This window comes from Trachypithecus francoisi, unplaced genomic scaffold (genome assembly GCF_009764315.1).
Source record: "Trachypithecus francoisi isolate TF-2019V2 unplaced genomic scaffold, Tfra_2.0 Lachesis_group9, whole genome shotgun sequence".
In the NCBI taxonomy this organism is placed as follows: domain Eukaryota; kingdom Metazoa; phylum Chordata; class Mammalia; order Primates; family Cercopithecidae; genus Trachypithecus; species Trachypithecus francoisi.
In genome coordinates this window covers 33036450-33090163 of record NW_022681474.1, presented here as the reverse complement: position 1 = coordinate 33090163, position 53714 = coordinate 33036450, and the positions used below count along the sequence as shown (strand labels likewise).

Sequence of the window (53714 nt, the reverse complement as noted above, 5' to 3'; positions counted from 1 at the left end):
GACGAATCTCTCTGTTGCCCAGGCTGGAGTGCAGTGGCGTAATCTCGGCTCACCGCAACCTCTGCTTCCCAGGTTCAAGCAATTCTCCTGCCTCAGCCTCTCGAGTAGCTGGGATTACAGGTGCCTGCCACCACGCCCGGCTAGTTTTTGTATTTTTAGTAGAGAAAAGGTTTCACCATGTTGGCCAGGCTGGTTTCGAACTCCTGACCTCAGGTGATCCACCCACCTTGGCCTCCCAAAGTGCTGGGATTACAGATGTGAGCCACCGCGCCCAGCCACGGTCTCAAATTTTTTTAACATTTTGTGAAAATGTGCAACAATGCTTTAACTTATATTCTGATATCCCTGAGCCAGGAGCCTTGATTTATTCATCTTTGTGTCCTCAAAATTTCACACAGTGCCTGGTACATAGTAATCTGTAATTAAGTGTTTATTGAATGTTAACATAGCAGTGGTGGAGGGGAACCCCTTGAAATAAATTTTAGCTATATGCCCAGGTGCAAAAGTACTTAAGTAATCCTGGTGTTAGATGTAGAAGAAAGGAGAGCAAGCATGAATGCAGTCAACTAATTGGCCAACAAAATGCTTAACATCTCTGGTTTCACCATTGTATCATGTAGTTTAGATACTAAGTGGAGGCCCAGTCCCCGCCTCAAAGAACCTGCAGTGTGGTTGAAAAACCACAACACTACATGATCCTGCTATATACATGATACTACTGCATACAGTACAGGGACATGTTTATCATCAAGAGATATTCAACAAGAGAGTAAGCCCCAGAATGGTACTAAATGGAAAACTTGTCAAAGCTTATAAACTAAGTTCCTTTGTAACCTGCATATAGGGGCAAACCCAAATTTCCACCAGGAAACATGCAAAAGGCCCATTTGACAAAAGGTGGCCAATTATCTTGTCTAGTCATCAGTATAAAATTCAGTAACAAGAGGAAGAATGGTTTATGTAAATTTGATAGGAGCTGGATATGGTGGCACACACCTGTAGTCCCAGCTACTTGGGAGGCTGAAGCAGAAGAATTGCTTGAACCTGGGAGGCAGAGGTTGCAGTGAACCAAGATTGCACCATTGCACTCCAGCCTGGGTGACAGAGCAAGACCCTATCTCCAAAAAACAACAAAGGAAATAGAGGAAAAAATTTGATAGGAAATGTTGAATATCCTTGAATGCTTAAATATCAATATTTTGCCACGCCCATTTCCTCTGATCTGGATGATGTAATGTTTTCACAAAATTAGAGGGAGAATTTATATTTTTAAAAGCATGTATACACACACACAACAAATTCAAAAGTCTACAAAATGAAATATTAGCAGTCATTATTTCTGAGTAATGTGACTGTGGGTGGGTTTTATATTCTTCCATTTGCTTCTCTATTTTTTCAGATTCCCAACAATGGACATCTTTTTTTTTTTTTTTTGAGATAAAGTCTCACTCTGTCGTCCAGGCTGGAGTCCAGTTGCGTGATCTTGGCTCAGTACAACCTCCGCCTGCTGAGTTCAAGAAATTCTCTTGCCTCAGCCTCCCAAATTGCTGAGATTACAGGCGCTCACCACCACGCCCAGCTAATTTTTGTATTTTCAGTAGAGATGGAGTTTGACCATGTTGGCCAGGCTAGTCTCCAACTCCCGACCTTCAGTGATCCACCCGTCTCAGCCTCCCAAAGTGTTGGGATTACAGGCGTGAGTCACTGCACTCTGCCTGACATGTATACGTATAAGGAAAAAAAAAGGAATATGGTTTTTAAAAACTACTGTTAAGCACTATCCCCAAAATATAGGAAACAAAAACAATGTGAGAGAAGACTCTCAAGATTTAAACCTAAGTGAATTCATAATTCTAAAGCCGGAGAGAATAAAACAGATGTTATTTCATTTATAAATTCAAAAACTGAAGATCAGGGTAACTGATTCTAGTTCAAATAGCTGTTAAATGACTAGAGCACAGAGTACCAAACAGGAGGCCAAAAGCCAAAAAATGGAGCCATGAAGGTATTGGCTTCTAAAAGGAAGAAGAGTAATACCAGTGGCCAAGTGCAGCCCAAAGCTGCGAATCTGATGAGAAATTTGCTCTGCCCCATCCTATTTTCAAAACATATGGAAAGCTATTATTTAATTTTGTTAGGACCCTTGCTGATAGGGGCAGCTGACCTTTAGCAGGTAGACTCTCTTAAACCCATCCACCCTGTTGGCACTTACCTACATACTTATCTTTTTCACTCTTCCCTGAAACCCTCCAATGGCTATCCAAAACAAGACCTACAAAGCCCTCCAAGATATAATACATATTGCCTTGTTCTCACAATTGCCTTCCTCATAGTCACGATCCCAGCAACAAGAGCTACTCATAGTTCCCCATACTTAAGACCATGTTGTTTCATCAGCTTTTCTGTGACTTTGCCTGGATGCCTATTCCCAGTTTCCTGTTTCTTTTACCTACTTAATGCTCAGTCATCATGTCTAAAAAGCTTTCCCTGAACTCCCACTCCCATTCCCATTCCAGGGCCAGGTGCCCTTGCTCAGTATTCACAAATCATTGTACTTAGTCATTCCCATGGACATAGGTTTATTTGTCCACTTATTTCACTAGATTCTGAGCCCCAGAGTAGAGAGACTGGGCACTGCTTATTAACCCAAAACATACTGCCCATGTCATAGTAGGCACACAACATATTCTGACTGAATATATTAGTACTCATGCAACTTAATATGAATGGAGCCCACTTCATCTTGGTTATACAACTCAGTTGCTCAAATGCAAAGCAGACTGAGATCCCCCCCCCCCGTTGTGTCTTGTCTGTAACACTAGTCCCCCAAATCAAAACTTCCACCGTCCACAAGCCAGCACTGAAAGTCCTTCCTTGCCTCCTTGGCTTAACTGAAATCTGGCTCTTTCTGAAAACTCACCCTCTGCAGGTTTCACACACAGATGTTGCCTATTCCCTGAAATTCCACATATCCCAGTTGATGTCAGCGTCCTCTTTTCCTGAAATCCATTTTCAAACCATTACTCCACTTTGATGTAAAAGCTCTTGTCCTTTTAAAGATAAGGCATAATGTCATCCTATACCCCTCCTCATTCAGGCAATTTCCCAACCCCCACCATTCACTGATATTTTCGAATCGGGTTAGTCTTCCTCACTGCAGTCCTGGCTTGTTTTCATCATAGGAGACCTCATTGTCCTTTAGTACCACCCATGTACCCACTGCTTTGACCACCGCAACTGAAGTGACCTTTGCCCCAACAGACAAAGGTCATACCCTGCACTTGCTTCTCCCCAGTTGCTCCATTCTTGAAATCTCAAGTTCAGACAGCCCTCACGGACCTTCAGTCCCTTGCCTCCTCTACATTCTCTGTTATCAACCCCATCTCCACTTCAATCCCTAGGCAGTCTAGACTCCATGGACCATTACTCCTATCACTTTTGCCAGAGTCTTTGGCATCTTTACCTCGTCATCCTTTCACTCACAAAGTGAAACTCCAATCCTGGATCAGTCAACTATCCCTCATCTTCATTCCTACAACAGAATGCTGTGTTAATACAGGAAATCACTCAGTTGCTCCACCTGTAGTTGTTACCTTAACATCTGCAATATAATCATACTTTCTCCCTGACAAAATGTTATGCTATCTAAGGCTAAAATCTCTAGCCAGGAACAGTGGCATGCACTGTAATCCCAGCTACTCAGGAGGCTGAGACAAGAGGATTACTTGCGTCCAGTTCAAGACCAGCCTGGGCAACACAGCCAATTAAAAAAAAAAAAAAGCCTAGGCACAGTGGCTCACATGGCTCACACCTGCAACTGAGCATTTTGGGACGCCGAGATGGAAGGATTGCTTGAGCCTTGGAGTTTCAGACCAGCCTGGGCAACATAATGGGACTCGATCCCTACAAAAAAAAAAAAAAAAAAACACACACACACACACAAAAACTAGCTGGGTATGGTAGCACACACCTGTAGTCCCAGCTACTTAGGAGGCTGAAGTAAGAGGATCACTTGGGCCTGGGAGATCGAGGCTGCAGTGAGCCATGACTGTACCATTGCACAATAGCATGGGCAATAGTACAAGACTATCAATCAATAAATATATTTTTTCTTTTTTTTTTTTTGAGACAGAGTCTCACTCTGTCACCCAGGCTGTGAGTGTAGTGGTGTAATCTCCACTCACTGCAACCTCCGCCTCCCGGGTTCAAGCGATTCTCCTGCCTCAGGCTCCCGAGTAGCTGGGATTACACCTGCCACCACACCCAGCTAATTTTTGTATTTTTAGTAGAGACAGGGTTTCCCTGTGTTAGCCAGGCTGGTCTTGAACTCCTGACGTCAGATGATCTGCCTGCCTTGGCCTCCCAAACTGCTGGGATTACAGGCATGAGCCACTGCATCCAGCCTAATAAACTTTTAAAAAAATAAACAATGAATAACTAAAGCTAAAATCTCTAGTTGTGTGCTTGATCCCATAAATTCCTTCTCCGAAACTTCATGTTGCCTTCTCTCCTTTAGGGCTTCTTCCTACATTTCAACATGCTCAAATACCCCACCTCCCACACATACACAGAAAATCCTTGCCAGAATTTCATGTCCTTCTATCTCCAGCTTTTGCTTATTCTTCCCTATTGACAATCAAATTTCAGAATGAGATCTTCATGTTTGTTCTCTCCACTTCATCTCCCATTTCCTACTGAGCCCACTGCTAAATAGCTTCTATTCTCAATACTCTTATTACTATGGTTGCTCCCTATAAAGTTTATTTTGCCAAATCCAATGGCCATTTCCAGCTCATCCTGTTTCCTCTAAAAGCCACACACTCCTGGGCTTTCTGTCCTCCTCATCTCTTCTCAATGGAGTCCTCTTTCTTCTACTATGAATTAAGTTCTCTGGCTTCCCTCCTCAGTCCTCTGCTCTTACCATACTTGGATAATCTCATCTACTAGCTTAACTATAATTATTTTTTGGTCTGTTATTCCCAAAATTGTATCTCTAGAACAAATCTCTCTCCTGAGGTTCAGAATTACAAATCCAATTGTCTACTGTTTATTTCCTTTTACATATTTCATGGGTTACTTAATATTGAAATATATCTAATCCTGAACTAATCATATTCCCAATATAACTTTCCATGCTCTTCCTCCTAGTACCCTATCTCAGGGGAAAAATCTAGGTTTTTTGCTGGACTTGGTGGCGTGCACCTATAGTCCCAGCTACTAGAGTAGCTGAGGTGGGAGGATCACTTGAGCCTAGGAGGTTGAGGTTGCTGTGAGCCTAGATTGAGCCACTGCACTCTAGCTGGGGCAACAGTGTGAGACCTCATCTAAAAAAAAAACAAAATCTAGGTTTTATTCTGTTTCCCTCTCATCTTTTAATCCACTATCTGAGTCCTAACAATTCTGTCTCCTAACTCTGAAACCGGCTGGGCACAGTAGCTCATGCCTGTAATCGCAGCACTTTGGGAGGCCGAGGCGGGTGGATAACGAAGTCAGGAGATCGAGAACATCCTGGCTAACACGGTGAAACCCCGTCTCTACTAAAAATACAAAAAATCAGCTAGGCATGGTAGCATGTGCCTGTAGTCCCAGCTACTCAGGAGGCTGAGGCAGAAGAATCACTTGAACCTGGGAGACAGAGGTTACAGTGAGCCAAGATCGCACCACTGCACTCCAGCCTGGGTGACACAGTGAGACTCCGTATTAAAAAAAAAAAAAAAAACCCTCTGAAACCTATCCATGTTTCTCAATGTCCACTGTCACTATTTAGTACAGTGGTTAAGAGTGCTGGTTCAGAAGCTAGACATTTTTCTGGGTTCAAATCCTCATTTACCTCACATCCAGCTGCATGATTCTGGACAAGTTAACAACCTCTCAAGTGCCTCAGTTCTCATCCCTCAAAATACGTTACTTAGCATTAGTTCAGATCACCAGCTAGATCTCTACCATAGATTACTGCTATGGCATTTTAAGAGGTCTCCAGGCCTCCAGTCTGGCTTTTCTCCAATTCAGTCTCTTCAGTGTGACCAGCATTCTTTCTAAAATGTAAATCAAATCATGTTACTCCTTACTTTAAGCCCTTAAATGATTACCCACTGTCTTCAAGAAAAGCTTTAAACTCCTTAACAACGTACATAAGGTCTTTAAAATCTGTCCCTGTTAAATACTAAACCGGTCTCTTATTCCTGTTCTCTATCATATGGAAACCTCAGACTTACCATGCTATTCTTTGCCTCTGGGTTCCACATATGCTGTTCTCTCTGCCTGCAAGCCCTCTCCCTTCTAAACTCCTCTTCCCACCTGTACATACATGTGGTTAAATGGATACTTCTTTATTTCTCTGTTGGGCATCACTTTTAAGAGGCCTTCCTGACTCCTAAAACTGGTCAGGTGCACCCCAAGTAGGTCCTTAGCATCCCATACCTACCACTGTCTTAGCTTTCATGTTAGTTTGTAATAATTGACTCGAAGTTTCTTAAGGATAGTGATTATGCCTTATTCACAACTATACTCCCCAGTGGTTAGCATAGTGATGGAAACATAGTAGAAATTCAATAAATATCTGTGGAATAAATTAATGAGTATGCACTGTTTGCACACCCTTTTAATTAACTGTATCTAGACTAAAACGATACACCTAACTAATCATGTCACCAGTTTACACAGTCCTTTAATGTAGAAGGGAATTTCTTATTTTTATCACATAACCTATGGAAGGAATGATACGAATACAAATATACAAATACATCGCATTTTGCAAAATGCAGGTAATCTTATGTTAAGATTAGCTTGACTACCAAGTTTTGTTTGTTTTGAGACAGAGTCTCACTCTGTTGCCCAGGCTGGAGTGCACTGACATGATCTCGGCTCACTGCAACTTCCACCTCCTGGGTTCAAGCGATTCTCCTGCCTCAGCCTCCCGAGTAGCTGGGATTACAGGCATGCGCCACCATGTCCAGCTAAATTTTGTATTTTTAATAGAGTTGGGGTTTCACCATGTTGGTCAGGCTCGTCTCAAACTCCTGACCTCAAGTGATCCACCCACCACAGCCTCCCAAAGTGCTGGGATTACAGCCATGAGTCACCACACTTGGCCTGACTGCCAAGTTTGTAAAGATATTTTTAAGATTACATTGAGAAAATTCTTAACACGTAAGTGAAAAGAGACAATAAAAGGAGGTTTTTTTATTCAAAGGTATAACTGGATAAGTAGATTTGTTTACAACCATTCTTGTGAAATACTTTTTAAAAAAATACGACCAACTTCTTTGCAAATAGCAGACACATACCTCAACTATGATGACCTAATTTTTGGTGGATAATGTACATGATTAGGCAGAAATAGGCAAGCTCACACTGGTAGATTAACTATCAAATACTCAGTCAAAACTCCGTTTGTGGCCCCCACTTCTTGATCGATTCCTATTCCCACTTCGTCTTCTACCATCTTGTCGACTTCCTGAGCGACTCCCTTGTCGACTCTGTCTACCTGACCGGCCACCAGATCGACCACCTGACCGGCCTGACCGGCCCGATCGACCACTTGACCAGCCACTCCTCTGTCTAGAATTAGAAGATGTGTTTCCATCATAATATTCTTCAATTTCAGGTAATTTGGCTGGCACTGAGAGTATCCAGTCGGAATCATGCCACTCTGCCTGTTAGGGGAATTTACAGGATTAATATAAATGCAAAATAGAAACCATAAGCAAACATGTAAGTATAGAAGACACGTTTTTCATATCTATTAGCTAAAGGCCATCTATTCTGTTAAAGTATCTGGAACAAAAATGAAAACCAGAAAATAAGCAAAAATATTTTCAATTTTCGAGATCACAAATTCATACTCAGTTTATAAATTCTATCTTTTTTTTTTTTTTGATACGGAGTCTCACTCTGTCACCCAGGCTGGAGTGCAGTGGCCAGATCTCAGCTCACTGCAAGCTCCGCCTCCCGGGTTCACGCCATTCTCCTGCCTCAGCCTCCCGAGTAGCTGGGACTACAGGCGCCGCCACCTCGCCCGGCTAGTTTTTTGTATTTTTAGTAGAGACGGAGTTTCACCATGTTAGCCAGGATGGTCTCGATCTCCTGACCTCGTGATCCTCCCGTCTCAGCCTCCCAAAGTGCTGGGATTACAGGCTTGAGCCACCACGCCCAGCCCAGTTTATAAATTCTAAAATTAAACTATGTATTACTAATTAAATATACTAATTACATTCTATAAATATGCATTCTAAATATACATTCTAAATAAATTCTAACATTCTACATAAATATACTTCTATTCTAATAAATAAATCCTAACATTCTAAATATACATTCTAAAATTATACTACATATTACGAATTAAATATACTAATTAAATGTATAAAAGTATACATTATACTCAGTTATACATTCTAAAACGGGACTATTTGGTATCTCAGCACATTTATCTAATAAATTCTAACATTCTAATAAATATACATTCTAATAAATATACACTCAAAATTATACTATGTATTAATAAATATACTGATTAAATATATAAAAGTATACATTATACTCAGTTTATACATTCTAAAACAGCACTATTTGGTATCTCAGCAAAATGCAGATAGGCCATTGATAAGTAGTGCATTGTTTTCAGCAGGTATACTGACAAGCAAAAAGTAAAAGAGCCCATGATGGAGATTAAATACAAGTCAACATCAGCCAAGGACTAAAAAATGTAGCCACCGGAAACACTTTGATATTGGAGTCAACAAGTGAAGATATACAAATCGGTAACCCATAAGAACATCACTATTTTATATCTTGCTACACTAACTGTTCCTTATTGTGATCATGAGTTGGCAAAGAAAGTTATTATTGGCTGGGCACAGTGGCTCATGTCTGTAATCCCAGCACTCTGGGAGGCCGAGGTGGGCAGATCACTTGAGGTCAGGAGTTCGAGACCAGCCTGGCCAACGTGGTGAAACCTCAACTCTACCAGAAATACAAAAATTAGTCAGGTGTGGTGGTGGGTGCCTGTAATCCCAGTTACTCAGGAGGCTGAGGCAGGAGAATTGCTTGAACCTGGGAGGCAGAGGTTGCAGTGAGCCTAGATCATGCCACTACACTCCAGCCTGGGCAACAGAGGGAGACTCTGTCTCAAAAAAAGTTGTTATTAAGACACCCTGTTGCTAAGGCTATCTTTCTTTCCAATACTGGTACTTTTTGGGAAAAGACAAATGAACATACCACTTGTGGGTTTGGCAATATATAACCAAAATTTTTTTTAAAAAAGGCACAAACCTTTTGGCCAAGCAATCACATTTAAAAAAGAGATAAACATTGCAATGCATAAAGAATTCGCTATACCAATGTTTAGGGCAGTCCTAATAATAGTAAATTTTAGAAAAAATATAAATTTCAGAAAATCGGACACTGGTTAAGAAAACCAGCCACCCAAATGCCAAAATGTCAGGGAGTAATTAAAAATAAGTAACTGTGGCTGGGTGCAATGGTTCACACCTGTGAACCCAATACTCTGGGAGGCTGAGGTGGGAGCATCACTTGAGACCAAGAGTTTGAGACCAGCCTGGGCAACATGGCAAGACCCCATCTCTATTTAAAAATATAAAGAGAAAGGCCAGGCGCAGTGCCTCAAGTCTGTAATCCTAGCACTTTTGGAGGCCAAGACGGGCAGATCATGAGGTCAAGAGATCAAGACCATCCTGGCTAACACGGTGAAACCACGTCTCTACTAAAAATACAAAAAATTAGCCGAGCGTGGTGGCGGGCGCCTGTAGTCCCAGCTACTCAGGAGGCTGAGGGATGAGAATCGCTTGAACCCAAGAGGCAGAGGTTGCAGTGAGCTGAGATCGCACCACTGCACTCCAGCCTGGCAAAAGAGCAAGACTCTGTCTCAAAAAAAATAATAAAATAAATTAAAATATAAAAAGAAAAGAAAAAAAGGAACTGTGTTATTGACACAAAAATGTGTCTTTAATATATTCTGAATTTTTAAAAAGACTTCAAAAGCAGAATACTCATTTTTGTTTCAAAGTAGGTATATAAGTATGTACTGAGACATAATAGACAAATTCTTCATTATGGGAATCCAGTAGACAACTTCTTTCTTCAACAGATAAAATACAGGGATACTTTTTAAAAAGAGAAAGAGGGAGCAGAAAGAACGTACATATTAAGAGACTTAAGAAACATCAAATTACCATGTATGAGCTTTATGGACCCTATATTTAAAAAATTTAGGAAACAAATGGAAAAATTTAAACAAAATTGGACGATAATAAGGAATTATTAATTTGGGGGAGTTTAATTATGGTATTATGATAATGTATTTTTTAAAGTCGTTAATATTTAGAAATATGCAAATGTTTATGGTTGAAATGACAGAATACCTAGTATTTCAAAAGAATGCAGAAAAGTGGGTAAGTAGATGAACAGAGAAAGGAAACAAAACTGGCCATGAACTGATAATTGTTGAAGCTGAGTGTTGGGTACATGGAAATTCATTATACAAGTCCCTCATCTAAAAAATATGTTTGAAATGATTTATAATAAAAACTTTTTTGCTGGGTATGGTGGCTCACACCAATATTCCCACTTTGGGAGGTCAAAGTGGGAGGATCACTTGAGCCCAGGAGTTCAAGACCAACCTGTGCTACAGACTCTGTCTCTACAAAATTTTTTAAAAAAATTAGCCAGGAGGCCGAGCAGTAACTCACACCTGTAATCCCAGCACTTTGGGAGGCCGAGGCGGGTGGATCACCTGAGGTCAGGAGTTTCAGACCAGCCTGACCAACATGGAGAAACTCCGTCTCTACTAAAAATTAAAAAAAAAAAAAAAGTTATCTGGGCGTGGTGGCACATGTTAGCCAGGAATAGTGGCACATGCCTTGTAGTCCTAGCTACTTGGGAGTCTGAGGTGGGAGGATCACTTCAGCCCAGGAATTCAAGGTTGCAATGAGCTATGATCATGCCACTGCACTCCAGACTGAGAGAGACTCCATCTCTTTAAAAAGACATTTAAGTTTGAGACAGACTGGTTATTTTATATTAAGGAATTCTTCATTGATTTAGGCACGATAATGACATTGTGACTATGATTCCCAAAATATCCCAATCTAAATGTCAGAGAATGTACTCAACTATTTAAAAGATAAAATTTTAAAAATACCTGTAACCTTTCTGACTCAGTTGTGGGAACATCAAAGCAAACACCCTAAAAGCAAAACAAAGCAAAACATTTTAAATTACATGCATATGTGTTGATTTTTTATTTTACTAATAATGCATGACTCAGTGGCTGCTTAATATATTTTCTAAATTTAAAAAGTTAACTAAACACAGTATCCAATAAGAATTTACAACTACTGCTAAGAATCTAGAGTATTCTCTAGAAGAGTTTGTGTAGACACTGTATGTTGTTCCATGTCCCCTGTAAAATGATCCTTCTAATAAATTTCTTTTAAAATTTAATGACGGAAAGTTTCATTTATAGAGCTCCAATAGGCCAGGCGTGGTAGTTAATGAATCCCAGCACTTTGGGAGGTCAAGGTGGACAGAGTGTTTGAGTCCAGGAATTCGATCAAGACCAGCCTGGGCAATATAGTGAAAACCCCATCTCCACAAAAAAAAAAAAAAAAAAAAATGCAAAAATTATCCAGGTGTGGTGATGCATGACTGTAGTCCCAGCAACTCCGGAGGCTAAGGTGGGAGTGGGAGGATCACTTGGGCCTGGGAGGTGGAAGTGGCAGTGAGCTGAGATCATGCCACTGCACTATAGCCTGGGTGACAGGGTGGGACCCTGTCTCAAAAAAAAGAAAAAAGCTTCAATATTTATTAGATAAGAATTATATAACCCAAGATGTTTCTTCCATGGTCTTAGTTGTCAATAAGCTGAAAATTAATTTAATACTCAAGTATAGCAACTAGTTTGGCCTATATGTCTTGTTTTTTCCCTCCCCTCTACATTTTTTTCCTGAAAGTATGTATTTGTCTCATACTTGCCCCACATCCATTTTTTTTTTTAAACAGAGTCTTGCTCTGTCACCCAGGCTGGAGTGCAGTGGCGCAATCTCGGCTCACTGCAAGCTCCGCCTCCCAGGTTCACACCAGTCTCCTACCTCAGCCTCCCAAGTATCTGAGACTACAGGCGCCCGCCACCACGCCTGGCTAATTTTTTGTATTTTTAGTGGAGACAGGGTTTCACCGTGTTAGCCAGGATGGTCTCGATCTCCTGACCTCGTGATCTGCCCACCTCGGCCTCCCAAAGTGTTGGGATTACAGGCGTGAGCCACCGCGCCCGGCCACCACATCCTTTTTAAAAGTAAGTAATATTAAACTTTGAGAGAGATGATTATTTGCAATAAACAATCTAGTTAATAAATTCCAAGCTAGAATGAACCTATACAGTAAGGTTAAATTAATAACATAACATCATTTCTCAAAACCATTAGAAGAAATCAGTCACAAGATTACAGTTTTAATTTTGCTATCTAAATGTATTAAAATATTTAATTCATATCATTAATTCATTAACAACGAAGAGCAGGCCACTTAAAAACTAACCTGCATGTCCTCAAAATCATAGAGCTGCTGCAATCATAAGCTACTTAGTCTTACAAAATAAACACACATGCCAGGTAGTGGCTCAAGCCTGTAATCCCAGCACTTTGGGAGGCTGAGGCAGGTGAATCCTTTGAGCTCAGGAGTTCAAGACCAGCCTGGGCAACATGGCAAAATCCTGTCTTTACCAAAAAATAAAAAAAAAATTAAAAAAAAAAAAAAAATAATATGGGCAGAGTATGGTGGCTCATGCCTGTAATCCCAGCACTTTGGGAGGCTGAAGCAGGAGGATCACCTGAGGTCAGGAGTTCGAGACCAGCCCTGGTCAACATGGTGAAACTCCATCTCTACTAAAAATACAAAAATTAGCTGGGCATAGTGGCGGGCGCCTGTAATCTCAGCTACTCAGGAGGCTGAGGCAGGAGAATTGCTTAAACCCAGGAGGCATAGGTTGCAGTGAGCCAAGATTGTGCCATTGCACTCCAGCCTGGGTGACAAGAGTGAAACTCTGTCTCAAAAATAAAAATAATAATACAAAAAGGCCAGGTGCAGTGGCTCACACCTATAATCCCAGTACTTTGGGAGTCCAAGACAGGAGGATCACTTGAGTTCCAGAGTTCAAGACCAGCCTGAGCAAATAGTGAGACCTCATCACTGTAAAGTAGTAAATAAATAAAATTTAAAAAATAAAAGGAGAATAAACACATGTACACAACCACATACGGTATGTGGCAGAAACTTAGATAACTTGGGTATCAGATAGTCAAACTGAACAGAATGACTTATAGCTCTAGAGGAATGGGTTACATATATAATGCCCCAAATTTATAACTGGAAACAAACTAACACAGAGAAAACAGTATTATTCACGCCATTAGGCTTCAAAGAGAAAACAAAATTTGCTAGTGTTTGTAAACATTTGGGGTAGTTGATTAAAAAGCTTTTTAATTGTCTAGAAAAGCCTACCATATTTCCTTTCAGGAGGCACATTCTGGTAATCTGAGACACTGCATTACTACTCAGCTTTCTGTTAAGTTCTTTCCAAGCACAGCTGACATCCTGTATTTCCTCTAGGCTTTCCAGAGTCATGGTCACAAACCCCTTGAGGAATAAAAACCACATTATGTTTGGAAATAAATCAGCAGCAGCAGTACAATGAAATTCTAACTCTATAATCCTTCAAGATGTAACTGTGCATTTCTTATGAGCCAAAAGTATGTAACACTGCAGCTAAAAAATTTTTTTGAAACTACAATATTAGAAGAATAGTGTTTACAGATAATTGAAAGTACTATCCTATGTATTGCTGCAAGACTCTATTTAATTCTAACCATTATGCTTTAAGAGAGTATTAAGAATTAAGCAAACCAGAGCCAAGAAAGACAACAAGGAAGTGAAGAATTAAGGAAATGTTGAGGGAGTCAAAGTCAGCTTGGAGTGAAAACCCTGGCTGGGTGTGGTGGCTCACACCTGTAATCTCAGCACTTTAGGAAACTGAGGCGGGAGGGTCACTTGAGCCCAGGAGTTTGAGACCAGCCTAGGCAACATGGTGAAATGCCATCGCTAAAAAAAAAAAAAAAAAAAAATTAGCCAGGCATGGTGGCGCACTCCTACAGTCCCAGCTACTCAGGAGGCTTGAGCCCAGGAGCCCAGGAGGCAGAGGTTGCAGTGAGCTGAGATTGCACCACTGCACTCCAGCCTGGGTGAAAGAACTAGACCCTGTCTCAAAAAAAAAAAAAAAATAAATAAATACAACATAAATTTCTTTAACCTTTTTTTTTTTTTTTTTAAAGACAGGGTCTCGCTCTGTCACCCAGGTTGGAATGCAGTGGCACAATCTCAGCTCACTGCACCCTCAACCTTCTGGGCTCAAGCAATCCTCTCACCTCAGCCCCACAAGCATCAGGAACTACAGGTGTGTGCCATCATGCCGTGCTAATTTTTGTATTTTTAGTAGAGATGGGGTTGCCCCGGTTGGTCTTGAACTTCTGGACTCAAGTGATCTGCCTGCTTCAGCCTCCCAAAGTGCTAGGATTACAGGCATGAGCCACCATGCCTGACCAATTTCTTTAAACTTTTGAAGGACTGTTACATAAGCAAAAATTATTTGTTCTGTAAAGCTTCACTAATAGCAAAAGAATCAACATTAAGAAGATATGGGGATGCATTCAGCAAACAAATATTTATTGAGTGCCCCCTATGTATGTGCCACAGATTGTATTAGGTGCTAGAGATTCAGCAATAAGTAGTCCTTTCTCTCACGGAGAGTAGATTCTGGTGCATGTGCACGTACCTACACCTGTATGTGGGGTTGGGTGGGGGGGGGTACACAGTAAACAAATAAGCAAATATATGGAATATCATATAGTAATAAGCATCACGAATAGGAATAAAGCAGTGCTTAGCGAACAAAGAGTATAGGGAGGAGTAAGCTATTTTAGAGTGATCAAGAAAGACCTCTCTGGTATGATATTTGAGCAGAGACCAGAATGAAATAAAGGAGGAAGCAACATGGTTATTAGAGGGAAAAAACATTCAAGACAACGAAAGTAAGCGCAAAGGCCTTGTGTAATAGTTAAGTTTACGTCTGAGGAAAACCAAATAGGTTAGGGTGTCTGAAATAAGAAAGGGGAGAGTGATAAGAGATTATATCAAGGAGACAGCAAGAGGAAAAGCCTATAGGACATTCATGATAAAGACTGGATTTTGGTTTAACCCATGAAAGAAATTTAAAGCCACTAACATCCTGTTTCTAAGATATTTATTTATTTATTTATTTATTTATTTATTTGAGACGGAGTCTGGCTCTGTCGCCCAGGCTGGAGTGCAGTGGCCAGATCTCAGCTCACTGCAAGCTCCGCCTCCCGGGTTCACGCCATTCTCCTGCCTCAGCCTCCCGAGTAGCTGGGACTACAGGCGCCGCCACCTCGCCCGGCTAGTTTTTTGTATTTTTAGTAGAGACAGGGCAGGGTGGTCTCGATCTCCTGACCTCGTGATCCGCCTGTCTCGGCCTCCCTAAGTGCTGGGATTACAGGCTTGAGCCACTGCGCCCGGCCTCTAAGATATTTAATCAGAGATTAAATGACCCATCTGCCAAAGAGGGATTCTTTATTGGATGAGGGTTGAGACTAAATAACTTCTTAGGTACTTCTTAGCTCAAATCTCAATGCTTTCTAAAGAAATATGTTTTAAATACAGTCTTAAGAAGCATTTGGTGGGTTATTAGGGATAGGATATTTGCTCAATGCTAAAGTATCACCCCACAAGTTACTAATTACAAAAAGTAAGATACACCTTTAAAATATGGCAGTTTCCATCTTAAACAAATGCTCAAACTAAGCATTACTAGTACTGGAACAACCTAACATTTTATGCATCTTGATGTGATGCAGTATGAGGTACATATTAACTACAAAGTACCCTTGCCAAAAATATTTAACCTAAATATAAAAACCAAGCTTTGATATTACTTCCAGTTTAAAAGAGGATAACGGCAAAAGTTAAATGATGCTTGAAGAGATTCGGACAAATTCAGACAGTGAGATATTATACCAAACAACCAACCTAGACTCTTCACCAAATCAGTATCAGAAAAAAATTAAAATGATGAGAAAACAGTTCCAGACTAAAAAAGACTAAAGAGACATAATACCAAATGTAACATATTTAACTAGATTCTGAATTTTTAAAAAGATACATACAAACAGGTATATGTATACATACGGATAAATGGAATGGAGCCCAATAAGTCACTCGAAGCAAAATGACATTTAGCTAAACTATTAACACCTACCAGGTAGAAACCATCAGATACCCCAGCTGCATTCATTTGCGCTACACCAAATAAGTCACATCCAAGTGAACCTGCCCTGCCCTTTTTGTTCCCTCCTCCCCATCACAGGGATGTGCTGCCCAAAATTAGTCTGTTCTGTTAGTTGAAAATCCCACCAGCAGGCTCTAGTCTTATAGATGTCTCCAGGACCAGGCTCGTTCACTCTCTCTCCACTCAGACATAAAAGAACTCTTACTTAAAATTCTCTTCACCAAGAAACTCCCCTCACTTATACTTGAATAAGTAAAAAATCTCTGAGCTACCTGCACCAATGGTTCTGGTGTGGTATGTTCGTGATACGAACCTGGCAGCAGATGAGTTCAGATGGTGTCACACACAATCCCTCCACACACACACACAGGCATTTACTTACTTTGCATGCTACTGTGTTAATTTTAAATAGATTAAAAGTAATCTATTTCTTACTTTGCAGGATTCCATGGAAACTTACAAAATGAAATGTAGGTTCCGGGACACAAGTTTCAGTAAACAAAGGTCTGTGCAAAGTAAGCATTTCCCATATTTCTCTCCAAATACCCAGACAGACATTTTCAGGATAATGAGAAAAAAATGGATATAAACTAAATATTAGATGATGATACAGAACTATCATTACTGTTCACAGATGAGCTTATTAGATTGTGGTTATGTAGCAGAATATCCTTATTCTCAGAGGATGCATGTTGAAGTATTTAGGGATGATATCACGGTGTTTCAACTTACTTTCAAATGGTTTAGAAAAAAAATACAGGCCGGGTGAGGTGGCTCACGCCTGTAATCCCAGCACTTTGGGAGGCTGAGGAGGGTGGATCACCTGAGGTCAGCAATTTGAGACCAGCCTGACCAATATGGTGAAACCCCATCTCTACTAAAAATACAAAAATTAGCTGGGCGTGGTGGCATGTGCCTGTGGTCCCAGCTACTCAGGAGGAGAATTGCTTGAACCTGGGAGGCAGAGGTTGCAGTGAGCCAAGATCACGCAATTGCACTCCAGCCTGGGCAACAGAACAAGACTCCATCTCAAAAAATATATATATACTTATAAAGTTATAAAGCAAGAAGGAAGATATTGAATGGTTCCTAAAACAAAGAAATGATAAATGTTTAAGACGATGGATATGCTAATGACCCTGATCTGATCCCTATACACAGTATGTATTGAAACATCACTACAGATCCTTTAAATATGTACAATTCTTCTTCCCGCCATCTTGGTTCCTGTGGAAGCCTGCTGGGAACGGGACTTCTAAAAGGAACTATGTCTGGAAGGCTGTGGTCCAAGGCCATTTTTGCCGGCTATAAGCGGGGTCTCCGGAACCAAAGGGAGCACACAGCTCTTCTTAACATTGAAGGTGTTTATGCCCGAGATGAAACAGAATTCTATTTGGGCAAGAGATGCGCTTATGTATACAAAGCAAAGAACAACACAGTGACTCCAGGCGGCAAACCAAATAAAACCAGAGTCATCTGGGGAAAGGTAACTCGGGCCCATGGAAACAGTGGCATGGTTCGTGCCAAATTCCCAAGCAATCTTCCTGCTAAGGCCATTGGACACAGAATCCGAGTGATGATGTACCCCTCAAGGATTTAAACTAACGAAAAATCAATAAATAAACGTGGATTTGTGCTCTTGTAAAAAATAAATAAATAAATATGTACAATTATTACATGTCTTTTTTTTTAAATTACAAATTAAGAGCTCAAAAAGGATATAAAGCAAATGATACACACTTTTAACAGTTGAATCTAGGTGGATTGTATGTGGTTACTGCATTATTCTTTCAGTTTTTCTGTGGATTTGAAAAATTTGGAAGAGGTGATTGTCAAAAAAGGATTTATTAGGGAGTAGAGGAAATAAAGAGACAAGTTTCTCATAGAGCAAAACAGTTTTTTTCTGCACAAAAAGCACAGTAATTCACTATACAATATTTACTATAGTTCAATTTTAACCTTTTCCCACTATGTACAATTTTCTCACAGATTTCTACCTTATCAGAGGTGATCAAAGATCGTGGTTCGAAGCTTGATGCACCAGAAATGTGGGCTAAAGCTGCAGCCAATGCATCCACTGCCCCTTTCTCTTCTATCAGTCTCTGAGCTGATGGTCGGAAAAAATCAACAGCAGCATAAGAAACGGAAGCCAGAGACCTATGGTTTAAAAATAGTATTCTTGGTCAAGACACAGGGAAAAAATAAAAGAGGATAAATGGGAAAAAGAGAGAGTAATTTTTTTTTTTTTTTTTTTTTGAGACAGAGCCTTGCTCTGTCACCCAGTCTGGAGTGCACTGGCCCGATCTTGGCTCACTGCAGCCAACCTCCCGGGCTCAAGTGATCCTCCCGCCTCAGCCTTCCAAGTAGCTGGGACTATAGGTGCATGCGCCACCATTCCTGGCTAATCTTTGTATTTTTTGTAGAGACAAGGTTCCGCCATGTTGGCCAAGCTAGTCTCAAACTCCTAAGCTCAAGCAATCTGCCCACCTCAGCCTCCCAAAGTGCTGGAATTACAGACATGCACCACAGTGCCCAGCCACATTTTTATATTTTAATATAACTAAATGTCTGCTGGTAAAACTGGTGATTAAAATTTTCTGCTATTTAAACAGGGAGAGCTTACAGATGAATAGCCTAATACAAAAGAAACAATTATTCAGCAAGTTCAGAAAGCATACCTGATGGCATCCATGCTTTTAGATTTAACTAAATCCATTGTAGAAGGAACACCTACACGTTTAAAAGTAATTCCCTGAAAATGAAAGAGTTACATTAAAGAAAAATGGAAGTCTTTACAATTAATTCCTAAATTAATATTTTAATAGTTCGTTGAATTTCTATTTCTTGGATTTAAAGATTTCATAGCCCTAGCAGATTAAAAGATCTGTTTTATCTTTTTTTTTTTTTTTCTCGTTTTTCAGACAGAGTCTTGCTCTGTTGCCCAGGCTGGAGTGTGGTGGCGTGATCTTGGCTCACTACAACCTCCACCTCCCAGGCTCAAGCAATTCTCCTGCCTCAGCCTCCATAGTAGCTGGGATTACAGGTGCCTGCCACCATGCCCAGCTAATTTTTGTATTTTTTTTTTTTTTTTTTTTTGAGACGGAGTCTCACTCTGTCGCCGGGGCTGGAGTGCAGTGGCCGGATCTCAGCTCACTGCAAGCTCCGCCTCCCGGGTTCACGCCATTCTCCTGCCTCAGCCTCCCGAGTAGCTGGGACTACAGGCGCCCGCCACCTCGCCCGGCTAGTTTTTTGTATTTTTAGTAGAGACGGGGTTTCACAGTGTTAGCCAGGATGGTCTCGATCTCCTGACCTCGTGATCCGCCTGTCTCGGCCTCCCAAAGTGCTGGGATTACAGGCTTGAGCCACCGCGCCCGGCCCTTAATTTTTGTATTTTTAGTAGAGATGGGGTTTCACCATGTTGGGCAGGCTGGTCTCAAACTCCTGACCTCAAGTGATCTGCCCGTCTCTGCCTCCCAAAGTGCTGGGATTACAGGCGTGAGCCACTGCACCCAGCCAAGATCTGTTTTTTTCTAATAAATAATCAATTACAAATTTCAGAAAGAGAAAAATAATTTTTTGAATTGCCCCTTAGTTACAATCATGGAATCTCACTTGTAAAACACGCCTGATTTGGGGGAAAAAAAAAAAAAAAGATGTTTAAATCTATCAGCTTTTTTCCTTATTTTACAAAGTATATGAAATAGCATATAAAAACACATAAAATTAGGAAAAACTGTGAAAATTCAGACCACAGAAAATGTATAGTTTCTCAAGAAACTTGTACCATTACTTAAAAGAATCTTAACTATTATTCCAAGACAATCTTTTAGTCACCCATTTACAATGCTGGACTAAGAAGCAGTGAAATCACAATGCACTTCTGATTTTAGTATGAAGAGAGAAATTCAAGGAAAAGATGAGAAAGTCAGCTCCACTGTCTTCAAAATAAAAGCTGTATTCAAGTCTTGAAGCTAATATAAATTTAGATCTCCGCAGGCTTCACACCCAAATGCAGCTTAAATTGAGAAAAGTTATGAAGACCTACTTGCGAGAATAAATATAAGAACTCTCTTTTAAGGCACCATTTAGACAATAAGCCTGAAATAATTTAACTCTACTTACTGCTTTTTGTTCCACATATCTTAGTTGACCTCTTTCTCTTGGTTGATAAAAACATATACAAATCCCTGTCCGTCCAGCTCTACCTGTGCGTCCAGAGCGATGGATATAGGACTCAACATCCTAAAGATTATAAGAGGTAATACTTTTTAAAGCTCTAGCAAGTTCCAGTCATTCTGGAATCCAAATAATAATGTTAATAATAATATATTTATTTCAATACTGTTGCCCTTTTCAACATTCCAAACAATTATATGTGTGGATTTTGGGGTAAAGGCAGTATGATTTAAAACCTTTTAATCTACTTCATCCCAGGTTTCTTTACATGGCAACTTTTTAAAATTCTCTGCCTGATTTTGTTGCTCCATGCTTCAAATCCAAACAACAGAGTTAATCATCTGCAAAGGTATCAGAATCTGATCAATTTAATACCACACTAACAAAAAAATGGCTAAGAGCAAGAAGAGATGACATATTTTTCACATCCCAAGCAATATGTTGTAAATCAAATGGGAATTTATAAAATTGCTCTTATTTTTCCCAAATCAAATCCCATTTCCTACCTGAGGAGGAGAACTTTGAATCACCAGGTCAACTTCAGGAATGTCCAAACCACGGGCAGCCACATTGGTTGCCACCAAAACTTTAAAACTACCTTCTCTGAAGCCCTTTAGTGTAATTTCTCTTTGTGACTGTGCAATGTCCCCATGTAAACACTGGGCATTCTATTTGAGAAAGGGGGAGAAAATTAAGTGTATAGTTCATACTTGCAACTGATAGCACCACAACATCATCTAGTCTGTGCTCCTTTTGCATGTTTTTAAATCTTATTTTGGTAATTTTAACAACACATGCTTACTGTTTAAAAAAAGTCAAACATGACAGAAAATATTTAACATAAAATGTAAAAGCTTCCCTAATACTAGTTACTTAGAAATAATTCACTGCTAAGAGTTTGGTAAATATTCTGTCAGACTTTTTTTTCTTTTTTTTTCCCAGACAGAGTTTCACTCTTACTGCCCAGGCTGGAGTGCAATGGAGTGATCTTGGCTCACTGCAACCTCCACCTTCCGAGTTCAAGTGATTCTCCTGCCTCAGCCTCCCGAGTAGCTGGGATTACAGGTGCCTGCCACCATGCCCAGCTAATTTTTGTATTTTTAGTAGAAACAGGGTTTCACCATGTTGATCAGGCTGGTCTTGAACTCCTGACCTCAGGTGATCTGCCGGCCTCAGCCTCCCAAAGTGCTGGGATTACAGGTGTGAGCCACCACACCCGGCCACTTTTTTTTTTTTTAAATACACACATACTCACATTACACAAGCATATACTATGACTTTATGTATTTATTTATAACATGAGATATTACATAGGTAGGGTTTTACAACCTACTTTATAAATTTAGTGTATCTTAGCTATCCACATCTACAGATAAAATGCTACTTAATTTTTTTAAACTGTATATAATTTATTCATATGGATCCTACTGATGAACTTTTGGGCTGTATTCAAATTTTCACCTTTAGAAACAATGCTGCAATGGGCCAGCCGCGGTGGTTCATGCCTGTAATCCCAGAACTCTGGGAGGCCAAGACTGGCAGATCACCTGAGGTCAGGAGTTTGAGACCAGCCTGGCCAACATGGTGAAACCCTGTCTCTACTAAAAATACAAAAAATTAGCCGGGTGTGATGGCAGGCACCTGTAATCCCAGCTACTTGGGAGGCTGAGGCAGGAGAATTGCTTGAACCTGGGAAGCGAAGGTTGCAGTGAGCTGAGATCATGCCATTGCACTCCAGCCTGGGGGACAAGAATAAAGCTTTGTCTCAAGAAAAAAAAAAAAGAAAGAAAGAAACAATGTTGCAATGAACAACTTTGTACTTGTATCTCTGGATGCCTCAGTATCTGTATATTTCAGTAGGATACGTATCTAGAAGTTGAATTTCTGGGTCAAAAATTATGAACACGTAGCATTTTAACAGAAACTGTATTATAAAAAAACTGTATTACAAAAAAAGTTGTGTACCTTTTATTCTTCAATACTCTATGAGTATTTATTTCATCATACCCCACCCAGCTTGCATATTATAAATCATTGTAATCTTTGTGAATTTAATAGGCAAAAATAATTTCCCAATGATGTTTTAATTTACATGTCTGTAATTTTTAGTGATGCTGAACCTATTTATATTAGGTTGATCTTCATCTCTGGTGCAAATTTCCTGGTATTATAAATACACTTCCTAGTATTCCTGGCCACTATACTGAAGTCAAAAAGTTCATAACAATGATCAGGCCGGGCTCAGTGGCTCACGCCTGTAATCCCAGCACTTTGGGAGGCTGACGTGGGTGGATCACTTGAAGTCAGTAGTTCAAGACCAGCCTGGCCAACATGGTGAAACCTCATCTCTACTAAAAATACAAAGATTAGCCAGGTGTGGTGGTGCACGCCTGTAATCCCAGCTACTCAAGAGGTTGAGGCAGGAGAATCATTTGAACCCGGGAAGTGAAAGTTGCAGTGAGCCGTAATCACTCCACTGCACTCTAGCCTGGGCGGCAGAACGAGACTCCGTCTCAAAAAACAAAAGTTCACAACAAGAATTTAACCCCAACAGTATTTCAGCCTTGGTGTCTAAATAGTTTAACGCATACATGAATGAATTCAGTGAGCACTTGCTATCTGTCTGAATTATACCTGGTTCTAGAACATTCATAAAGAAACACAATTCTGGGGCCACCAGCTGACAGGCATCTTCAATAAGTATGACGTGTGCTATCACAGGTGTAGGTTCAGAGTGCTACAGGAACACTTAGGAGGGAAATCTAACTCAATCTTGTTTGAGGGGAAAGCAGCACTGAAGCTGACACCTAACATCGTAAGGAACTACTAGGTAAAAGAAGGAGCAGAAGGCTAGGGAGATCCTGGTAGAAGAAATATCATACATAAAGAGTGGGAAGTGAAACCTACAAATATTTGAGCACTGCTGAAAGAGAGTGAAAAGGAAGCAGGGGTGAGAGGACAGGGAGTGAGAGATGAGATTGGAATAGAACATAAACTTTATCCTGAGGACAATATGAAACAATTGAATGATTATAAACAGGAAAATATCATGAACATATTAAATTATACAACCAGGCACAGTGGCTCACGCCTGTAATCCCTGCACTTTGGGAGGCCAAGGCAGGCGGATCACCTGAGGTCAGGAGTTTGAGACCAACATGGTGAAACCCCGTTTCTACTAAAAACACTAAAAAAGTAGCCGGGTATGGTGGCGAGTGCCTGTAATCCCAGAGACTCAGGAGGCTGAGGCAGGAGAATCACTGGAACCTGGGAGGCGGAGGTTGCAGTGAGCCGAGATTGTGCCACTGCACTCCAGCCTGGGCGACACAGCAAGATTCTGTCTCTCTCTCTCTCTCTATATATATATATACATTTATTTTTTAGGTTCTGTCACCCACCCACCAACCTGGATGACAGAGCAATACCCGGTTTCTAAAAAAGGAAATAAAGAGTTATCAGTGGCCTCACTAAGGTGGTGGCAATGACCACCTATTACTCCACAAATATATAATGACCTACAACATGTTGGGCACTAGGGATAAAAAAGTGAACAAAAATAAGACTGCTGGCCAGGAGTGGTGGCTCACGCCTGTAATCCCAGCACTTTTGGAGGCCGAAGCAGGAGGATCATGAGGTCAGGAGATCGAGACCACAGTGAAACCCCATCTCTACTAAAAATAGAAAAAATTAGCCGGGCGTGGTGGCAGGCGCCTGTAGTCCCAGCTACTCGGGAGGCTGAGGCAGGAGAATGGCATAAACCCGGGAGGCGGAGCTTGCAGTGAGCTGAGATCCGGCCACTGCACTCCAGCCTGGGCGACAGAGCGAGACTCCGTCTCAAAAAAAAAAATGATGAAGCTGGAAAGGTAAGTAGGGGCTACACCATAACTGAATTCAAGAACTACTAGTTGATAAAATTGCAAGGACATACTCAAGGGAGTAGAAATTATGTATAAAGGAAACAGATACATTATACACGATTCTCAGACTTTTAGATTCTGCAACTGGTGTAAGAAATAAATGGAGGCTGGACGCAGTGGCTCATGCCTGTATTCCCAGCACTCTGGGAGGGCAAGGCAGGTGGATCACCTGAGATCAGGAGTTTGAGACCAGCCTGGCCAATGTGGTGAAACCTTGTTTCTACTAAAAAAACAAAACTTAGAAGGGCATGGTGGCGGGCACCTGTAATCCCAGCTACTCAGGAGGCTGAGGCAGGAGAATCGCTTGAACCCAGAAGGCAGAGGTTGCAGTGAGCTGGGATCACATCATTGGACTCCAGCTTGGGCAACAAGAGCAAAACTCCATCTCAAAACAAGAAAAAAGAAAGAAAGAAAGAAATGGACCAGGCGGGGCACAGTGGCTCACACCTGTAATCCCAGTACTTTGGGAGGCCGAGGTGGGCGGATTACTTGAGGTCAGGAGTTCCAGACCAGCCTGGCCAACATGGCAAAACCCTGTCTCCACTAAACATACAAAAATTAGCTGGGCGTGGTGGTGCATGCCTGTAATCCCAGCTACTAGGGAGGCTGAGGCAGGAGAATCACTTGAACCCGGGTGGCGGAGGACGGACGTTTCAGTTAGTCAAGATCACACCACTGCACTCCAGCCCCCATCTCAAAAAAAATGAGGCCGGGAGCAGTGGCTCACGCCTATAATCCCAGCACTTTGGGAGGGCAAGGTGGGCGGATCATGTGGTCAAGGGATTGAAACTATCCTGGCCAAAATGGTGAAAACTTGTCTCTACTAAAAATACAAAAATTAGCTGGATGTGGTGATGTGCACCTGTAGTTCCAGCTACTCAGGAGACTGAGGCAGGAGAATCGCTTGAACCCAGGAGGCGGAGGTTGCAGTGAGCCGAGATCACACCATTCTACTCCAGCCTGGGCGACAAGAGCAAAACTCCATCTCAAAAAAGAAAAAGAAAGAAAGAAATGGACAAGGCTGGGCACAGTGGCTCATACCTGTAATCTATGTACTTTGGGAGGCCAAGATGGGTGGATCACTTGAAGTCAGGAGTTCCAGACCAGCCTGGCCAACATGGTGAAACCCCGTCTCCACTAACAATACAAAAATTAGTGGGGCATGGTGGCACACACCTGTAATACCAGCTATTGGGGAGGCTGAGGCAGAATTGCTTGAACCCGGGAGGCAGAGGATGCAACGAGCCGAGATCATGCCACTGCACTCCAGCCTGGCAAAAAAGCAAGACTCCGTCTCAAAAAAAAAAAAAAAAGAAATAAACAGAACACTTTAAACCATAGGAGACAGAATCCAAAAATACTATGTAGTTGGCTGGATGGCCAAGGATAAGGAATAAATTCAAGAGTGATACACAAATTTCTGGTTTAAGCAAGGGATAATGCTGGAGACAGAGTGCGTATAGGAGTGTAGAAAATTAATTAATTTAGGTTTAGAAACATACAGGTTGGTGTGTCTGTAGCCAGTAGGTCTAGTATTCTTGAGGCAGATCCCAGTGAGAAAAAGATTTGCCTATCATTAGCATATACTCAATAACTGGAGCCATAGGAGTGATTAGATCTATCTATACATATCTGTACTTCTATATTCCTATACTAATTGACTCCTTGCTTCAAGAAAATAAATGCGGTATGCAAAATGCTTTAAATAAACAATTTTTTTTTTAAAAATAAAACAGAGACGAAGTCTCACTATGTTGTCCAGGCTGGTTTTGAACTCCTGAGCTCAAGTGATCCTCCTGCCTTGGCCTCCCAAAGTGCTGGGATTATAGACACAGGCCATCGTGCCTGGCACATCTAAATGTTAAAATGGTACAAAAGAAAGTAATTTTTAATATCACCTTTTTATTTATTTATTTTGGAGACAGGGTCTCACTCTGTCGCCCAGGGTGGAGTGCAGTGGCATGATCATTGCTCACTGTAGCCTCGACCTCCCGGACTCAAGAAATGCTTCCCACATCTAGCCTCCTCAGTAGCTTGGACCACAGGTGTGTCCCACCACACCTAGGCAATTTTTTTATTTTTTGTAGAGACAGTCTCGCTATGTTTCCCAGGCCACTTTTGAATGCCTGGCCTCAATAAATTTTCCTGTCTTGGCTTCCCAGGGAAATTCTTTTAATTTCAAAAACATCCTTTTATTATTATTCTATTTTAATTTATTTTATTTTATTGAGACACAGTTTCACTCTCTCTTAGGCTAGAGTACAGTGGTGCACAATCTCAGCTCACCGCAACCGCCACCTCCTGGGTTCAAGCAATTCTCGTGCCTTAGCCTCCCAAGTAGCTGGGATTACAGGCACGTGCCACCATGCCCAGCTCATTTTTGTATTTTTAGTACAGGTGGGGTTGCACTATATTTGCCAGGGTGATCTCGAACTCCTGATCTCAAGTGATCCACCCGCCTCAGTCTCCCAAAGTACTGGGATTACAGGTGTGAGCCACCAAGCCTGGCCTTATTCATTCATTTTTAAGAGATGGAATCTTGCTGTGTTGCCCAAGCTACAGTGCAATGGCAAAATCATAGCTCATTACAACCTCAAAATACTGGGCTAAGAGATCCTCCCACCTCAGCCTCCTGAGTAGCTAGAATTGCAGGCATGAACCATGGTGGCCGGCTCAAAAGTATCCCTTTAAATAGGAAGCTTAATTAATACAATTTCCATAATACATTTTAAGATGTTTCATTTATGCATAAGACTCCCTTTAAAAATATATCTACTATATAAATGAAATGCCTACGCTAGTCTCAAATTCCTGGGCTCAAGCAACCTTTCTACCCTGGCCTCCCAAAGTGCTGGGATAACAGGCATGGGCCACCACACCTGGCTAATACATATTTTTTTTAATTTACTTTTTCTTCACCAAAAGCAGATACTTGAAATACCACTTCGTAAGAGCAGGACAATATATATACGTAAGTACGTGTACATATGTACGTAGGTATAAAATTATGCTAGTAAGTAGCACAAGTAAGATTTAAACCCCAATCTGACTCCCAAGTCTGTGCTATTAATCACTATTCTTTTTTCCTCCATGAAAAATATGTAGAGTAAGAATCAGATCCATGAGGAATGCCAATATTTAAAGTACGGACAAGAATACAAAAAGATCAGCAGGAACTGGGAAAGGTTAGCCAAAGAAGAAAATAAACCTGCGTGGTTATCATATAACCCAAGTTAAGAAAAATATTTCAAGAAAAGAAACATCTAATTTTTGAAAAAAGTTACAAACAAATATACTTTAAATAAGTTAGACAGTTTTTCATAGTGAATTTTTCAATTGCAACACAGGTTTTTTTCTCATGCCTGTAATCCCAGCACTTTGGGAGGCCAAGGTGGGAGGACTGCTTGAGGCTAAGAGTTCAAGAACAGTCTGGGTAACACAAGGAGATCCTGTCTCTACAAAAAATAAAAAATTAGCCAGGTGTCATGGTGCATGCCTGTAGTCCCAGCTTGTTGGGAGGCTGAGGTGGGAGAACCCCTGGAGCCTGGGAGATTGGGGCTGCAGTGAGTCATGATCACACCATTGCACTTCAGCCTGGGTGACAGAGTAAGACCCTGTCTAAAAACAAAACAAAACAAAAAAACACAGGTTTTTTTTCACTTGATAATTTGTCCTAGAGGAACATACTACATTCATGGTATCAGTGATTGTTTCCAGGTCTCCAACTTTTGAGTAATTTTTTTTCCAAACGTGTGTGTGTGTTTCTCTCTTTGTGAGAGACACAGACTGTTTAATGATTCATTCATTCATTCAGAGAGGGGGTTCTTGTTGTGTTGCCTGGGGCCTCCCGCCGCAACCTCCTGAGTAGCCGGAATTACAGGTGCACAACCAAACCCAGCTGTTCAGAATTTAGAAGGCATTTGTTTCTGGGGGAAACCAAGTAAAACCTGACTTTTTACAAGTAAATTACAATTTTAAACTAAAAAAAAAAAAGAAACTATTCAGGTTCTCTGGTTAATCCATAAAATCCCATATAACTCGTAATAAGATACTACTGGTACGTTCTACCTAAATAGAAAAGTCACCCAGCAGAATGGAGAATGGAGAATTCCATTCTCCAAATCACAGAAACAGATTATTGTCCACTAAAAGGAGAATTCTCCCCTAGCCTTTGTAGCAAGGCAATTTCTTCAAGATTAAAAAATGGTTTCTGCAAAACAACTGCTACTGAATATTTTAAAGCAACGAAAAGAAAAGCAAATCAATTACCCTCTACCATTCTTTCACTATTTAGCAAATATCTATTTATAGAGGACTTTATTTTATTTTATTTTTTTGAGATGGAGTCTCACTCTGTCGCCCAGGCTGGAGTTCAGTAGCGTGATCTCAGCTCACTGCAACCTCCGACTCTTGGGTTCAGGTCATTCTCCTGACTCAGCCTCCCAAGTAGCTGGGACTACAGGTGCCCACCACCACGCCCGGTTAATTTTTTCTATTTTTCAGTAGAGACGGGGTTTCACCGTGTTAGCCAGGATGGTCTCGATCTCCTGACCTCGTGATCTGCCCGCATCGGCCTCCCAAAGTGCTAGGATTACAGGTGTCAGCCACCGCGCCCGGCCTTTTTTTATTTTTTTAAAAGACAGGGTCTCACTTTGTCACCCAGGCTGGAATGCAGTGTCATGTTCATAGCTCACTGCAACCTCTATCTCCTGGGCTCAAGCAATCCTCTTGCCTTAGCCTCCCAAGTAGACAGGAATAGAGGAACGTGCCACCACACCTGGCTAATTTTTTTTTTTTTCTGAGACAGAGTCTTGCTCTGTTGCCCAGGATGGAGTGCAGTGGCGCGATCTCAGCTTACTGCAACCTCTGCCTCCCAGGTTCAAGTGATTCTCGTCCTTCAGCCTCCCAAGTAGCTGGGACTACAGGTGTGCACCACCACACCTGGCTAATTTTTTGTATTTTAGTGGAGGCCAGGTTTCACCATGTTGCACAAGGTGGTCTCGAACTCCTGAGCTCAGGCAATCCACATGCCTCGGCCTCCCAAAATGCTAGGATTACAGGTGTGAGCCATTGCAGCTGGCCCTGGCTAATTTTTAACTTTTTATAGAGATGGTGTCTCATTATACTGCCCAGGCTGGTCTCAAACTCCTGGCCTCAAGTGATCCTCCCACATCAGACTCCCAAAGTGCTAGAATTACAGGCATGCCTGGCCTATACTGGACATTTAAATATCAAAGCTAATGCTACACAATTAGTTAAAATGACACAGGGGAAGACAGTGACTTTGAGTCTCTAGTTCCCACATAACACACATCAACTAGGATAACAAAACTAAAAATCCACAGACAACACACGTAACAAACAAGTGACAAAGTAGTCTCATGATTTCCAAAACATGAGCAGAGGCCAGGTGCGGTGGCTCATGCCTGTAATCTCAGCACTTTGGGAGGCCGAGGCAGGCAGATCACCCGAGGTCGAGAGTTCAAGACCACCCTGACGAACATGGAGAAACCCTGTCTCTACTAAAAATACAAAAAAAAAAAAAAAAAATTAGTTGGGCATGTTGGCACATGCCTGTCATCCCAGCTACTTGGGAGACTGAGGCAGGAGAATCACTTGAACCCGGGAGGCAGAGGTTGTGGTGAGGCAAGATCACGCCATTGCACTCCAATCTGGGCAACAAGAGCAAAACTCCTTCTCAAAAAAAAAAAAAAAAATGAGCAGGGAAGGATAAATTCTTTTATCTATGTGGGGGAATTTGCTAGTCCTAAGAACAGGCAATTCAGGGACCTAGTCTTTCAGGTCTCCCATCTTGAAAGCATAATGAAAAAGCTACCTGGAAGGCATATTCTCAAACAAATTGTTGACAACAGCAGCTGAATCTGGGAGGATTTTTATATACTTGAGGGTGATTGTGAGGAGCCAGAGTTAAGGTCTGCGGGGACTAGAGCAAGCTGGGCCCTATATAAACTTTCTAAACTAACAGCCAATGTTCACTTTCCGGGACAAAGCCCCATACTGAGGAGAAACTGCTGGACAGAGGATCTAAACTAAGGATGCCAAGAATAACAGGATCAAAGGAAAAAAAAGATACAGAGAAAAGTGAGGAAAGACACAGCTAGAGCCAGAAAGTAGACCTTTTTTTAACAGCTTCACTCAGATATAATTTACAGACTATATTTTAAGCACTAACAAAAATAACATAAGCAGCAGCTCTAGAGCTGTGACGCCAGAAGCATTCTCACCAATACCTTCCCATCTACAGTTCAAAAAGTTTAACTTAATCTAAAAATGAGCAACAGAAAAGATCACACTCAAATCTCACAGAAAGTAATTAGGAAGGAAAAAAAGAGGAAACAGAATAAGCTGGGAGCAGTGGCACATGCCTGTAATCCCAGTTACTCAGGAGGCTGATGAGAGAGGATCCCTTAAGGCCAGGAGTTAGAGGCTGCAGTGTGCTATTACTGCGTCTGTGCCAAGGTACTCCAATGCTGGCAACATGGTGGGACCCTGTCTCTTGAAAAAAAACATTTTTTTTTGGCAGACACGGTGGCTCATGCCTGTAATCCCAGCACTTTGGGAGGCCTAGGTGATAATTTGAGGTCAGGAGTTCTAGACCAGCCTGGACAACTTGGTGAAAACCCATCTCTACTAAAAATACAAAAATTAGCTGGGTGTGCTGCTGGCGCCTGCAATTCCAGCTACTCTGGAGGATGAGGCAGGAGAATCACTTGAACCTAGGAGGCAGAGGTTGCAGTGAGCTGACATCGCACTACTGCACTCCAGCCTGGGTCACAGAGCTTGACTACATCTTAAAAAAAAAAAAAAAAAAAGCAGACTACCTCCACAAATAAAGTGATCTAGAAAGGCTTATCCACAAAATAAATAAAAGCATACCATTTTGAATGAACTCAAACATATATGACTGGGTACGGTGGCTCACGTCTATAATTCCAGCACTTAGGAGTGCCGAGGCAGATGGATCACTTGAGGTCAGCAGTTTGAGACCAGCCTGGCTAACATGGTAAAACGCCATCTCTATTAAATATACAAAAATTAGCCAGGTATGGTGGTGTGTACCTGTAATCCCAGCTACTCTGGAAGCTGAGGCATAAGAATCGCTTGAACCTAAGAGGAGCAGGTTGCAGTGAGCCGAGATCTTGCCACTGCACTCCACCTGGGTGATAGAGTGAAACTGTGCCTCAAAAAAATAAAAAACAAAAAAATAAGAAATAAAATAAAATATACATATATATCATATATTGGCTGGGCACAGTGGCTCTCGCCTGTAATCCCAGCACTTTGGGAGGCAGAGGCAAGTGGATCGCTTGAGCTCAGGATTAAGAGCAGCCTGGGCAACTTAAGAGAGATCCCATCTCTACAAAAATGAAACTTAGCCAGGCATGGTAGCACGCACCTGTGGTCTCAGGTACTCAGGAGGCTGAGGTGGGAGGATCACTTGAACCTGGAAGGTGAAGGCTGCAGTGAGCCAAGATCATGCCACTGCACTCCAGCCTGGGTGACAAAGACCCCATCTCAGAAAAAATAAAATAAAATAAAATATATATTATATATATTAAATATATAAAAAATACACAAAAGTTTTTTAAATTATATATACACAGACACACACACACACAAACACAGATTTTTTTTTTTTAGAGAAAGGGTCATACTCAGCTGGGTGCGGTGGCTCACACCTGTAATCCCAGCACTTTGGGAGGCCGAGGCGGTCGGATCACGAGGTCAGGAGTTTGAGACCTGCCTGGCCAATATGGTGAAACCCTGTTTCTACTAAAAATACAAAAAATAGCAGGGTGTAGTGGCACATGCCTGTAGTCCCAGCTACTCAAGAGGCTGAGGCAGGAGAATCGCTTGAACCCAGGAGGCAGAAGTTGCAGTGAGCCAAGATTGTACCACTGCACTCCAGCCTGGGCAACAGAGGGAGACTCTCAAAAAAAAAAAAAAGGGAGAGGGTCGTACTCTGTCACCCAGGATAGAGTACAGCGTCATAATCATAGCTCACTGTAACCTCTAGCTCCTGGACTCATGAAGTTCTCCCACTTCAGCCTCCCAAGTAGCTGGGACTACAGGCACACACCACCACCTCTGGCTAATTTTTTTTTTTAAGAGACAGGGTCTCACTAAGTTGCCCAGGCTTGTCTTGAACTCCTAGGCTCAAGCAATCCTTCAGACTTAGCTTCCCAGAGTGCTGAGATTACAGGTACGAGCCACCATGCCTGCTAAAAGAAAAAATTTTAATGCTACGGTAAGGAACAAAAATCAAGAAAAACTTTTCAGTTTTTCAATGAGATAAAATAAATCAAGAAAGAAGTAGAAATAAAAGATAACTTTTCACAAATGAAAACTATACTAGAAAGAGTAAAAGACTGAATAAACACAACAGATTTCTTACAAATGGGAAATTCTGAGGCATGTGTAGTGGTGCATGCCTATAGTCCCAGCTACAGGAGCTCAAAGCTATCAAGTGCCATGATTACATCTGTGAATAGCCACTGCACACCCATGTGGGCAACACAGCAAGATCCTGTCTCTTAAAAAAAAAAGAGAGAAATTTTGAAAACTAAATAAGGAAAAAGATGAGAAAGATTTGATGTGACAAGGCAGATTCAAAAAAAGAGAGCCAACACATGCACAAGAGCCCCTAAAGAAGAAAATCCAAGCAACTGGAAAACCAAATGCTAAAAATTACAATTCAAGAAAATTTTGATGAAACTTTAAAAAAATACATATGAAACTACAAATTGAAAGCAAACACTGTGTACCCAGAAAAACTGACAAAGAACACCACAAAAATATATTCTAGTAAAACCACTGATTTTTAAAGGAAATCACTTAGAAAAAAGATTTTAAGAAAATCACATATAAGGAAAAAAGATTAGACTGACATCTCACTTTTTATAGCGATGCTTTGTTCCAAAAACAGTAAAGTAACATATTTAAGACAATGAAGGAAAGAAAATGTGAACCAAGAATTTTATATACAGCCAAAATAATTTTCAGGTATTAAAGTCACATATAAGATATTATCAATAGGCAGTACTGTTTCCATAAGCCCTTTCTCAGGAATCTACCCAATAACAAGTCACAAACAACAAAAATGACTGGAGACACTGACATAAGGACTGATGGCACTGATTATTGGTGGATGTTAGCATCACAAAAAGAACTAGACACATATATCTCCTGCCAGAAGTACACCACCTATGAAGTAGTTCTGCCCTAAACAAACAAACAAACAAATCTGAATATTCAGAAAATATAAAAGACAGAGGAACATGTTAAATGACATCATGGGGAAGCAATACTCTAGATTTATGACAATGTAGTTTCTTAAACAAAAAAAGCTATAAAAAATACATAAAGGAGAAATCCATATATAAAAAGCGATTTAATAATCACACAATGTAAAAATCTTATTTGGATGCAGATTCAAGAAAACAAACAATAAAAGAAAATAAACATTTCTAAGACAATTGATAATGTAAAATGAATTAATATTTTGAAATATTGATTTTTTAGAAGTGATAACTGTATTGTTGGTTTTTTTTCTGAAAATCCTTTTCTTTTAGAGATACATACCCAAACATTCATGGAACATGATATCTAGGGTTTGCATAAAAATATTTCTGAAAGAGGAGGTAGGTTAGCATATAGATAAAATAATTATTGAAGCTGGTGGATGAATACACAGGGGTTCATTACATGATTCTACCAACTTTTGTACATGTTTGACATTTTCTATAAAAGGTTTTTATTTCTTTTTCTTTGAGATGGAGTCTCACTCTGTCATCCAGGCTGGAGTGTAGTGGCACAATCTCAGCTCACCGCAACCTCCACCCCTGGGTTCAAGCGATTCTCCTTCCTCAGCCTCCTGAGTAGCTGGGATTACAGGCGCCCACCACCACACCCGGCTAATTTTTATATTTTTAGTAGAGACGGGGTTTCACCATGCTGACCAGGCTTGGTCTGAACTCCTGACCTCAGGCGATCCACCCACCTCAGCCTCCCAAAGTGCTGGGATTACAGTCGTAAGCCACCGTACCCAGCCAAAATATATTTTTTTAAGAAAGAAAAAGACACATGGATTTAGTATTCTGATTTAGTAATTTAATAAAAATTTGTAGTTTTGTAACACAACTCTAAAATATTACTCTCTCTTACCCATAGAAATTCATTTTGTTTCAACTTTTATATTTTCCAGATCACATTTTCAAAGTTTAAAAAAAAATGATAACATCTGATAGAGGTCAGGTGTGATGGCTCACATCCATAATCCCAGCACTTCGGCAGGCCAAGGCGGGTGCGGGGGCCGCGGAGTGGGGAAGGCGGGGAATTGCTTGAGCCCAAGAGTTCAAGACCAGCCTGGGCTACATGGTGAAATCTCATCTCTACAAAATATGCAAAAAATTAGCTGGGCATTGTGGCACGCACCTGTAGTCCCAGCTACTCAAGAGGCTGGGGTGGGAGAATCACCTGAGCCCAGGAAGTCAAGAATGCAGTGAGCCATGATTGTCCCACTGCACTCCAGCCTGGGCATAACAGGGAGACCCTGTCTCAAGACAAACAAACAAAACTGATAAAATCTATCCTGACTTATCAGGTCACAGGATTACAGGTGTGAGCCACCACACCCAGCCTTACAACTCAATTTTGAGAATGACTATCAAATCTAGTCCACAAAGGACAATATAATTTTCGTTCAGTGATTCATCCCCATAATTTCAATTACAGAAAGCATGAAGAAAAGACTTACCTGTTTTATGTGTGGATTCATGGCCATTTCAGTTACATTCTTTTTGGTCTCACAGAAAATAATAGCCCTCCCTTTAGACCCACTGTAGACTTGAAGGACATCTCCAATAACTGCCGGCCTCTGAGACCAATGACACTGGATGGCCAAATGCTTTGAAGAAAGAAAATATCACAGTATTTGTTTCATTAAAATTATTTTAAAATACTTCTCTTGTGTAGTTTTTCTATCCGGTCAAGAATTAGCCTTCCTGGGAGACTGTAAGACAAAGACTCTCCTCAACAGCACTTAAAAACAATATAGACAAATGGCCAACAATAAACTGATGAAAGAATAAACAAACTGCAGTATATTCAAACAGAATACCATTCAGCAATTAAAAGAAACCAACTACTGATACACATGGAATACGAACCTTAAAAAAAATGTCAAATAAAGTCTTAACAGAAAATGAGCACACACAGTATAATTCCATTTATATGAAGTTCCAGAATAGGCAAAACCAATCAATTGCGGAAGAAAAATCAGAACACTGATTGTCTCTGAACCGGGAATACTAACTGGGAATGGGCATGAGGGAACTTTCTGGGATGATGGCAATATTCTATATGGTGATAAGGGTTTGGGTTACACACATATGAATTTTTCAAAAATAGGCAAATGTACAAAGATTTTGCATTTCATTGTACATAATAAAAATTATAATATTAATGAACCTCAAAAACATATGCTAAGTGAATGAAACAAGACATAAAAGGTCACATATTGTATGATTACATTTATAGTCACGCGTTGCTTAATGACAGGGATACATTCTGAGAAATGCATTGTTAGGCGGCTTCATCATTATGCAAATATCAGAGCGTACGTACACAAACCTAGGGTATAGCCTACTACACACACCTAAGCTATGTATGTCCTATCGCTCCTAGGCTACAAACCTAAACAGCATGTTACTGTACTGAACACTGTAGGCAATGGTAAGTATGTGTGTCTCTAAACATATCTAAACACAGAAAAGGTACAGTAAGAACATGGCATAAAAGATAAAAACTGATACACCTGTATAGGACAGCTCCATTATAATCTTATGGGACCACCATCGAATATGTGCCATTGTATATATGGTCCATCACTGACTAAAACATCGTTATGCAGCACATGACTGGACACGAAATATCCAAAACAGGTATATCCATTGAGACATACCTGTCTCAGTGATTGACAGTGGATAAAGAAACGAGGGAATGGAGGCTGGGAATGGTGGCTCACGCCTGTAATCCCAGCACTTTGGGAGGCTGAGGTGGGTAGATCACATGAGATAAGGACTTCAGACTAGCCTGGCCAATATGGCAAAACAATATCTCTTCTAAAAATACAAAAATTAGCCGGGCATGGTGGCGCATGCCTGTAGTCCCAGCTATTCACGTGGTTGAGGCAGGAGAATCACTTGAACCTGGGAGGTGGAGGCTGCAGTGAGCTGAGATCATGCTTTCATTTTTTAATGATACTAAAGAATAACATTGCACTGCAGCCTGGGCGACAGAGCAAGACTCTGTCTCAAAACAAACACACAACACAAACAAACAAGAAAACCCACCACATCTTTGAGTGGTATTAACAGTAAAAAAATAAATAAAAATAAAAACCACAGGGATGCAAATCATCAAAACAGACTATGGGAAACTCATAAGACAAATGAGTTTTTCTGTTGTTGTTTTTTTCTGAGATGGAGTCTCACATTGTCGCCCAGGCTAGAGTTCAGAGGCACAATGTCAGCTCACTGCAACATCCAGCTCCTGGGTTCAAGCGATTCTCCTTTTTCAGCCTCCCAAGTAGCTGGGACTATAGGCACGTGCCACTATGCCTTGCTAATTTGTGTATTTTTAGTAGAGATGGGGTTTCACCATCTCGGTCAGGTTGGTCTCGAACTCCTGACTTCAGGTGATCTACTGGCCTCAGCCTCCCAAAGTGCTGGGATTACAGGTGAGCCACCGCGCCTGGCCAACAAATCAGTTTTTTCAACAGAAAATTGCAAAGAAAAAATAGGAACTATAGACTATAAAATGTTTAAGACTCATATCAATCAGTAGCAATGTAAGAATTCTATTTGGATCCAGATTCAAACAAACTATTTAAAAAAGATAGCAACGGCAATGTGCACACTAGGTATTTAATGATTATAAGAATTACTATGCCAGTCGCAGTGGCTCATGCCTGTAATCCTAGGACTTTGGGAGACTGAGGTCATGAGTTTCAGACCATCCTGGCCAACATCCTGAAACACCCATCTCTACTAAAAACACAAAAAATTAGCCAGGTGTGGTGGTGGATGCCTGTAATCCCAGCTACTCGGGAGGCTGAGGCAGGAGAATCACTTGAACTGGGGAGGCGGAGGTTGCACTGTGCTGAGCTCACACCACTGCACTCCAGCCTGGGCAACAAGAGTGAAACTCCGTCTCAAAAAAATAATAAATAAATTACTGTTTTTCTTCTACTATGATAATGACTGTGGTTTTAAAGAGTCCTTAGTCACCATTTCAGAAGAATATACTATTACTTGAAGATGAAATGACTGGGATTGTTTCAAATGCAGGGGTGAAGAAAAGATCATTGTTAAAGACTAGTAATAGGTAATGGGTACATCATATTCTTTATACTATTCAATCTTTCTATTCAATTTACTACTCAATTTTATATGTTTGAAAATGTCCTTATCAACTTTTTTTACTGATACATGTTACATTCTTACTGCAAAACTTTCAACCATTACAAAACACACAAAGCTTCTTATTTTTTACTTTTTTTTTTTTTGAGACAGAGTCTCAATCTGTTGCCCAGGATGGAGTGCAGTGGCGCAATCTCGGCTCACTGTAAGCTCCACCTCCTGGGTTCAAGCAATGCTCCTACCTTAGCCTCCCGAGTAGTTGGGACTACAGGCATGCACTACCATGCCCAGCCAATTTTTGTATTTTTAGTAGAGATGGGGTTTCACTATGTTGACCAGGCTGGTCTCCAATTCCTGACCTCATGATCCACCCGCCTTGGCCTCCCAAAGTGCTGGCATTACAGGTATGAGCTACCATGCCCCGCCCACAAAGCTTCTTTTTACCATCCAGCACTCCCTTTCCCAGAAGTAATCATTATTTAATGTTTATTCTTTCAACCTGTTTTTGCATATTTACATAAATGCCTAAGGAATCCATTTAGTATTTTTTTAAATAGCGTAATTTTTGTACACATCATCGCATAATTTGGTTTTTATCACTAATTCTTAACCACTGCATTACATTCTGCAGATACTACTATCCACTTAGTCACCTAGTCTTTCCTACATACACATATATATGCATCTATTAAATAGAAAGATGACATATGTTACCTAGTTGACTGTCATAAATACTGTAAATATTACTTTTTTTTTTGAGATGTTGTCTCACACTGCCACCAGGCTGGAGTGCAGTGGCACGATCTTGGCTCACTGCAACCTCCTCCTCCTGGGTTCAAGCAAGTCTCCTGCCTCAGCCTCCCAAGTTGCTGGGATTAGTTGCGCGTCACCACACCCAGCTAATTGTTGTATTTTTAGTAGAGACAGGGTTTCGTCATGTTTGCTAGGATGGTCTCCATCTCCTGACCCTGTGATCTGCCTGCCTTGGCCTCCCAAAATGCTGGGATTACACACGTGAGCCACCATGTCCGGCCCTAATTCTTTTTTTAAACATACCATTGGTTTAACTTTCAAGGAGTCAAAATCATAAACCTTTTCCCTTATGGATTCTTCTTCTGACTTCTCTGGGCTTTGAGACAGGGTCTCCCTCTGTCACCCAGGCTGGATTACGGCGGTGCAATCTCAGCTTACTGCAACCTCCACCCAGGTTCAAGTGATTTTCGTGCCTCAGCCTCCCAAATAGCTGGGACTACAGGGACCCACCACCAGGCCAGTTAATTTTTCTATTAGTAGAGACAGGGTTTCAACATATTGGCCAGGCTGGTCTCCAACTCCTGACCTCAAGTGGTCTGCCCACCTTGGGCTCCCAAAGTGCTGGGATTATAGACATTAGCAACCATGCCCTACCCAACTTGTATGTTAGAAAAGCATTCCCTTTCCTGAAATCAAAAAACTCTTTATTCACCTACATCTGCTTTAAGCTGTTTTACAGCTTAATTTTTCAAATCTTTGAGAAATTTTTTTGGTTTAGGGGAATGGGATGAGGATCTAACTTTTTTTCACCTCAGCTTTAACAAATTATCTCCACACTATTCTTTTCTAGTCAATATAAATAGCCTTGTCACGTTGTAAATATTTTGTTGTTTTTTGTTTTTGTTTTTTGAGCTGCTTTAAAGAGAGAAACAAACACTTCAAATCTGTCTCTATGGCTGCTTGTGTGTTTCCTATTAGGATTTGCCTATTCATGTGCTTGTTTTCCCTCTATTTATTCTATTCTGCTACTCAGTCTCAGACTATAAAAACATATTGGTGTCTTACTAAGAGCAAAAGAGAAAGATTAGGCCTGAAGAGGTACTCAAAACTTAAGTTTAGCTTCAACAAATATCAAAAGTAAATACCAACTAAAAGCTAAAATCTATCATGCTAGAAAGCTACTTACTTCCACAGTAGTTGCAGCCTTTTGAGTCATTTTTCCAACAAGGTCAACCTGCTCATATCTGGATTTCATGTATTTTTTTGCAACTTTGTATACCCACTGTGGGCAAGTTGCAGAAAAAAGTAAAGTCTGAGGATTGTCTTCAGAATCTTAAATAAACAAAAAGAATTCAAATGTTTTCGTAATTTCCCATGATGTAGCCAGCTTTTAAAAATTCCAAGCTTCAAAAAAATAATGAAAAATTTAAAACTTGGGGTGAATTTTTAACACAGAGACTTCATTGCAATTATTAAAACTTTCAACTTGCAAAACTGGGGGACAATAGGAAGAGAACTGAACCTAAAAGGAAGGTGAAAATTTAAGAAGGAACAATGAACAAAAAAATCAATAAAATGAGTTAGTAAATCTAACCACTGACTATAAAAAAAAAAAAAAACAGAATAAAGCATAGAAAGCTAAGAAAATAGTTAAAAAGATGCTATCATACTTTCTTTTTCAAGGACAGAACAGATAACAAATTATTTTAGTTTTGTTAGAACACAGGGAACACTGCAATAAGAATTATTAAATAAAAACTCGTTTGCATTTAAGATTGAAGAATAATTGCTAATGTGCTTATTTTGAATTAGGATATACCAGTTTTGTAGGATTCGTGAATAATATCTTCAACTTGTTCAGCAAAACCTAAATCTAACATTTGATCCACTTCATCAAGCACAACATGTCGCAGTTTAGAAAGATCCAATCGGCCACTCTGCAGATGGTCTTTGATACGACCAGGGGTTCCAACCAAGATGTCAATACCATTTCGAATATGATTAACTGTGAGAAGAGAGAAATGCCAACAATATGTAAAATTCACACTTTCACATTTATTTAAATATAAGTATCAAATACATCTTTGTGTTTCTATCATACATATTTACTCACTTTGGCTTTGATATGATGTTCCACCATAAAAACACGCCACACTGAGTTTTCTAGTTATATCTTTGAAGTCTTTGGCTACTTGGTTTGCCAGTTCCCTTGTTGGAGCCAAAACAAGTACCTGAGCAAGAGGTTTAAAAAACAAAAAGATACTTTTCTAAAGACATATCTGAATTAAAACCAAGAAGACTTTTTGTATGTGCATTTAAAACCAGGAATCTCTACATTAATGTCATAGTATTTAAAGATACAACACAAATAGCAATAAGAACAGCAGTGCGCCAGGCGCAGTGGCTCACGCCTGTAATCCCAGCACTTTGGGAGGCCGAGACGAGTGGATCACGAGGTCAGGAGATCGAGACTATCCTGGCTAACATGGTGAAACCCGGTCTCTACTAAAAATACAAAAACCCAGGAGGCGGAGCCTGTAGTGAGTCTAGATCCCACCAAGGCACTCCACTCCGGCCTGGGAGACTGAGCGAGTCTCCGCCTCAAAAAAAAAAAAAAAAAAAAAGGCAGTGTTGAGATTATATCCTATGTCCTATTTCAGTCTTTTCCTAATTTCGCCCCTAAAACATAACTCTCCGAAAAGATTTATCCTATAAGTCAATACGGCCAACCTGATTTGTGATAGTTAATCCAAGACTATTATGATTTAATTATATTTATATATGTTAATTTGCTCTTATAATACCACCCAGTTGTCTTACAAAGAACAAATTACTTTTAGTCATACAGCTATTCATATTATGGTGCTGATTTTTTTATTCACTTTTACAAACCTTAAGTGTACACAGCTTTTTAGGTCAAATTTTAGGCTTACATTTTACAAGTTCCCTCTGTCAGTTGATTTTACATTTATAAAATAAGACAGATGTCTAGCACCCCAATAATATATAAACAAGCAGTATCATTTCAGTAATACTCTTCTTAAAAAGTCCATCTGGGCCGGGCACGGTGGCTCACGCCTGTAATCTCAGCACTTTGGGAGGCTGAGACGGATGGATCACGAGGTCAGGAGATCGAGATCATCCTGGCTAACACGGTGAAACCCCATCTCTACTAAAAGATACAAAAAACGAGCCGGGTGTGGTGGCAGGCACCTGTAGTCCCAGTTACTCGGGAGGCTGAGGCAGGAGAATGGTGTGAACCCGGGAGGCAGAGTTTGCAGTGAGCTGACATCGTGCCACTGTACTCCAGCCTAGGTAACAGAGCGAGACTCCATCTCAAAAAAAAAAAAAAAAAGTCCATCTGTGTGTACTCACTTCAGCAGCACATACACTAAAATTGGAATGACACAGAGAAGATTAGCATGACCCCTGCACAAGGATGACATGAAAATTCATGATGCATTCCATACTAAAGGGAAAAAAAGTCAACACTGAAATAAATGATGCTGAACATTTACTGAATGACAAATAAATGAACACCTCTTTAGAAAATTCATTTGTTTAAAAGCAAAGGTCAGGACTGAAAAAAAGAGAAGAAAAGGTCAACTAAATATATAAACTGTAAATAAGATATACTGGCTTTGTAATTCATGAAATTACAAAAGACATCTATGGATCCATGCACATCACATTCATATGCAAAAACTACTTCATTTTAACTATGCTTGAAATTTCTTTTTGTGAAAAACAACATATTTTTGTTTTGTAACACAGTGTTAACTTTTCTGTCTTGGGGGTACTAGAACTTAGGACTGGTGTAACTTTCTTTCCCTTGCTGTTAGAGTAACGTTTAAAGCTTTTACCCCCTATAATGATTACCTTTGGTGAGCGGCTTTTTTTAATTGTTTCTTGATTTCTTTGGAGTCTTTCAATTAAGGGGATGGCAAAAGAGAATGTCTTTCCTGTTCCTGTCCGTGCTTGAGCTATTAAATCTTTTCCTTCATATACAGGACCAAAGGTCTTAACTTGAATAGGAAAGAGATATGTTACCCCTCGACCTGTAAAATGAGATTTCATTAAAATACTTCTTTACGACTAGCATTAGGAAAAAATATATTCATTTGAAAATGACAATCATGATTCTTGTATGTCTGCCTAACGACATATCACCTGGTGACACAGCTATTCCTACCACAAACAAGAATTACTAAAAAATTAGTCTAAACTTTTTACAAACGTATATAAATCTTAAAGCTAAAAACAAGTCAGAATACTGAAAAGGATGATGTAAAAGTAACTGCAATTAAAGAAGAGCTACTTCTCCATTCTTTTTATGTTCTCCTTTTGGTCAGAAAAGGCACAGGAGTTTTACAAAATCTAGTGATACCCGGGCGCGGTGGCTCAAGCCTGTAATCCCAGCACTTTGGGAGGCCGAGACGAGCGGATCACGAGGTCAGGAGATCGAGACCATCCTGGCTAACACGGTGAAACCCCGTCTCTACTAAAAATACAAAAAACTAGCCGGGCGAGGTGGCGGGCGCCTATAGTCCCAGCTACTCGGGTGGCTGAGGCAGGAGAATGGCATGAACCCAGGAGACGGAGCTTGCAGTGAGCTGAGATCCGGCCACTGCACTCCAGCCTGGGCGACAGAGCAAGACTCCGTCTCAAAAAAAACAAAAAACAAAAAACAAAATCTAGTGATAGATTTTTAATTGCATATCCATTAAAACTGCATACCTTTGGGCCAGCCGTAGTGGCTCACACCTGTAATCCCAGCACTTTGGGAGCCCAAGGTGGACAGATCACAATGTCAGGAGTTCGAGACCAGCCTAACCAACATGGTGAAACACTGTCTCTACTAAAAACACAAAAATTAGCCGGGTGTGGTGGCATGCGCCTGTAATCCCAACTACTCAGGAGGCTGAGGTAGGAGAATCACTTGAACCCAGGAGGCGGAGGTTGCAGTGAGCCAAGATCGCGCCACTGCACTCCAGCCTGGGCAACACAGCGAGGCTCCATCTCAAAACAACAACAGCAACAACAACAACAACAACAAAATCACATACCTTTCAGAAGCTTTATAGTCTCTTCAGAAATAGGAAAATTGGAGAAGGCTCCTTCTTTCTGTTCACGTGTTAAGGTCTGTAAAAATGAAATCAATGGCCTAAATAATATAATTTATATTCAACTCTTCTTCATTTACTGTTTTTAATTTTGTACAGATTCACTTACAAGGAAACTTAGTGGAACACTCTTTATTTTTCTTTTTTTTTTTTGAGACAGGGTCTCACTCTCTTGCCCAGGTTGGAGTGCAGTGGCACCATCACAGCTCACTGTGGCCACAACCTCTGGGCTCAAACCCTTCCCACCTCAGCCTCCCAAGGAGCCAGGACCACAGGCGCACGCCACCATGCTCACTTACTTTATTTTTTGTAGAGACAGTGTCTCACCATGTTACCCAGGTTAGTCTTAAACTCTTGGCCTCAAGAGATCCACTTGGCCAGGTGCTGTGGCTCACACCTGTAATCCCAGCACTTTCAGAGGCCAAGGCAGGTGGATCACCCGAGGTTAGGAGTTCAAGACCAGTCTCACCAACATGGAGAAACCCTGTCTCTACTAAAATACAAAATTAGCCAGGTGTGGTGGCGCATGCCTATAATCTCAGCTACTCGGGAGGCCGAAGCAGGAGAATCACTTGAACCCAGGAGGCGGAGGTTGTGGTGAGCCGAGATTACGCCATTGCACTCCAGCTGGGACAAGAGCGAAACTCCGTCTCAAGAAAAAAAAAAAAAAAAAAATCCTCCCACCTTGGCCTCCCAAACTGCTGAGATTATAAGCATGAGCCACTATGCCCAGCCAAAAAGGTTATTTATTAATCTAAATCATACAGATGTAGACAAAATTATAAAGATTAACACAAGCCTATAAACTAAGCTAAAAAAAATTACATAATGAGGAATGTAAAGTTTTTCTGAAAATAAGTAATTTATTCTATGGCTTTTGAAAGCTTTTTTATTTAGGTTGCTAATACAAGAGAAAATTACTGTAAGTTTGAAGATTTCTTTAACATATATACAAGTTAGCATGACATTATCATTTAACATTTATTGAAAACTCTGTACACTAATGTGTACACAGAACAAAAACAGTATGCCCTACCCAGTCAGCTTTACTGTTCATGTGTTTAAAGAGACATACACTAACAATTTTCAAACTTGGAATTAGATAAAAAATAATTTCAAATTCAAATTGCATGCCATTTAAACAAACCTCAATGCTGCTGTTACCTTTTTATGATTAAAAAAAAAATTACAAAAATAAACACTGGCCGGGCGCGGTGGCTCAAGCCTGTAATCCCAGCACTTTGGGAGGCCGAGACGGGCGGATCACGAGGTCAGGAGATCGAGACCATCCTGGGTAACACGGTGAAACCCCGTCTCTACTAAAAATACAAAAAAACTAGCCGGGCGAGGTGGCGGGCGCCTGTAGTCCCAGCTACTCGGGAGGCTGAGGCAGGAGAATGGCGTGAACCCGGGAGGCGGAGCTTGTAGTGAGCTGAGATCCGGCCACTGCACTCCAGCCTGGGCGACAGAGCGAGACTCCGTCTCAAAAAAAAAAATAAAATAAAATAAAATAAAATAAAAAAAAATAAACACTGTTGGCCAGGCAGGGTGGCTCATGCCTGTAATTCCAGCACTTCGGGAGGCCAAGGTGGAAGGATCACTTAAGCCCAGGAGTTCAACACTAGCCTGGGCAACACAGTGAGACCCTGTCTCTATCAAAAAGAAACAAACAAACAAACAAAAAATAAATAATACACTGTCATTGTAGAAACTTTTGAAACTGGCAGGGCCCAGTGGTTTATATCTGTAATCCTGGCACTTCAGGAGGCCAAGGCTCACGCAATCCTCCCATCTTAGTGTTCCAAAGTGCTAGGATTACAGGCATGAGCCACTGCGGCTAGCCACCAGACCAGTATTCTAATGCTCCATTTCTTTTAGTTGGTATTCCAATCCGTTTCCAAATCTCTGGTTATCTTTCATAAAGGGCCGTCAACACATATTTCTGGAGAATTTACAATGTGAAAGCCACCAATTTACAACAATATAGTGAAACATAAGGATGGACAACGATTTGGTCATTTTCCTCAAGAACTTTTCGGAAATATGTGGCATAATATAGGAAAAATGAACTAATTTTACATAGAAATGCATAATAAATGTCAATCAAATGATAAAGATAGCCACTGAAACTAGGTAACTGTACACTAGGGTTGTTAGGAAAAACATAAACTAGGCCTTGACAGGTGGACAGGATTTGGATGCAAAAGACAAGAATTTCAAAAGAAGCCTTTTTAAAAAATACCTGCTTAGTTTTCTGCTTACACTCTAGGTAGCTTCAGTAGTCAAATTCACAGAGCGAAAGTAGAATGGTGGTTGCCGGGAGTGGAAGGAGAGAGGAATGAGAAGTGGGTGTTTAATGGGCACAGAGTTTCAGTCTGGGACAATGAAAAGTTCTGGAGATGGATGGCGGTGACAGCTGCAAAACGATGTAAATATACTTAATGTCACAGAGCTATATACCTAAAAATGGTTAAAATGATAAATGTTATGTATATTTTAGCACAACAAAAGAAAAGTGTTAGCTGGAATGGCAAGTTTACTTTAGTGATAAGGTCAGAGAGGTAGATTCTGCTTTCTAAGGCTATACAAAGTAAATCTCATTCTTTGGTTGAATGTCAGCCTCCGAATACTGCCACCTTAGCCTCTTCAGCTGATTTCTTTTTTTCCAGGTCAAATGTCTCCAGTAATAATTTTACCTGGGCATTTTTCAGCACCTTGTGATCCTCTGAGCATTTCAGGATGTTTTTTCCTTTTCCTACCTTTTTTTTTTTTTTTGGAGGCCATGGGGGTGGGAGGAGGAAAGACTACAACTCCTCTAGAGGCTCCTTGAGAGCAGGGACCATTTCTTTACTTGTTTAGTTTAACCTCCTTGGTGCTCAGCAAAGAGTATGGTACAAATTAGGTTCAATAAACACCTGCGGATTGAATGAAACTACTGACCGTAAAAGCTATTAATAATGCAACCCACACGATCTCCATCACTGACAAATCCTGGCAAGGCTCACTGTGACACTTTTCCTTAAGCCGCTATAGTTATTGAGGTTTGTAAACCTAAGATCGCTTTCCCCAGGATTCTTGCACAGGGGACAGGGTGACAGAAGCAACACATATTCAAAGCAATCATTTGTTCTTAATCATCTTCTAACAGGGCCAATGAGAACGAAATGACAGGCGTCACTGCTTAAGGAGAGAAAGAACAGATTCCACGGTGACGGGAGCTTGAGTCTGCCCATCTCTGAGATTCAGGCGCCAACGGGAAGGGCTGAGGGGCCACGCGGGGGGGAGGCCCAAAGCCCAGGGCCATCTTTATCCAGGTCGGGAGTGTGGAAGTGGAAACGGTCTCTGAGCGACCTCAGAGGGCCGAGGGCGACGCGAAGGGAGGCCCTCAGATGATCCGGCCCGGTTCTGACAGGCCATCATCAGGGACAGACAGTTCCCCTCCCCGCCCAAGCCGGCGCAGCCCAAAAGGAGGCGCGGCCCATGCTCAGCGCACCTTTTGCCTCTCCTTCTTCTGGCTCTCGGACTCCTCCAAGGGTGCTTCCAGCTCCATAATGTCCCCCCAGAGGAGTTTCCCAGGCATTACTGGCCACCGCCGCCTCCCTCCGGGCACAGTGGCCACAACCACCTACGGGCAGCGACAGCGTGAAAGGAAGCGGGGGCAGGGCGGCCGCCCGGCCTTGGCCGTGCGTCACTTCCGGGACACGCACCGCACGGCGGGGAAAAATAATCCCGGATACGCTCGGTTTAAGTCCTTCCATTGCGCCGCAACTTCTCAACCAATGAGTGTGAAAGATCTCAACTGTCCCACCCTTGTTATGAAGTGATTAGTTACTAGAATAAAACCCTGGCCAATCTCCATAAGGGAATCACGCACTGATTAGCATAAATAGTTCGGTTTATCTTCCCCTCCCCCACTCCGAACTGGTCTCCTCGGCCCCGCAGAGTCTTTTGGGGGCTTCCCAGTGTTCACTGCTGGGGCTGGGAAGCCCTTCAACGTCGGTAGACACTGTCCGGCGCGCGGTGGGCGGGTGCGTGGGCAGGCCCGCGCTGAGGCCAGTGGGCACCGCCACGCACCGCCTTGCTATTTGCCGCCGGAAGCTGAAGCCCTCCGCCCCGCCCATTGCGGGGGAGATGTTAATGACCAACGGCTTAGTGCGAGGCGGCGGGCCTGGCGACGGTGGAGAGTGGCTTCGCGCAGTTTGCTGTGGGCCAGATGGGCAGGAGGTGTAGCCGGGAACGGACAGATGTCCGTCCCTGAGGTCTTAGGTTTTAATCGTGAAGTTGGTCACTGGTTCGTTGTGATCCTTCTCACGCTGTCCATTTGACTTAAGAAGAACCCCGAGAAAGGAATGTACTTGTCTGAAGTCCCACAAGTCTGTTAGTGGCACAGTCAGGACCAGGGACTTCAGCTCCTGAAGCCAAGATCAGTGCTTTCTCTGCCACATCACCCTGAAAACTTTGTTTTACAGTGTTTTAGGGAAGATGCTCCCATGAAACAACAGGAAAAACCCGAAGAAGCCTCACATTTTCTGCTAGCCGAAAGAGCCAAAATGTCTTCCACAGAGTATCTATTTGAAGTGAATAAAAAAGGATTTAATTTTAGCGATGGGGATTAACTGCCCGTGAATCACAACCTTACACAAAACTGAAACTTTTGATAATACGAAGCGTAACTTCCTTAGTGTGTTTGTATACCTTTGCTTACTATCACCGAGGCTAGCTAGTTGCCTTTTCACAGCCATTTCTTCATCTCTTCATGATCCTTTCAACCCAGCTACTCAACCCAATGGAGACACAGGGCTACTTAGAAACCTCTTGATAACATCTAGCAGACCGCCTTAAAACCTAAGCATCAGGCCGGGCGCGGTGGCTCAAGCCTGTAATCCCAGCACTTTGGGAGGCCGAGACGGGCGGATCACGAGGTCAGGAGATCGAGACCATCTTGGCTAACATGGTGAAACCCTGTCTCTACTAAAAATACAAAAAATTAGCCGGGCGTGGTGGCGGGCGCCTGTAGTCCCAGCTACTCGGAGGCTGAGGCGGGAGAATGGCATGAACCCGGGAGGCGGAGCTTGCAGTGAGCAGAGATCGCGCCACTGCAGTCCAGCCTGGGCGACACAGCCAGACTCCGTCTCAAAAAAAAAAAAAAAAAAAAAAAAAAAAAACAAAACCTAAGCATCAAACTGTGTCCTAGCAAAATTACAAATTGTTAGGTGTTGTGGAGTTTGGGAATTGGTCCTGAACAGCTGGAACCACAAATGTTAAATCTGTGATTGCTTCAAGCCTTCTGCATAACTACGGCTTGGCCTGAAGGCAAGGGCTATATGTTTGCATGTAACTTTATGGATTCAATACATACAAACACAAGGAGTGTTCAGTCATTGATGACGGAGAAATGCACCTCTCTTCCTAGGTTATTAGAATAGTTATGCATCTCTAGATCTGCGGTTTTCTACATCCTTTTGTCCTAATCCCTCAATCCACTCCCAATTCTACCATAGTAGGGTCTTTATCGCCCTACAACAGGGTATGATGATGTGCATAAAAACACAGTGTAGATATGGCTAAGAATGCCGCACGTAAAACTGGGAGAAAAGGAACAGAAGTTACTGTCCTGTGGTTGAAGGTTAATAACAGATGAAGTAAAAGTTGAGCTCCTAAGCACTCTGGCATTCATTTGTATGTCAGAGGTCCTAAGAGCAGACCTGAAAAAAGAAAGGAGTAGACTGTTCAAATCTCCCTATTCAAGTGATTAACAAGTATACGAGTGTTTCAGAATGACCTTCTGTGACTTGCAGCACTACAAACTCTGCCTTTCTAAGTCCTAAATTCACTGAACCAAATCTCTGGCTGCTGTCTGTGTCAGGTGGAAAGGGCAAGTATAAACTGATGTGTCAGTAATATGACTAAGGAGTGGCTTAGCTGAAAAAAATATGTACCACATTACACATATGTTCTCTGGGGATATCATTTTGCCTCAATCAACTAGAAAACGTGGGAATGGGATGCAGGAATGGAGAACTTTGTTTTCTTCATATTTGCTCCCTCTGTAAATCTCAAGAGATTGTGTCTGATGAGATTTGGGGCTGGGGGGAGGCATACTGTGCATGAATAATTAAAATGCACAACAATTCAAGATACAATCTTATTAAAACATCTTTATTTTCCAAACATCTTACCAGAGTCACTGATACACTTTCTTTTACAATATTTAAGAATTGGGTGCTTCAGCTGCTACTACTGTTACAAGGTCCTATAAAGATTTCCCTTGCCCTTTGCCTCAGCTTGTTTAAACTGACCATTAAGATATTAAAAGAAAAGGGCCTGGCGCGGTGACTCACGCCTGTAATCCCAGCACTTTGGGAGGCCAGGGCAGGCAGATCACCTGAGGTCAGGAGTTCCAAGACTAGCCTGACCAACATGGAGAAACCCTGTCTCTACTAAAAATAGAAAAATAGCCGGGCATAGTGGCACATGCCTGTAATCCCAGCTACTCTGGAGGCTGAGGCGGGAGAATCGCTTGAACCTTGGAGGTGAAGATTGCGGCAAGCTGTGATCAAGCCATTGCACTCCAGCCTGGGCTACAAGAGTGAAACTCTATCTCAAAATATATATATATATATATATATATATGTGTGTGTGTGTGTGTGTATACGTGTATATATATGTGTATATACACACACATATATATATGATGACTATTTCCAAACTTGCTTCTCTCTAATCTTTTTAGAACTACAGGGCTAGATTAGTTTTACTCTGTAGTTAGAGAGTTGAAGGTAAAAGTCATCAAATAACCATTTTGCATCTGCGCGTCAATCTTATGTGACAAGAGGAATTGAACCTTTTTTTTTTTTACTTTATCCCAAGCAGCTTTGTCATGAACCATCATTTTTAAATGCTGTGACATGGAAATAGTTTAAGGGGCAGTTAAAAACTGATTTAAGACACATTGGGGTCACAAAATAAGTGTTGAGTATAGAAAAGCAGAAAGAAAGTAAAGGCAAAGAGAATAGGAGGGAAGGAGGAGGGTATTTTTCCCATTGCCATGGGACCAAAACCAAGTCAGTTCTAAAATCTTATAGTAAAGTGAGGAGAGTAATGCTGGTAGCACAGGAAATTGGATCCGCTGATATAACAGCACCATGGAACTGAGGTACAGAGGTGCTTACATTAGCTTGAGGTTTTGACAGCATTGGAAAAGAGACATCTTTGAGCACATTATCATATGTATATTTATGCGTGTATCTAGCTCCTAAATTCAGACTTTTAAATGATGTTTTAAGTGCTTAACCTTTAGTCTCATTATTTCTGTAGTCAATTACTTTCTGGATGTTTTGAATCAAGTAGTAGGAGAGAGGGTTTCAGAGTCATATCGGTCTTCCCAGAAGAGGGCACCATTATCCAAGTAATGTTTGGAAGCTGCTTGTGCTAAAGAGGAAAAAATGTTGCTAAGGTTTCAAAGGGGAGAAAGTCCTGTAACACACCAGCAAAGTAATCATGAATTTGTCTGTGATGCCCCCATTCTTGTTTCATGACATTCATGTCTCTCTTCCCCACCCCTGTTAAGCAATAGCCTGTTTTCCCAACACCCAAAAAGCCTTAGTAGCTGTAGATAGGTTCTCAAAAGCCATGGTTCCCAATCTTTTCCCTTCTACAGGCTCTTTCCATTGCTCTTCCTTATGGACTTGACACTTTGGTTTGGTGTGTGTGTGTGTGCGCACGTGCACGTATGCGCATGTGTGCACACTGCTATATGAAAAAAGATCTGGGGCCAGGAGCGGTGACTCACGCCTATAATCCCAGCACTTTGGGAGGCCGAGGTGGGCAGTTCACCTGAGGTCAGGAGTTCGAGACCAGCCTGGTCAACATGGTGAAACTCCATCTCTAAGAAAATGTGAAAATTAGCTGGGCGTGGTGGCACTTGCCTATAATCCCAGCTACTTGGGAGGATGAGACAAGAGAATCACTTGAACTCAGGAGGTGGAGCTTGCAGTGAGCAGAGACTGCGCCACTGCACTCCAGCCTGGGTGACAGAGTGAGACTTCATCTCAAATAAATAAATAAATAAATACTAAAAAATAAAGGAAACAAGAAAAAGGATTTGAGCCAAGCATGGTGGCTCACACCTGTATTCCCAGCATTTTGGGAAGCCGAAGCAGACAGATCACCTGAGGACGGGGCAGGAGTTCAAGACCAGCCTGGTTCAAGACCAGTCCCAGCACTTTGGGAGGCAGAGGCAGGCAGATCTCGAGGTCAGGAGTTCGAGACCATCCTGGCCAACATGGTGAAACCCCATCTCTACTAAAAATACAAAAATTAGACAGGCGTGGTGGCGTGTGCCTGTAATCCCAGCTACTCTGGAGGCTGAGGCGGGAGAATCGCTTGAACCTTGGAGGTGAAGATTGCGGCAAGCTGTGATCAAGCCATTGCACTCCAGCCTGGGCTACAAGAGTGAAACTCTATCTCAATATATATATATATATATATATATATGTGTGTGTGTGTGTGTATACGTGTATATATATGTGTATATACACACACATATATATATGATGACTATTTCCAAACTTGCTTCTCTCTAATCTTTTTAGAACTACAGGGCTAGATTAGTTTTACTCTGTAGTTAGAGAGTTGAAGGTAAAAGTCATCAAATAACCATTTTGCATCTGCGCGTCAATCTTATGTGACAAGAGGAATTGAACCTTTTTTTTTTTTACTTTATCCCAAGCAGCTTTGTCATGAACCATCATTTTTAAATGCTGTGACATGGAATAGTTTAAGGGGCAGTTAAAAACTGATTTAAGACACATTGGGGTCACAAAATAAGTGTTGAGTATAGAAAAGCAGAAAGAAAGTAAAGGCAAAGAGAATAGGAGGGAAGGAGGAGGGTATTTTTCCCATTGCCATGGGACCAAAACCAAGTCAGTTCTAAAATCTTATAGTAAAGTGAGGAGAGTAATGCTGGTAGCACAGGAAATTGGATCCGCTGATATAACAGCACCATGGAACTGAGGTACAGAGGTGCTTACATTAGCTTGAGGTTTTGACAGCATTGGAAAAGAGACATCTTTGAGCACATTATCATATGTATATTTATGCGTGTATCTAGCTCCTAAATTCAGACTTTTAAATGATGTTTTAAGTGCTTAACCTTTAGTCTCATTATTTCTGTAGTCAATACTTTCTGGATGTTTGAATCAAGTAGTAGGAGAGAGGGTTTCAGAGTCATATCGGTCTTCCCAGAAGAGGGCACCATTATCCAAGTAATGTTTGGAAGCTGCTTGTGCTAAAGAGGAAAAAATGTTGCTAAGGTTTCAAAGGGGAGAAAGTCCTGTAACACACCAGCAAAGTAATCATGAATTTGTCTGTGATGCCCCCATTCTTGTTTCATGACATTCATGTCTCTCTTCCCCACCCCTGTTAAGCAATAGCCTGTTTTCCCAACACCCAAAAAGCCTTAGTAGCTGTAGATAGGTTCTCAAAAGCCATGGTTCCCAATCTTTTCCCTTCTACAGGCTCTTTCCATTGCTCTTCCTTATGGACTTGACACTTTGGTTTGGTGTGTGTGTGTGTGCGCACGTGCACGTATGCGCATGTGTGCACACTGCTATATGAAAAAAGATCTGGGGCCAGGAGCGGTGACTCACGCCTATAATCCCAGCACTTTGGGAGGCCGAGGTGGGCAGTTCACCTGAGGTCAGGAGTTCGAGACCAGCTGGTCAACATGGTGAAACTCCATCTCTAAGAAAATGTGAAAATTAGCTGGGCGTGGTGGCACTTGCCTATAATCCCAGCTACTTGGGAGGATGAGACAAGAGAATCACTTGAACTCAGGAGGTGGAGCTTGCAGTGAGCAGAGACTGCGCCACTGCACTCCAGCCTGGGTGACAGAGTGAGACTTCATCTCAAATAAATAAATAAATAA

General features: G+C 41.4%; 2 protein-coding genes and 1 non-coding gene across 4 annotated transcripts; 2 read left to right on the top strand and 1 right to left on the bottom strand.

The window, feature by feature from the left end:
- Positions 1–7154: 7154 nt before the first annotated feature.
- On the bottom strand, positions 7155–47492 carry DDX50 (DExD-box helicase 50). 2 transcript variants are annotated; one of them, XM_033209792.1, is made up of 14 exons: positions 47280–47491; positions 43730–43805; positions 42543–42721; positions 40777–40894; positions 40483–40668; positions 39850–39995; positions 35246–35395; positions 21058–21219; positions 20498–20617; positions 19054–19127; positions 18373–18532; positions 13519–13653; positions 11162–11206; positions 7155–7655 (listed from the first exon to the last, which is right to left on the bottom strand). In XM_033209792.1, the coding sequence occupies exons 1-14, from the start codon at positions 47364–47366 to the stop codon at positions 7377–7379; spliced, it is 1917 nt and encodes a 638-aa protein (XP_033065683.1). In that variant the 5' UTR covers positions 47367–47491; the 3' UTR covers positions 7155–7376. The 2 variants fall into 2 exon arrangements, with proteins under 2 accessions (XP_033065683.1, XP_033065684.1); XM_033209793.1 differs by lacking the exon at positions 11162–11206 and having other exon boundaries at positions 47280–47492.
- LOC117082798 (60S ribosomal protein L35a-like) lies at positions 17585–18024 on the top strand. Its single transcript, XM_033209794.1, has one exon. It carries the CDS (start codon positions 17643–17645, stop codon positions 17973–17975), a length of 333 nt encoding a protein of 110 aa, XP_033065685.1. The 5' UTR covers positions 17585–17642; the 3' UTR covers positions 17976–18024.
- Positions 42031–42137, top strand: LOC117082951. The gene has a single exon (XR_004436864.1). It is a non-coding gene; the product is annotated as a U6 spliceosomal RNA (small nuclear RNA).
- Positions 47493–53714: the final 6222 nt, after the last annotated feature.

Bases quoted from the DNA above. Each gene is read 5' to 3' on its own strand.
- LOC117082798 (XM_033209794.1), top strand. From the start codon at position 17,643: ATGTCTGGAAGGCTGTGGTCCAAGGCCATTTTTGCCGGCTATAAGCGG.
- DDX50 (XM_033209792.1), bottom strand. From the start codon at position 47,366: ATGCCTGGGAAACTCCTCTGGGGGGACATTATGGAGCTGGAAGCACCC. The intron at 40,895-42,542 runs GTAATCATTATA...CCTCTTGCTCAG, and splicing joins AAAAAAGCCGCTCACCAAAG to GTACTTGTTTTGGCTCCAAC. The intron at 7,656-11,161 runs GTATTTTTAAAA...TTCCCCTAACAG, and splicing joins CTGAGTCAGAAAGGTTACAG to GCAGAGTGGCATGATTCCGA.